We start from the raw sequence: 58,832 nt of genomic DNA, 5'->3' as shown, positions 1-58,832 counted from the left end.
AATGTAAGGGCCTAGGGCTACTTGATGTTGTTCTTTTCAAACCTTCTGTTTATCCCATTTGGCAAAAACTAATCCAAGAAAAAAATTTCCCCTTGGACAGAACTCCCTGGTCATTCATTACACATTCAACTAACTACAATGCCCCTTCTCCAACCCCCTCACTCCTCAGTTCAACAAAGGGACTTATCCTAGCTATTTGTCAGACTCTCCCTATTTAATGCTTCTAATCCACTCTTATTTGCACTGGTGTAAAATAATCTTCCCTTTCATGTTTAAGATGATTCATTACGGAATTGTTTGTAATAGCAAAAGATTGGAAATACCCTACATACCATCAATATGGAAACAATTAAATAAACTGTGGGCCCTCCATACCTTGGAATACATTGCAAATGCAAAAAAAAAAAGAAAAGCAAGAAAAAGGAAGAAAGAAAAAGGAAGCTCTCTGTACACTGATAATAGAAATATCTCCAGGATATATGTAGGGGAAAAAAACAGGGTGCAGGGACTTCCCTGGTGGTGCAGTGGTTAAGAATCCGCCTGCCAATATAGGGGACACAGGTTTGAGCCCTGGTCCGGGAAGATCCCACATGCCGCAGAGCAACTAAGCCCGTGTGCCACAACTACTGAGCCTGCGCTCTACAGCCCAAGAGCCTAGAGCCCGTGCTCCACAACAAGAGAAACCACCACAATGAGTAGCTCCTGCTTGCCACAACTAGAGAAAGCCTGCGCACAGCTCAAAGACCCAACGCAGTCAAAAATAAATAAATTTATTAAAAAAAACAAACAGGGTGCAGAATATCATATATTACTTTGTGTAAGGGGGAGAGAATGGGGGGGATAAGAATGTAAACATATGTACTCCCATCTGTATAAATAAATATTGGAAAAAAGAAATGCTAAAAAGAAAGTGTTTATTAGTGGTGTGGATGAGTGTGGGGACAGGGCTGGTAAAGGATGGGAGTGTGAAGGAAACTTCTCAACTTATCCCATTTTGTATCATTTGACTCTTGAACCATGTGAATATATCACCTCTTTAAAAATATAGTAAAATTGGGAATTCCCTGGCAGTCCAGTTGTTACAACCCTGTGCTTTCACTGCCGAGGGCCTGGGTTCAATCCCTGGTCAGGGAACTAAGATCCCACAAGGTGCATGGCACAGCCGCCCCCCCCCCCAAAAAAATATATATATATGCACATGTATATTAAAATTAAAAACAAAAAATATCTTCTGCATAATTGCTTCCCAATAAGCTGTATTTCTGTGCAGATGACTCAAAAAGCCTACAGATTTTTCTTTCCCCAAGAACTGAGTAGACAAGACATATTTTCTATAGAGCCAAATATGGCCTGACAGATCTGGGTCAGGCCATTCAGCTGGAAGCTGCTGATTTCATTAATGTTCAGCCACATACGGCTAATGACAGTATCTTTTTCTACCCTAAGGAGTGCCTCCTATGATTCCTATTTCTCTCCTAAGTATAAAGATTTAAATGTATTAACTTTTCTCATGGGTTTTCACATGTCTGTGTGAGACCTAAATTTTAGATTTTGGAAAGCCTATTTTCTCATCTATTCAAGTTTTTAGGCTTTGGGTGTTGGTTTTTGGTTTTGCCCTAACAGACAAAAAAAGATGTAGAGGTAGGGCAGGCCAAGCCATTCTGATATTCAATTTTAATTAATAACTAATTTATTTAATATATCTCATTAATGTAACAAATATTTATTGAGATCCTATTATTGTCTAGGCACTATGTTAAATGCTGGGCACAACGTGAGCGACGCAGAGACCTTATCCTCGCTGAATCTGCATCCTAGTGGGTAAGAAGAAAATGCTAAAGGATTGGATGACATGGGAGTGCATAGCAGGGTTTCTTAACATAAGGTAGAAGAGGTTAGGGAAAGCTTTTCCTAGAAGTGGCATTTAAGTTAAAGCCTATATAATGTATAAGAATTGTCCAAGAGCAGAGAGGAGGAAAACATTAAAAAGAAGCTCAGAAGCCTTCATAGCACTTCCTGTTCTTGGTAAGAAAACTGCTTTCACAATAGCCACACCATCTAGGGCTGCAGAATAAGCACTCACAGTAGACTCTAACAAGAGACTCTGGCTAGATTAATCCAATTATGCTCACATCCATATTTATCTCCATCCCTGTCAGAAATCTTAGCTCAATCCTCCCCATGCCCTACCCCACTCAAATCCTTTCACTATGCCCTTTAGAAACCCAAATCTGTGATCAAAAACTAGTCAAGGTATTAGTGCAGTGAGTGAAGGGGAGCATTGGCATCAGACTGCCTTGTTTCAAATCATGTCACTTACTGGGTATCCTTAAATAAGATCTTACTGGGTGAAGAGGAAATCAGAGAGCTAAAGCTTTCAGTGAGTGAGCATTTATCCTACTTTTCCTATCCCCTGTATTTCACAGGGGAAATGGCCCATACGTGGTGAGATAAAGTTGCTTTTCACTGAAAAATCCCAGATAATAAAAGAATCCCAGGTAATAAAAGTAGTGAAATAATTTATTCAGGCACTGATCATCATTAGATGAAACCATTAGGAGAAAGGTTAATGGAGAATTTTACTGTCACCATTTGAAAACATTGATCAATCTTAGCATCACTAAAAACAGGAAAGCTAGATGTTATATGCCTCCTGAGGTGACTCGCCATGAAGAGCAGCACCTCCTTGGAAGTATTCCGGCCAAAAATGTTGAACCTTAAGCTAACTAAGCCCTGAGAACTAACTTCCCGCTTACAGGAAATATGGGGGTGAGGGGAAAGTAAAACAGTACCAGAAAGCAAACAGACAAATATAGAATAATGGGACATTGAACAGGACAACTGACCTGGCTTCTTCAGAAAATCAAATGGCATTGGTGAAAAGGGGTGGAGGAATGCTGTCTTAGATTAAAAGAGGTTTGAGAGATACAAGGAATGTATTAGAATTCTTTGGGTCCTTATTCAATCAAGCCATCTGTAGCTGGAAATTTTTGACACAATTGAATATTGACTGGGGTTAGATGATACCAAGAAATTCATAATAATTTGACTAGTTGCAATCATGACACTGTGGTTACAGAAATAATGACCTTATTGTTAAAAATGTATAGTGATGTGTGTAGGGATAAAATGACATATGTCAAGGATTTTTATTTTACAATATTTCAGGGGGAAAAAAAGGCAGGGGGATGAAGCAAGTGTGGCAAAATTTTAATAATTCTTAAATTTGGAGGAGCATACAAGGGACTCAGCATACTTTTTTCTCTAGCTCTGTATGATTGCAGATTTTCAATATTTAAAAAATCAAAGTTAATAAAGAGCTCAGGTTTGTGAAGGAGAGAGGAAGAGAAATGATTTGAAACTGGCAATGGGAAGCAAGAGCAGCTCAGCCAAGGTCCGGCTCTGGGGTGCCTGGGGTGAGAGATAAGACAATTTCCCACCTGAGAAGTGGAGTCCTTCCCAACAGAACACGAAAAGCTCTGGTCCTACCCTTCCAAATCTCTAATGCCCAAACTTCCTCTACACCTGCTCTCCCTTTCCCCAACAGAGCAGCAAATCTCAACTTCAGGGGCTGCAACTGTGGGCTTGATTAGTTGGGAGGCATACCAGTAATTGGTTACTATTTTAGTTGGTTACAAATGTTGGTCATTTTAAAGTAAAATAAATCAGATTCCAGATTAGTCCACAATACTATAATTCTCATTCATTTACATTCAGAAATGGTTTTTTGAGAGGAAAGGAATGGAAATACAGCTAGCACACTGAGAATTGAACATAGTCCGTGCAAATATGTAGCACTTGTAAACATAATCCTGTAGTACCCTAGACAATATCAATCTTTTGAGTCTTTAATGTTCATCCAATCATAAAAATCCTCTCATGGTCTTAGTTCCTACCTTTTACAGATTATACTTCATGAGTGCATAGGCAAACTATATTAAAATGAGCACTCCGGCCTCTGTAGCACTCTTATCCTTCTGCTGTATCTATTCAGCAAAATCCCAACCCTGATTCAGCTGCATTCCCTACCATCCCTACGCCAACCCTCTGTTATAGGAAAGCCAATAAATGTATGTATTGGTGATGAAGTACCATAAAGTCATGGTCTTTGTGGAGGATTTGATAGATTGGTACTCATAATGTATTTCAGTCCCTCTTTTAATGTGGGTGGGTTTTTTTTTTGAATTTTTGAATCTTATTTTATTTATTTTTTTATACAGCAGGTTCTTATTAGTTATCCATTTTTTTATACATATTAGTGTATATATGTCAATCCCAATCTCCCAATTCATCATTTTTATTTATTTATTTATTTTTATAAATTTATTTATTTATTTTTGGCTGTGTTGGGTCTTCGTTTCTGTGCGAGGGCTTTCTCTAGTTACGGCGAGCGGGGGCCACTCTTCATCGCAGTGCACGGGCCTCTCACTGTCGCAGCCTCTCTTGTTGCGGAGCACGGGCTCCAGACGCGCAGGCTCAGTAGTTGTGGCTCACGGGCCCAGTCGCTCCGCGGCTTGTGGGATCTTCCCAGACCAGGGCTCGAACCCGTGTCCCCTGCATTAGCAGGCAGATTCTCAAACACTGCACCACCAGGGAAGCCTCCCAATTCATCATTTTTAATGTGCTTTCCTGTATGGCACAAATGGAAAAACTAAAACAAAAGAAACACAAAAACAAATTATATTTGCCAGACACCTCTGCAGTTATATTTGAAAGATGCAAATGAGGCAGGGATCCTTTCCCTCTGCTTTGGCTGTTTTTGCTGCCAAGCACATTCTTGAAGACATTGGGTTTTCATCCTAGTATTCATTCACTAGTTCTATCTATCTATCAATCATCTATCAATTATAGGTGATTTACAATATTATATTAGTTTCAGATGTACAGCATAGTGATTCAATAGTTTTACAGATTTTACTCCATTTAAAGTTATTACAAAAATAATGGCTGTAATTCCCTGTGCTGTACAATATACCCTTGCTGCTTATCTATTTAATACATAGTAGTTTGTATCTCTTAATCCCATACCTCTATCTTGACCCTTGCCCCTTCCCTCTCCCTACTGGTAACAACTAGTTTGTTTTCTGTATCTGTAAGTCTGTTTCTGTTATGTTATATACATTAGTTTGGTTTACTTTTTTAGATTCCACATATAATTGATAACATACAGTATTTTTCTCTGACTTATTTCACTAAGCATAATACTCTCTAGGTCCATCCACATTGTTGCAAATGGCAGAATTTCATTCTTTTTATGGCTGAGTAATATACCAGCCATAAATATGTATATATTATATATCCATTCGTATATATATGTATATAGCCATTCATCTGTTGATGGACACTTAGGTTGCTACCATATCTTGCCTGTCATAAATAATGCTGCTATGAACAATGGGGTGCATGTATCTTTTCGAATTAGTCCTTCTTTTCTTCCTCTCTTTCTTTCTTTTTTTTTTTTTTTTTGCGGTACGTGGGCCTCTCACTGTTGTGGCCTCTCCCGTTGCGGAGCACAGGCTCCAGACGCGCAGGCCCAGCGGCCATGGCTCACAGGCCCAGCCGCTCCGCGGCACGTGGGATCCTCCCGGACCAGGGCACGAACCCGCGTCCCCTGCATCGGCAGGCGGACTCCCAACCACTGCGCCACCAGGGAAGCCCCCTTTCTTTCTTTTGATGCTTCCCCCAGGAGCAACCTGTCAGCCACCTTGGAAGTGGATCCTCTAGTTTTAGCCAAGCCTTCAGATGACTCCAGCCCAGGCCAAAATCTGGCTGAATTCCATGAGAATTCCAGAGCTAAGTTGTATAGCCAAGGCACTTACAGATTTCTGACTGATAGAAACCGCCAGAGATAACAAATGTTTATTGTTATTTTAAGCTGCAACAATAAGCACATGTTTATTGTTGTTTTATTGATGTTTTTAGGTTTGGGGTAACTTTTTAGGCAGCAATAGATAATTAATACAACAGGTTGAGAGTTTTGGCAGCAGCGGTGCTCTTGAAGCTAACATTCCAGCTTTCTATTTACAACTTTCCCAACTGGGGCAGAGATAGCAGTGACCTATCAGGCCTGTTTGGCCACATTGTACTGAGAGGCATTCTTGATCACCCAGCCTAATGCCCACTCCTCCAGTCCTTCCAATTACTTTGTAAACACCTTCTCTGTATTACATCTTTTTCTGCTTAAAATAGCTGAATTGGTTTCTGTTACCTGCAACTGAGCTTAACCAAATAAAAATACCCATCTCAAAGCAACAACTAACACTAGAGGCATTCCTGCTAAAGTCAGGAATAAGACAAGTAAGTTGGTTATTAACAGCATTATTTGATATCGATCTGGAAATGCTGTTTCATTTTAAGTCAAGATAACGAAATAAGTATTGCAAAGAAGGAGCCAAAATTGTCATTATATATAATAAGGTGATATAATTGTCTACCAGGGAAATTTGAATGAATAAGCTAAAAATAAAAACTATTAAGAAAGTTGAGTGGGTAAGTCAGTTAAAAATTAAACAAAAAAAAAATAGCTTTCCTATGTAGCAACAATAACCATTTAGAAAATATAAAAGAAGACATAATTTAGTCCAGTAGGAAAAAAATGCATGAAGTCACTGGGAAAAATAAATTTAATGCAATTTTCATGAAAATTCCAGCTTTTTTTTGAACTTGGAAAATTTTATAAAGTTATCTGGAAGAATAAATATTCAAATAGAGATTAAAAATTCTGAAAAGTAAGACTAACCAAAAAGGACTTGTCCTATGACATATTAAAATATATTATAAAATTGCATAAAAATGTAGTGATTTTGCTTCCAGAATGGTTAGACTGATCAATGAAATAGAAGAAAAAGACCAGAAATAGATTCAACTTTATGTAAGAATTTAATATCTGGTATACATGTTGGGAAATCAGTGTGGCAAGTATGAATTGTTCAATAAATTATATTGTGGCAAATAACTTTTTGAAAAAATTATATTCCTATGTCACATTTTATACTAGAATAAATTCCATTTGGAGCTAAACGAAATAATCACTTGTTAAAAACTCTTAGTAAATTATAAATAGAAGTAATTAAAGAAGTTCTAAAACATGTAGGTAAATATCAGTATTATTTAGGCTAATAAAGCCTTTTTAGGCTTAACATCAAAGCCAGAAACCAGGAAGAAAATTTTGATAGATTGACCATTTAAAAATTATAGCAAAACAAGAAGTTTTTACCCCTTTCCTCCCCCAGTAAATGATCAACTGGGGGAAAAATTGTAAAATATATAAGAGACAAAGGTATGTTTTCCTTATAATGCAAAGAGTTCATATAAATCAAGAAGGAAAAAGACAGATATTTTCCCTGAAAAACATTTTCTCCTACCTCAGAGAAAAATGGGCTAAGGAGGTAAAAAGGCTATTCACATTAGAAATCAATTGGTCATGTGAAAAACATTCAACCTTCTAATAATCAAAGAAATGCACATTCACAAAAAAGGATATCACTTTTAATTTTCGGATAGGCACGTTCTAAAAAGAACAAATCCACTCTCATGAGTGCATAGGAACTACATACCGTGACCACCACTGGGAAGGGATACCTTCCCATATGTAATAAGGGCCTATGTATAAAAACTTAGCCAGGGGCTTCCCTGGTGGCGCAGTGGTTGAGGGTAAGCCTGCTGATGCAGGGGACACGGGTTCGTGCCCCGGTCCGGGAAGATCCCACATGCCGCGGAGCGGCTGGGCCCGTGAGCCATGGCCGCTGAGCCTGCGCGCCTGGAGCCTGTGCTCCGCAACGGGAAAGGCCACAACAGTGAGAGGCCCGCGTATCGCAAGAAAAATAAAAATAAAAATAAGCATGTGGACCTATATTTAGTTGTATGAAAGATGTCCACAAAAGATGTCTACTCTCACAAAAGAGTAGAGCTCAAAGAACTAAAATAAACAATGTGTTGTTCTATGTCTGTACATAGAAAAACTCTATTATACACCAAAATTTTAACAACAGTTATTTTGAGGTAGATTATGGGTAATATCCTTCTACTTATTTGTACAGTTCTGCACTATCTGAATCTTTTGCAATGATCATTATAACCAGAAAAAAGAAAAACCAACTCTGAAGAAGGAGAGAATGAGAAGAATGAGGAGAAGAAAAGGGAGGAATGGTGAAAGGGAGGGAAAGGCATTTTCTGGGAGTTTTACCCTTGCTTCAGTTGATTTTTTTGTCTTCTGAGGCTACGTTGTAAAAACTTTCTTCTCTTTCAGTTTCCTACTTTCCTCTTAATCTAATTGGAGAGGCTCTTAAACAATGTATATTTAATCCAAAATCTTGTAATTTAGGGAAAAAATGATAAATCAATCCATGATCTTGATTTTGCCCAAGGAGAAAATGCAGTTTGATGGGATTACCAGCCACACAAAACACCTGTAGATCAAAATATGCCAGAATATTTATTATCTCAAACTGTTTGCTGTTCTACTTTAGCAAAACCTTTCCTAATAGGAAGGTTAAGAAGGACATGGAGGCCACTTATTTCTTCTTCTAGATACCATATGTTATGCTTATTTGTGCCCCTTGAAGAATTGTTTTCATTTGGTTGAGCTTTGTGTAATGCCTTCAGCTAAAAGTTGGAGACCGTCTTCATTCATTCATTCAACAAATATTTATTGAAGCCTCTCCTGTGCCAGGTGCTGTTCTGGAAAATTGGAACCTATCAGTGTCTAGCTTTCCTGGAACTTGCTTTCTATCGTTCTAAGAAACAGCCATATAAAGGTAGCTATTGGTGAGGCTATCTGTTACTTTATTCAGTATCCCACAGAAAAGTTTCTTTAAGACATGAGAACTGGAAAAGTAGTTGAGGAATTCATGTATACTTTACTCATAAGCAAATAAAGGAAAGTTTATTTATTTGTTTGGGTTACCAGGAAGCTTAGTCTATTGTTAGCTCAACTTGAGGAATTGTGTAAGATTTTATGTCCATCCTATTATAATACAAACTTTTCCTCCTTTCAGAACTCCTTATCTTCCTATTTCATCTATATTTTCACTGGCCTTGCTCTGTAAAAATTTGAGTTGTTTCACTGTATTCTAATGTATTTGTGAACTGCTTCAAATTTGAAATACCTTGTGGGACTAGAGGAACAAAATAACACCATGAGGAAACAGACAAATCCAGAATGTGGTGCATTTTTCAAGACAACTGACCTTGTCTCTTCAGAAAGCCAATATTAAGAAAAACTAAAACGTGGAAGGGACTATTCTAGTTTGACAAATGGGGGAAAAAGCAGTCGAATGCAATAAGTGAGCCATGATTGGATCCTGGTTCAAAAGAACATATCTGCTATAAAAGATGATTTTTGAGGAAAGCTGAGCAAATTTGAATATGGTATGGGTAATAGATATTAGCAAGATTGTTAATTTTCTCAAGACCTGATAATAGTATTATGACTATGAAATAGAATGTTCTTATCTTTAGAGGTGCATACTGCAGCATGTTTGGGTGGTGTGTCTTGTCTGCAACTTTGGGATGATTCTGCAAAAAAAAAAATGTTTTACAAACACTTATATACAGATAAAGCATATATGGCAAAATGTTAATTGTTGAATTGTTGAGTCTGGGTATTGGGTACTATTGTTGAATTAGAGTGGATACTGTAATATTCTTTCACATATTCTGTATATTTGGAAATTTTTATAATAAAAACTTGGAAAAATTAAATTACATATGAATGACTTATTCACCTCTTTTTTCTTCTAGTACTCTATAAGTGTTTGAGTGAAAAGATCTTGTGATATAGCGAAAGGGCAAAGGAGCAATTCCAAGAAGAATCTGATCAGCAGTCTTAAGTTCCAGGATAACGAAGATTATTCAAAAATTAGGTATCTAAATGATCAATTCTGAGCGATACTGGCTTCACTGGAGGTGGAAGCTAGAATACAGAGTATTGAGAAGTGAGGGCCGACCACTTTTTCAATAATTCCCAGGTTTGTTGTTATTTTTGCCGCTGTTACTATGACATCACTGGAGATCTGGAGATACTCCAGCTCCAGACCTCATTCGAACTCTCGCGATACTAGAGCCCGGTGGAGCGCGAAATGCGGTGGGAGGGGCTGGAACGAGATCGACTGACTTCCGGCCAGGCCGTTGTCTGGGTGGCGCGGTCGAGTCATCGTTGGGCCTCGCCGCTTCCATCTCTCTTCCCTCCACCGCTTACCGCCCCCCCGCCCCGGCGCGGGGGGTCGACCAGCCAAGTGGGGCGGGAGGCGACTCGGACCTTCCTCTTCATTTCGTTCTGGCCTGCTGCCCGGCTACCCGCTCTGGGTCCTTGGGACCAGCGAGGCCCGGTCTGAGGGGCCGGGGCCTACGTGGGCCCGCCGTCGGGCCCCATGAGGCATAGCCTGACCAAACTGCTGGCGGCCTCGGGCAGCGACTCCCCAACCCGCAGCGAGAGCCCGGCGCCGGTCGCGACCTGCTCGCTGCCCCCGGACTTGACCCGGGCGGCAGCGGAGGACGAGGGGACGGCGGCGGCCGGGTCTCCCGGCCGCAAACAGCCGCGCGGCGACGAGGGCGAGTCGGACGCCGGGAGGGGGGGCCGTGGCATCGTGGCCGCGCGCGCGCCCTCGCCCGAGGAGATGGAGGAGGAGGCTATCGCCAGCGTCCCCGGGGAGGAGACGGAGGACATGGACTTTCTGTCCGGCCTGGAACTGGCGGATCTGCTGGACCCCCGGCAACCAGACTGGCATCTGGAGCCCGGGCTCAACTCGCCCGGGCCCCTCTCCTCGTCCGGCGGAGGCTCGGATAGCGGCGGCCTGTGGAGAGGGGACGACGACGACGAGGCCGCGGCTGCCGAGATGCAGCGCTTTTCTGACCTGCTGCAGAGGCTGTTAAACGGCATCGGAGGCTGCAGCAGCGGCAGTGACAGTGGCGGCGGCGAAAAGAGGCGGAGAAAGTCCCCGGGAGGAGGCGGCGGCAGCAGCGGCAACGACAACAACCAGGCGACGACAAAGAGTCCCCGGAAGGCGGCGGCGGCTGCTGCCCGTCTCAATCGGCTGAAGAAGAAGGAGTACGTGATGGGGCTGGAGAGTCGAGTACGGGGTCTGGCAGCCGAGAACCAGGAGCTGCGGGCCGAGAATCGGGAGCTGGGAAAGCGCGTACAAGCACTGCAGGAGGAGAGTCGCTACCTACGGGCCGTCTTAGCCAACGAGACCGGACTGGCTCGCTTGCTGAGCCGGCTGAGCGGCGTGGGACTGCGGCTGACCACCTCGCTCTTCAGAGACTCGCCCGCCGGTGACCATGACTACGCTCTGCCCGTGGGAAAGCAGCAGCAGGACCTGCTGGAAGAGGACGACTCAGCCGGAGGAGTGTGTCTTCATGTGGACAAGGATAAGGTGTCGGTGGAGTTCTGCTCGGCGTGCGCCCGGAAGGCGTCGTCTTCTCTTAAAATGTAGGGTCAAGTAATCTGCTCTTTATCCGCGTTTACCCCTTTCAACTCCCTTACACCATGTAAAACACCTTAGTGGGACATCTTCACTGGACACATTTCAGAGGAGGAAAAAAAAGTAATATTGAATCTTTAAGTGTTTAGCTAAAAGCATGAATGTGACACTGTAACCAACTCCTAATGATAACATGTCACTATTAAATCTCTCTGACAGTTTCTTTTTTAGGTGATTTCCTTCCTGCCAGGCTCCGTTGTAGGGGTTACAGAACAGTCGTTCCCGCCTCACAACCTGGTAAGGATCCATCTCTTCACGTAACGCTCATGCTCTGCTGCTTAGTCTACTTTAATGGGCAACATCTCAATTTGTGTGTGTGTGTGTGATTTTTTTTTTCTTTTGTTTTTTGGAAGGTGGGAGGGAAATCTAATTTGGGCCCTGTCCACCCTGGAAACAGACTTGTGCTGGTCAATATTGTATTCAAGTTGCTTCTTCTGGTTGAAATAGCTGTTAATGTGTCCCCTTGTTCAGACTTGCGTGTACCTAGCTCTTCTGTCCCCAGTGTGGACATGGCCTTGGATGACATCGGTTCCAACTGTACACTGAAAGCTGCTAATAGAGATACAGTTTGGAGAAAGTGACACAGGTGAAGTTGAATGGAAGTTCCGAGTTGTACAAGGTGCAAATTGGAATTCCAATTTTAGAGCAACTTTTCAGAGGTTGACAATAAGTACTTGGGGCATACACAAATGTGATAGTTATTTTGTGGAGATGACAGAAATCTCTTAAATATTCAAGAATGCCTTTTAGTTTTCATAGATCTAGATATACAATCTATTCAGATTAATAGATTTTTATATCTCACCATTAGAGAAGTTGGAAATTAACATGCATATCAGACTCCTGTGTTAGTTACTTAAAGGAAGAATAAGAATGGTTAATGAAATGTTTCTTTGAGGACCAGCACAGTGATTTACCCTATCACTGAGTATGAATAAATTGTTGAACACCTTTATTTTTGTTGTATTAAAATTTTAGGTTAAATTTATGTATGATTAGATATTGAAGGTTATGAAATGTGAATGAAAACGTGTAAAGTGAGGCTTCACAAAGAATCTTATTCTCCATATTTCAAGGGTATTTGTCCTATTTAAAAGTAAGTTTTAAAATTGAGTGACTTAATGACACGATTGACACTTTTTCCAAAGTTGGGACATAGTCTTCCTTTGAAGTACTCTATTATCTATTGTCCAGTTGTATAGATTGAGTCACAGTGTCTTTCAGTGTAAGAGACATTAAGAAATTCTTTGTGAAACATCACTGTTTGATAAAGTATATACGTATTTAGCATCCTTGTTTTTCTTTGTGCTAAAGTGGATACAGCTGTTGGGGCAGAAGAGACGGGACCAGCTGCTGGCCACATTTCCTGCTTTATTTTAAAAGGTAGTATAAGAAATGAGGAAAAAGAGGTAATATCAGGGCTTCTGCTTTTATTTTAAAATGTTCATAATTAAAAAGTATTTTCCAGCAGTCCAAAGATGTAAGTTATCTTACATATAAAATGTTTTATTTTGTTGTTATTTGGTTATGAAAATGGAATCTTGTTCTTGCAGAACTGTAAATGTTTTGTTGCTAGATAATACACTTTTGAGACCTAACTTGGTCTCTGGTTTCCAGTGCATTACAGCATATTTTGTAAAATCATCTACTGCACTTGAGCATGAATGGATAGTAGCCAAACTCACAACCTGGAGTGATGAACCTGCTTATACCTAAGTGCAGGAGCAAGCCCCTCACAATGCAGCTGCATGGATTTTTAGTGCCTACTGAATTATATATATAAATATATATAAAAACCAAAAGTAGTTGGAAAAGTTATTTGAAATGACTAATTTGTGCTATCTTTATGGAATATGTTAATGTAGCTTTTTGAAACAGAAGCCTTGAATTGAAAGTTAATTAATACTTGAACATTTTGTATATATTTCTTTGTATATAATTTTGTGCAGTACCAATGACAAAAATATGGTGTCATAATAAAACCAGGTTTGTTGATCTTTCAGTCATGGGCTCAAATAATTTATTCATCTCTAACATGACATTAGAAAATAATGGATGAAAATAGGAAAAATGATTGTTGTTAATGCTGTGGGTTTTAAAAGGTTCTGGAAGCAGTAAGTGCGTTTTTCTAAAAATTATACCATTCCCTTGGAATATTTTCTTCCTAACGTCAATGATTTTCCTGCATTATTTGAAGTTTGGGGCTGGGGAGAAACAGTAGTCAAAGCTTTCTGAATTGGGATGATTTGACATTCCAAGTATAGATTTTTAGAATGTCATTTTATAAATGGCAGTTTTTGGAAATACTTGATTAAGAACTTTTGAAAATGGAGATTAGTGTCGACTATTTTAAAAGCTGCTTTGTTAGGTTGCTTCTGTTTTAACTGTCTTTTCTTAGTTTCCATCTCATTCTCTTTTTTTTCTAATTTTGGTAAATTAGTGATTTTGTCATTTTTTGCATCAACGTCATGGTCTTGTTTTTACATGGTATTGCATGTATTTAGGACCTATCTAACAGGGGCTTTAAATAAATTTGGTCATATTTATGTGTAAACATATTTTACTGTAAATGTTTGGGTTTCTGAATTTACAACAGATATGTTTATTTCAGTATGTAGTAAACAATATCTTAAAGTGTCCTATTCACTACTTGTTAATTAAAAAAGTTATGATTAATATGAAACTGTTGTCTTACTATTTTTAGAAAATTGTGTTCTGAATGATTAGTAGTTGGATAAAGGAGATTTCTGGAATATAATATGGATTTAGAAATTTTCAGGTTTGGCTCTGTTTACTGTAATGGATGAAAGCAATTTAGTGTTTGGGGAATCTTTTTTTTTTTTAATATTTTTTTCCTAATTGTGCCTCTGTGGCAAAATGATACAGCAAGTACTAAAGATGTAGCTTTTAATGTTTGTCTTCCGATGGTGACAGGAATTTATACATTAATTGAACTAACACATCATATTGACTTAATGTTTCTGCACTTCCTTGACCAAACCTAACTAAAAAGTCCACGTTTGTTAAAATGTAGTCACACCTCTGATATAATCCGACAAAAAGTGTTCGAAATATTTTAAATATTTGTGCATTTGATAATCACTAAATTAATCTCTCTCTCTTCTCTTTAAACAGCTTAGCAGTGTCTGCAAAAACGAATCTTTTCCTACAACCTGTTAACTGACTGGACTGATGGTAACAAAGTAATTGTGGGAGCCATGTCGGTCAAAAATTTGGCATCTGCTGAAAAAAATGAATGCCATTTTCAAGTTCCCAAATTACTTCTATACTGATTTCACTTTCCAGAAATGGAGATATGAAAAGATTCTCTGGAATCCTTGAAAGACTTAATAGAAATACATGAGACAAAGTTAATTTTGGAACAAAATTATACTTATTTTTGTCTTTCATGGGAGTGATACTCAGTTCTTTGCATACCTTTTAAAAATTGCAACCATTGGAGAAGAGAATGATAGTATTTCATCAAGGAATATTAGATTCTTTACATAATCAAGCGCACATTCTGTGGAATTAGATTTAGTGGAGTAGAATTACATAAACAGGCCATCAGTGATCACAGGCATATAATGAGTTTGTATTTATTTCCTGGAACATGAGAACTAATCTGAAGTACAGACAGACGTTGCTGAGTAGAATATAAAAGTTAATGTAAAGTCTTTAAAGAGTAGTCTTTTTAAATAGATGCATTGATTTGTCTGTATATCTTTGAAAAATTGATTATGATTAAATGTGTGGGTAGTTAATTGCGATTCAGGGTAATGCCAAGATGTGTGGATTCTGAGGTTTTTGGCTTCTTGAGCTTTCTCCGAGGACTTATTAAAAATATTTTGAGGTTTCTAATGAATGGTATACTAGTTTCTACTGTTTTATATTAAAATTTCTCTAGTATGTAAGGGCTTTAGTATTCTGGATGATGGGAGTGGCTTTTTTCATGGAATATGGTTGTTTTACTTAATTGAAACATTTTTCCAGTTCATTACAAGTGTGAAAAAACACTCAAAACTCTGGTTGTTTTATTTCATTTTTGTTGGATTATGTTAATACATTCTTTCACCTGGTCTAGACTGAGTCATTTTATCTTACTGACTCATTTGGGAAGTGTGCAGATGATAGAAGTGGGAGGGGGTAGGAGATAGGCTCTTAATCTTCTTTCCAGAATGATTCATCATAATAACTATACAGTTTGGTTATTGTATGGTGATACAAAAAATTTATTAAATCCATTCAGTTCCTTGTAAGTGTATTCGGTGTCTCTGATGCCAGGCAGCAAAGCGCATTCCCAGTGGCTTATGCTTATGTGATTGATGGATGCTCCTACAGTATGAACAGTACAGCTGGTTGTATTGTAACCAAAATCAGGTAGGCATCAACACTATTCGGTGACTATAACTACTGCTTTGATAGAATAGAGTGGATAATTCACTGATAATGAGTCATTACCTTTTAAAGTATGTGATTACCTAGTTCAGTATTTTGGAGGTATGCCTTTAAGCTAAACAATCTTATGACTAAGGTTGAATAGGTGGTAAAATATTTCCAAGTGTTTAGTTTTTTTCCCCAGGCTATCAATACAAAGTTTTGAGACCTTCCCAAATGGTTATATTTTTATATTTTACTGTACTGTTTTTTGTTGAGAAACCAGGTAGTTACCATTTAAGCCAGGGGAGGTCCTCCATTAGAAACTTGTAAAGTGTTTGTTTGGCCAGCACAGTACTTTTTACATGTTTGAACTTGAATACCTCAATACTCTCTGCCAGTCACGCCCTATTGTCTTATAATACCAGACTGAGCTCAGAGCTCTGACCTAGACTGCAAGTGGTCATTTACATGCAGTTTTAAAGTGCAGGAAAATTAAACTGGAGATAATTTAAATTTTATTCAGAAAGTAAATTTCTTTATCGTTTTCAATAAATCCTGTAATATTAGAGGAAAAATATTTTTTAAAGATAAAGGTTAAAAGAAAGTTGCCCTGTTCATTGCTTTGGTTACTCATAGTGTTTTTATTCCTAGTTTTTTACCTTTCCCCAATTTGTACATTCAGGATTTCTTAGTTAGCCGTTTTTCCCACTTTTTAAAAAGAAACCGGGTCACAGTGGACTTTCATAATTTTTTGTAGTTTTTGTTTGGCCATGCCACGTGGCTTGTGGGATCTTACTTCCTGAACCAGGGAATGAACCCGGGCCCTTTGCAGTGAAAGTGTGGAGTCCTAACCACTGGACCGCCAGGGAATTCCCAATTTTTTGTAGTTTTCTTGACCCAAAATTTGCCGAAATTCATCTTTTGCTCAATTTTCAGTTAATCTAATTTAAAAATCTGGTCACTTGGTGTTTTGAACATTCGTGTAGCTGTTAATATGTACAGATTTGAATTTTATTGGTGGCCCAACTTCGTTTAAAATGTGCCATCAAATTCTGTTTCCTGGGCTTACCTGGTGGCACAGTGGTTGAGAGTCCGCCTGCCGACGCAGGGGACACGGGTTTGTGCCCCAGTCCAGGAGGATCCCACATGCCGCGGAGCGGCTGGGCCCGTGAGCCATGGCCGCTGAGCCTGCGCGTCTGGAGCCTGTGCTCCGCAACGGGAGAGGCCACAACAGTGAGCGCAAAAAAAAAAAAATTGTTTCCTTTTTACCCACTGAGGTCAAACCCCTCTGGCTTCTAATGTACCATAGTCTGGGGTTTACAAATTAATATCTTAATTTAAGTATAGTATAACATGAACCTTCTTTTTTAAAGCCAAATAACTGCACAGAATAAATTTTGAAAGACAGGTTTAAATAGTTTGTTTACTGTGACAGAATTGAAGTAAACTATTTTCCTGACTGAGGCAGTGTTCTTCAGGTCTTAGCTAAAAATGACTGTTTCCTTAAATTGTAATGCAGATCACAGCAGGCTCGCACAAATTTGCCCCCTGACCAAAAGTTTTGGTAAAGTACATTTGTAGCAACAGGTTTAAAGTAACATGTTCTTTGGCTTATGTTGCCCATTTCTACTAACTGGGAAGATGATTTAAGAAAAATATGGTAGAAGACAGATGTTAGAAATCGTTTTTGGTTGCAGAAACCATTGTAAATTTTTGTATGTTTATAGATGGTGGTATGCTAGGGAGTTAAGTACGGTGGGAGTGTTTAAGGATAAGTAAGGAAACAATTTGCGCTAAATTATCCATTTAGTAATATCAGTGGGTTTTGAATTATCTAAGTTCATTACACCATTCTCTCTTTTTAAAGGAGTCTAATTCAGTAATTTGGGTTTCTTATTTTGGAAGTTAGGAATTTTAATTTTTTTTTACTGTGATAAGTAGAACTCTGCTTTAAATAAAAATGACAGCACACATAAAATGTATAATTTTGGGTCAGACAGCTTTATCGTGGTATTTTAGCTTGTAAAATAAAGTTTTTTGGGTTTTTTTTTTGCCTTTTATATATGTTTTTCCTAGTTGTAAAGGTAAAGCATATTCATTTCAGAAAGCTGGGATTATCCAGAAGGGAATCAGAATGAAAAGAAAAATCAGCCTTAATTTTATAACCCAGAGAATATCCACAGTAAAATACAGATTCTTTTGTCTGATAATTGGGATCATTTTTTTTATCAAACATAGTTTGATAGGGAATTTTGTTTTATAATGTTTCAATTTGTTTTTTTTTTGACCTCGCCACGTGGCTTGCGTGATTCTACTTCCCCGACCAGGGATTGAACCTGCACCCTCAGCAGTGAAAGTGTGGAGTCCTAATCACTGGACTGCCAGGGAATTCCCTTGTATTTTATTAATTAAATTTTACATCTTTGGCTGTACTGCTTTCTTTAAGGGCCACTGAAAGCCTGTCCCACTCTCAGAGCTGCCTTTTTTAGGTGAGAGGCTAAATCCTTTCATATAATTTTAAGTAGCATAAGATTATTTAACAGATATATCACTATATTTGAAAAGAATAGTTAAGATGCTTGTGAATGTGGTCTTGGATGACACAAATATTGTTTGGTATGACTGGCTTGTTTCATAAGAAAGTGTTGGTCTAGCTCTGCATTGTGTAATACTGAGGCTATTATCCACATGTGGCTAAACAATTTAAATTAATTAAAATAAAAGATTCAGTTATTCAGGTGCACTAGTCAAATTCTGGGTCCTCAGTAGCCACGTACGGCTAGTGTTAACATATCAGTCGTATATAAAATATTTCCTCATCATCACAGAAAGTTTTGTTGGCCAATGCTGATTTAGATGCTGTTACATGAGAAAATGGTTTCAAGAACTGAGATGAAAATTTTTAGGAAGGGAAACACAATAGATCATTTCAAAAATTTAAATGATCTATCTTAGGAATTGAGGAATAGACCTAGGATATTTCAAAAAACAAAACCAGAAACAATAGGAAGAATATGGCTACCTCAAATTTGAGTGCCTGATGACAGGTGCTACGTTAAGTCAACTTACATATATGATACCAATCTTGAGTGAGGTTACTGATGAGGAAACTGAGGGCCAGAGAGATCAGTTAACTTGCTTAGCATCATACAGCCAAAAAAAAATGACTCAGGTCTATGTGCTTCTCAAGAACTATACCACACTAGATGAAAGCTTCAAAGATAGAATTTACCTTAATCTTATGAGTATAGCTTTCCAATGTTATAAATAAGATGACTTTTGAAGTAGGTAACTATCATTAGGACAGCTCAAGCTGAGCCTGAATAATCATCTGTGAAGAATACTGGGAATTGATCCCTCTGTAAGGAATGTTTTTAAATATGTTCTAAGATTCTATGAAAGAATAATACCTATGGAAACAGTGAATTGAGAAAATGAAGTGTAATGTTTCTGTAGTGTATTGATACTCCCCACCCTGGCCCCTGCCATTTTCATTCCTGTTTGGATTCTTTGAGGTTTTCAGTGAAAACTGCTATGTGGTTTTTTCCCTGTTACAGACCAAACTGCCTAATGTAAAGGAGTAGAGCAAGCAATGTGGGAGAGATGGTATTGGGAACACTAGAGAAGTAGGCTCTTGGCTAAGTGGGTAGTGTTGAATAATTTATTCAGCCTTTTGTTGTAGATCCCAGAATTGTACCTCATGTAATAAATTACAAGTCTTATTTATTCATACTTAGATGTAGGTTATTTTTACAGTTTTATTTTTGTGTACAGATTTGCTTAACCATCACTGAATTTCTAGGTCAGGTTCAGGTAACTGAAGAGCCTTTATAAGTAGTTTATATTGTCTAGACCCAAGGTATGCTGCAAACACAGTCTGGAGCAAAATGGGAAATAACATCTTTCTAAAGACAGGCTTAGAAATCCTAATCCAGTAATTTAAGATGTTTCCTTTCTCGGGTAGCAGGGCTGAGTTATACCTGTAAGAAAACATTGAGACAGTTCACTAGAAAAGACAGTTGTATCAAGTGGCAAATCTGTGTACAATACATATTAATTCCAGAAGTCTTAAAACTAGCTTAGGTAAAGACTGAGGTAATGCTATTCTCTTCAATGTCTATTAGTCATAAAAACTGTCCTTTTCTGCGTTTCACCTCTGGAAGCTCATATAGTATAGATTGCTTGGTACAAGAGTTCATCAGAGAATAACTGAATTATTTTGGCTTATAGCGAGACATTTTCTGATGGAATTTTCTTTTAGAGGAAGTAGTCAAACCCTAAGAACATTATGCATATAATGTAGTTTTCATGCTAGTCACAGTACTTTTTGCAGCTTTGTAGCTAGTATTCAATATATAAAGCTAAGAACCTGAACTACACACCCAAGAGGTAGTGTGATGAATTTCTAGAAGTGTTTTCAAATTCTTGAGAAGTATTCTTTGATTACCCAGAAAAAACAAGTCTTGTTAACTCTTTCAAGTCAAACAGGTAACATTGCCTTAAAAATAGAAAATGTACTTGCTGTTTTAAAGTTTGCATTTTCTAGGCAATCATTTATATATATTACTAAAGTTTTTCGATAATTATGGAAAGCATTCCTACCTGGCTGCTAGGCCACCATTCACAGGGATAGCCAAGAAAACAGGGTACAGGCCACCAAAAACAAGACCAACCAGTCCACCTCGTGTTATGGTACAGGTTTCACAATGTAAATCACCTAGGAAATAAATTAGTTCTGCAAATGAATAGTCAAGCAAACATTTAAAGAATGCAAGGTCCCCTTTTATGTATCACAGATACTCAATTTTCAGGCAGTAATACAGCAAATGCATGTCTATAAGGCATGTTAAAAGGTATAATTACACATATGGATAATCTAAAACAGCCAGGAATAACTGATAAAACCATCTTAGGAAAAATTCCCTAATTTGTTTTGAACTTGAATATAATACTCAGTTTGCACTGCTTCTAGCTTTTTGTGCATGTATTAACAAACCTGAGCTAATATTTTTGTCTTTAAGAAATTTTTAAACCCATGGGAAATTTAAGTTTGATTTATCTTACATTTTTACATTATGCAGTGTGATTTCATTTTTATAAAATTGTTTATTCATTTCCAGATTAGTACAAGGTATTAAAAATAGAAAGCTACACTAACCTATGTTTTCACTCATTCTGTTCAGTTTATTGTGCAATAGGTTTCCCTGCACATAAAAATTCTTTTCACACTGATCTTGGGGATTCAAGCAAATACTCATCTAATTTAAATAAATCTGAAGTAGCACTTAAGAGAATTTAAATGGACTGCCTCCCTACTACCACCTATGGTAATAATTTTTTTAATTATCAATCAGAAATTCTTTCATGATTTAGCTGTACTTGGAGTACTGAGCAAATATGGTGAACTGTCCAAAGGAAATCAAGTCTCCATGTATTTGATAACTATTGCACATATACACATTTAGTGCTTTTAGAGATTTAGTGATTTTTATGGGAACAAGATAAAGAGTCTTGTTCCCATAAAAATTTTTTTCCCCTTAAGAAAATTCTATAATTTTTAAAAAATTAAGGCAGTCAGCATTTAAAAAAAAATAAAGTTTCCAAATATTTCTTACTAAACACTGTAGGAGAGAGAAGTTAGACAAAGGAAAGTATTTAGAATTACTGTGTATATATTTTACTTGTTTGGTAGACCATGCTAATCTGAATTAATTGCTGCTTTACATAGAGAGGCTAGCAAGGTTCAGTCTTATCCAAGCAGTGACTGTATTACAGCATATAGCCAATTGCTACAATTATTTAAGGATTAATGTAAGGTGCAAATAATGTACATATACCAAAGCAAACTAGCTGGTGACAGTGAAATAGAATTTACCTGTATTCAAAGGTAAACTTACAAAACCTTTGAAAGATACGTGTGCCATCAAAAATGGGATCACTGCCATTGGTAAGCCAGCAGCTACAGGAGCCTGTGTCACATGTAGGATGCGTCGAAAGAGACTATTTGCTATTAGGCCACAGAGGGCAGCATTAAGTCCAATATATGTTGATCCATTTTCAAGCAGATTCCTGAGTCGGTGAGAAAAAACAGTAACTCTTTTTGGCTGTATTGCGTGTGTTAGCTCTCCAACAATTCTGGCATATGTTACAGAACTTATCAGGACTTTAGGATTAACAGGATCCAACATTTATATCTTATAGCTCTATAAAACAAAAACCTTTTAAAATCATTGTTTTACATATAGATTTTTATTCTAAAAGGCTTTGAATCTGGTCAACACTTTAAGGATACAGTGATACATTTAGTTTCGCTAAATGTATTGTGGGAATTTGCAAAGAATATTGGTATGGAAATTCCACCATCCCCCCACCAAGTATATAGCAGGGAAGAGCTTCTGAAGAGTCTGACTTGGATGCCTCTCTAGGCTCCCACAATACCCAATAGTTAACTTCTGTAGCAAAACACATTATAAGGTGGTACTAGCTTATCACAGATTTACCTGTCAGGCTTCCCAACTAGCCTGTAAACAACTTGAAGACAGTGGATACAAAGATATAAATATTTCAACAGCACCTGGCACACAGAAGGCATTCAATAAGGTGAAATTGATGTTTCCTTTTACTCTTCCTTGAAGCATTAGAGTCAGGATTAGGGGGTGGAGCAGTACTAACATTTAAGGGATCCTCTAGGCTAGGTACTTTTTATAAGAGCTCACTGAAATAAGAATAAATTGATGTTTTGGGATAGTAAGTGGTAGAACTGGTTTTTAAGGAAGGCATGTATGAGATTTAAAATGCATGTTCTATGCATTCTTTAGTTTTGGGGAAAAAAACTAAAACTGCTGAATATTGAAAGTATCCAATTCAAAGCCTTCAGCCTATCACTTAACTCCTCTACCATCTGCTTTGCTTCCTGTAACACAGGCGTCAACCTCTTAATTTTCTCATTACTCTTAATTAGCCAAACTAGCCACACACAATATCCCCTCTAACTTCTATGGTTAACACTCAAGACAGGTTTTCTAGGAATTCCTAATTGAGCTTTCTACATTGTGTAAGGTACTACTTTTCTTACCTGTCACTTTGCAATCACAATGGTACTTGTCATTCAATCATTGAGCACTTATTGCATGCCGCAGACTTGGTGATGAAGGCACAAAAAATTATCTTCGGTGTTTTCATAGTTTATTATTGGAGAATGAAAGATACGTAAACTTGATATATTGGATTGGCCAAAAAGTTCGTTCGGATTTTTCCATGAAAAATGCGAACAAACATTTTGATCAACCCAGTATAACAAAAGTATTAAAATGGTAATGTTAGTACAAGGGAGGCAGTTTAGAAACTTAGGGTACATAAGACAATATTTAAATTGTGATGAGGGCCTAGAGAGCTACCAAACAACAAAACACATGAATGTGAAAAGACCTGTGTATTCTTGTGGGAGCTGAGGGAATGGGAAACTCGAGCACTTCCTCTAAAATATTTTTATTTTATCTTCATAACAATACTGTGAAATATGTATTATCTTCATTTTTAGTCATAGGAACAAATGCCCATATATATTACATATTATATACATTGTAATATTATATATATATAATTATATACATTGTAATATGTTGATATATTAATGTTAAATATTATTAAAAATTACATAAATAAGTACCTAAATATAACAAGGAGTGTAACTGGAATCTGAATAGCAACGTTTGCTGTCTCCCAACCAGATTTTAATTTCCTGTGGCTTAAAGTCACATTGTTCAGTTAATAATTCAATACAAAATTGTTACTATCTAGCAGCCCCATTGCCAGTCAGTATTCCCAAAAAGTGCCTATACAATTAGAAACGTGAACTCAAGATTTTTTGGCAAGATAATACCCATAAAGTAACTAGATACATGAACTAACACATGAAATATAAGACCAGAAATAACAAGTGGCAATGAAATAGATGGCACATGAAATTATTTTGTAGATTAGAAAGTGAAGTGTTTGATACTAAAGTTTCATACACTTAAGAACTTTTCAAATAACTATTAAACATATCTAAATTGGTAATGCAAGAAATGAGGATTCAAACTTAGGAGAACTAGGATAGATAAAATAGAAGCAGAGGAAAAATAGTGAACAAAGATGAGATGCTGTCATCTGCCCTGTTCAGGTGCCACTGTTCAAAAGCAGTTTATTCCAAATTAAAGCTTACTTTGCAGTTCCAGATTACTTCCCCATTATTATTTCTAATTTGGTGAAAGTCCCAGTAACACAGCCTGCTTGCTTCTCTTCAAGGCTGTCACATCTCTATTCTTCCTGGCTTTCCCTACCTTACTGGCCTGGAAACATGGGCACATGTCTTTTATTTGCTTAAAAAATTTCTGTTTACCTCTGGAAAACAATAACAAAAACGATGTACACTGTGTGTTTGTGGTGGGGGGAAAGGGAGGTTGGATATACATCTTATTACTGCTCTTGGTTTATGGGTTCTCCCTTGTTGATCTGGTGTCAGCAAGATTGGAATTTGTGCAAGATAGTAAGATTATACTTCCAAAATGTATTTCAAATCTATCCTTTTTTCACTTCAGCTGCCACCACCACTCACCAGGATTACTATGCCAGTTTTGCTACTGGTCGTCTTCCTTTTCTCGCCTACCTTAAATCTACTTTCCAAAAAGCAACTGTAATGTTCTTTGGAAATGTTAGCTGGATCATTCCCTGCTTAAAACTCCTGTTCCTTCAACCTTATGCCCACTTCCCTTGTACTTTAGTAACACTGGTTCCTCAAATATGACAAACTCGTTGCTCTCTGTGGCCTAGGCATATGCCATTCCTTCCTCTTCCCCAGGCTGACTCTTCTTCATCCTTTTTGGTCTCAGATTTTCAGTTTAAATGGAATGTTAGAGAGGCTGCCTGAAGAACATTTTGTGGGAGAGTACTGGAGTTCACTCAGCGTTGTCTTCAAAGATCAGTATGTTTCCTATATAAATTTAATAATATCTTAAAGATCTTTTAGCCATGATCCCATTTCTCTGACATTCCTTGTCTAGTTATGTGTGTTACATGGCACTCTCTTAGACTGGTAAGTGTAGTGATAGAAATGAATTGAGAAAGAAGACAGTTTAAAGGTTTGTTATTTAAATTAGTCCATAAATATATACATCTGCCTATACTCTAAGCCAGATGGAAAAACTGGGAGAAATGAATTTTAGCCTTGACTTAAAGGAAAATGGCTAATCTCTCTGAGCCTTGGTTTTCTCATCAACGTAATAAAAAAAATCTCAATTTCCTTCTGACATTCTATGTTTGTTTATATTCAAACCAAATAAATTTGAGATGAATCAATGATGAAAGTCCACCTGATAAAAGAATTTTTTAATTAAGAAGGGATCTTACCTTTCTGCTTCTGGAAGTTGGTTAATTTTTCTGGTTATGATTTCAATTAAGTTCTTCTTGACAGTACCATCTGGTTTATGATTTTCCATCTTGAGCCTTAAATTAAAATGTCATTTTTCAATAATGTGTATCTATAGAAAAACAGCAAAAGAGCTTATAAAAAGCCTTTGGAAGACCATAAATATTTAATTTTAAAAGAAGCAGCCATAGCTTTATTTCATAATCTGAAAAATTAATGCATTAGACACCCCCCAAAAAACCCCCACAATTCTATGAAATAGAAACCAGAACATGGAAGACAACACATAAAGCTTATAGGAAATACAGAATATCTTTGTAACCCTTAAAAATATTGTAAATTTGCAAACAGCACTAACCATAAAACACATAAAGCTAATATTAAACTAATAGTAACCAATTAAAATGACCTTGTGTTCATTTACAGATACCATAAAGATAAGCCAGTTGGGGAGAAGATGTTTGCAATGTAACTGACAAAGGAGTAGTTGGTACCCAGAATATGTAAAGTATTGAATAGTACAAATCAATAAGAAAAAGGCAACCAACCCAATAGAAAAACTGACAAAAAGTTTGAACAGGCACTTCACAAAGAGAAAAGTCAGACAATAAATATGAAAATATGTTTAACCACTATAATCAGGAAAATAGAAATTAAATTTCAATTACTGGCAAGAATGTGGGGTAACTGAAACTCATGTGCTGCTGGTGGAAGCATAGGTACAACCACTTTGGAAAAGGATTTGGTACTTAATAAGTAGAAGACACACACTCAGCAATTTCACATCTAGGTACACCCTAGAGCAGAGGTCAGCAAACTTCTCTAAAAGGGCCAGATGGTAAACATCTTAGGCTTTGCGGGTCACATAATGGTCTTTTGTCAAATACTTAAAAAAAAAAAAAACTTAAAAAATATAAAAAACATTTTGGCTGGCCGTAAAGAAACAAGCGATAGGCTTCGTCTGGCCCACAGGCAGGTAGTTTGTTGATCTCTGCGCTAGTTGAGGTGAATAAAAGATTAAGGAAATGGGTGAATGATTAATCTTAGCCTGAAGATTTAGGTCATTAAATAAGATTTCAGGGTAGCAGAGTTACGAAAATCAAAAAGTTCAGAAAGAACAGACAACATGACTCTGAAATTTAATTTTCTTGGTTCACTATTCATTTGCTACAAGATTAATTTATAACACTAATTTAACAAATATTTACTGGGTAGCCATTAGATGGCTTGGAAAATATTCAGTACACTGAATTTCATATCCCTAAACTTAAAGTTAACATAAGTAGTACAATGCAGGCTTAGAAATTTACGTCTGGGTTTCCCGGACTCAAACTTTTTGAGGGCCTTGGTTACAATAACGTTAAGATCTCTGCCTTACAGGAACTTTGAATAATTTTATGTTGGGGGGTTGGGGGTGTGGTGGAGAGAGAGATAAAAACAAGTAATCAAATTCAGTATATATAAAGTGTATAGTGTATATGTCTGAAATACTGTTACATCATAAAGTCCAGCCTAATGCTATCACTAGTTTTCTGTTCTGTGCTCTGCATATTGGTGAGGTTCCTGGTCCTGTGAACTAGCCATTTCTAAGGTGTCGCTATTAAAAGTCACCCTTAATTCGGTAAAAGTTCTGATCTGGCAGCCCGCAGTAGGCCACTGCATCCCGGTTAATAATAAATCCCTATCAAAGACAATGCCACGTTTAAATATTACAAACATTTCAAAAGGCTTTTGCACTAGCTATCTTCAAGATAGCTCCCGAGATAGACAAATGAGGAAAGTGGGGCCTCTGAAAATTAAATTAGGCCAAGGTCACCCTGTAAATTGGCAGTAAACCCGGCATTAAATTCAAGCACAGCCTTTTCATTTTTGCCCCCTGTAGGCTTAATTTAAATATAAGGTCTTTTTTTCTAGGGTGGAAAGTGTAGGGACCGATTCGGTGCGGTAGAACCGATTCCCCTCCTCCACTTGCGACTCAGTCCCGGGATCTCATTCCCACGCTGCGGTTGAACAGCATGTCACCACGCTGTGCTTCTCTTGATACTCGCCTTTTACTGCACCCTTTTACCCGGAATGCCGGTACCTTACGCTCTCCTCCCAGCAGTCACTGCCTCCATCAGCCACGCGAGTGCTCACTCCAACCTTTGCTCAAGTCGCCCGGGCGCAGCCATTTTGGCTGCCACGTGACACGGCCCAAGGCGGGCACTGGGTCGCTGCCGGGCCGCTGATTGGGCTTCCAGGACCGAGGTTGCGCTCAAGGGCCTTCTAGCAGTGGGAGGTGCTGTGCCGCGCAGCAATGAGGTTTGGAGACCGCGGAGGGTACTGGTTACAGCCTATCCACGCCTCAGGATAGAGACTGCAGAAAATTGTGAAATTTCCGGATGAAAACTGAGTGATCTTAAACCTGCCCCATTCGTTGAAAATCTACCTTAGGTATGTTACTTAAAACTTCCTGGCCAGTACATTATACTTCGTGTATTGACTTGGGATATATAAAAACTGCACAACCCTTGGCATACGAGATAGGTACTCAGTTAAAAAGAAGTCTAAAAGTACCTGAGATTTCTTTGCTCCATCGATAGTATATTCTCCCTTGGACCTTGAGCTCCTTGTGCCATGTTACGATTTGGTTGATTGTGCCACCATAATCTGAGCACCTCAAGAGCAAGCAGGAGCTTGTTTTTTTCTGAGGATCTGTGGGCCCCTGTAGAGTATTGCTTATAAAAGGATGATTAGGTGAATGAGACGAAAGAAAAACTGTTTAGAGAGCAAAGGAGTCTTGTGGCTCCCTCAGGACAATTGAGAATCAAAGTCTTGGACCAAACCTCTGGAGACCTCTGTTTCAGGTCTCCGCTTCGCAGCCTCTTTCCTCACTTATAAAGCAGGAGGGGAAACAATCTCACTAATTGTTTTGTAAAGTTGTGAGGATCCTATAAAAGCTCTTACCAAGGTTGCTTGGAAAATCATTGAGCTTTATCTAGGGAGAAAGTGGTATTCAAGATAAAGGGCGGGGGGGCTTCCCTGGTGGCGTAGTGGTTGGGAGTCCGCCTGCCGATGCAGGGGACACGTGTTTGTGCCCCGGTCCGGGAGGATCCCACATCCAGCAGAGCGGCTAGGCCCGTGAGCCTGTGCGCGTCCGGAGCCTGTGCTCCGCAACGGGAGAGGCCACAACAGTGAGAGGCCCGTGTACCGCAAAAAAAAAAAAAAAAAAAAAAAAAAGATAAACGGGGAAAACTTCATAGAAGAGGTGATCAGGAGAAGACTCCGCTACCCCCACTCCTTCGCTGAGAGAGATTTATCAGATGTCAAAATCGTGGCTTGTCAAGGAACCAGAAAATAAAAACAGGTCCTCATATTCTGAGGTGGAAAGTCAGCGTACATCCCAATCGGAAAGTTTCCGAGGTAAATGAGGAGAAAGTTTGGGAAAACCAGCTTTTTAGATTCTAACGTGTGTGTGTGTGTGTATGTGTGAGAATATCTTTTCCCCCCTAACACTCCATTTTATACTCTTATTCCAATTTAATTTTAAATGGTTTGAAGCTAATTTTGAAGTTAATAAATGTGCATACTGTACAGTGTCTGTAGCATGCCATTCTGGAGTAATAAAGACAATTTTGTACGTTGAGATTTTATAAAAAATCAGTTCTTTTGAAATGTCAAGATGAAATGTCAAATTTCATCTCAAATTTATGGGCTTAAATTGCTCATAACTTTCCTTTATTATTCTTTAAAGTCTGCAGAATCTGTATTGAGGCCACATCTCTCTTTCTTGTTATTGGTCATCTGTGTCTTCTCTTTTCTATGTCTGATCAATCTGGCTAATGGTTTATAATTTTTTTTGATCTTCTCAACTAGTTTCATATTTAATTGATTTTTTTTGTTTTGCTTTTTTCTGTGTTCAGTTTGATTGTATTCTGCTCTGATCTGTATTTTTTCCTTTCTTATTCCTACCTGAGATTTAAGTTGTTCCTCTTTGTAATTTCTTAAGGAGGAAGCTGAGGTCATTGGTGTAAGATCTTTTTCTCCTCCATATATGAGTTTAGCGCTATGAATTTCCTGCCAAGTACTGCTTTAACTATTTCCCACAGATTTTGAAACATTGTTCATTATTTTAGTTCAGTTCAAAATACTTTAAAATTCTCTCTGCTTTTTTCTTTGACCTGTGGGTTATTTAAAAGTGTGTCACTTTCGTAGGCTTCCTTGGTGGCACAGTGGTTAAGAATCCGCCTGCCAATGCAGGGAACATGGGTTCGAGCCCTGGTCTGGGAAGATCCCACATGCCGAGGAGCAGCTAAGCCTGTGCGACACAACTACAGAGCCTGCGCTCTAGAGCCCACGAGCCACAACTACTGAGCCCACGTGCCAGAACTACTGAAGCCCACATGCCTAGAGCCCGTGCTCTGCAACAAGAGAAGCCATTGCAATGAGAAGCACATGCACCACAACGAAGAGTAGCCCCGCTCGCCGCAACTACAGAAAGCCCATGCACATCAATGAAGACCCAACACAGCCATAAATAAATTAAAAAAAAGTAAGTAAATAAATCTATTAAAAAAAAAGAAGTGCGTTACATTGCTAATAGTTTAAATTTTTCAAATATCTTTCTGTTATTGATTTCTAATTATATTCCATTGTGGTCAGAGAATATACTTTGTATGATTTGAATCCTTTTAAATGTATTGATATTTATAGCCCAGACTCTTGTCCATCTGGGTAAATGTTTCACGTGTGATTGAAAATAATGTATATGCTGCTGTTATGCCAAGTGTTCGAAAACCAATTAGCATAAGTTGGTTGATAGCATTTTTTAAGACTTCTTTATTCTTTCTGAATTTCTACCAACTTGTTCTATCAATTATTGAGAAAAGCTTATTGAACTCTCTTTTATGGGAATTGTTCTATTTCTCCTTTCAGTTCTATCAGCTTTTGCTTCTTGTATTTTGAAGCTTCGTTATTATATGAATAAACATTTAAGGTGAATTGATCCCAGTATCATTATGAAATAAGCTTCTTAATAATTGGTGATATGTTTTGCTTTGCAATTTACTTTAATATTTTTTAAATTAACTTTTATTGGAGTAAAGTTGCTTTATATAATATTAATATAGCCACTCCAATAACATTTTTTCTTTCTTCTTTTTTTTTTGGCTGCACCATGCGGCATGTGGGATCTTAGTTCCTTGACCAGGGACTGGACCTGTGCCCCCTGCAGTGGAAGTGCAATCTTAACCACTGGACTGCCAGGGAAGTCCCTCCAATAACTTTCTTTTGATTAGTGTTAACAGGACAATGCTTTTCCCATTCTTTCACTTTTAACCTATTTGTGTCTTTATATTTAAATACAGTATATAATTGGATTTTTAAAAATCTAAATGGACAGTTTCTGACTTTTAATGAAGGAAGTGTCTAAGCCATTTATATTTAATATGATTTTTATATTCTAGGGTTTTAAATCTATCATCTTGCTATTTGATTTCTATGTGTTCCACCTGTTCTACATTCCCCTTTCCCTTTCTTCTGCCTTTATTTTTTGAACGAACTGAATATTTCTTATTCTGTTTTATTCCTTTGTTGGCCAATTAGCTATAATTCTTTTTAAAAATTATAATGATTGCTTTAGCATATACAGTATACCTCTCTATTAGTTTCCTCAGGCTACTCTAAGAAAGTACCACAAACTGTGTGGCTTAAAATAACAAATATATTCACTCACTATTTTGGCGGCTAGAAGTCTGAAATCGATGTATTGGCAGAGTTGGTTCCTACTGGAAGTGCTGAAGGACAATCTGTTCCATGCTTCTCTCCTAGCTTCTGGTGGTTGCTGGCAATCCTTAGTGTCTCTTCACCTGTAGAAGCATCACTCCAATCTCTGCTTATATTTTCGTATGACGTTTCTTCCCGTGTCATTGTGACTTCACATGGCCATTTCCCCACTGTGTGTGTTTGTGTACCCAAATTTCTCTTATCTTATAAGGACACCATTGGTTAAGGGCTCACCCTAACCCAATATACCTCATTTTAACTTACATCTGCAAAGACACTATTTCCAATAAGGCTACATTCACAGGTACTGGGGATTAGAACTTGAAAATATATTTTGGAGGGGCACAACTCATGACAACGTCTTTAACTTGTCACAATCTATCTTCAAGTAATATACCACTTTACATATAGTATGAGAATGTTACAACAGTGTACTTTCATTTCTTCTCAATCTTTATGCTATTGTTGTCATACATTTACTTCTACATATTTTATAAACCACATATCACATAGTTATCATTTTTTGATATCAGTAGTCATTTGTCTGTGAAGTAACTTTTAAAAATAAGAAAATTTATATTTATCCACATATTTTCCATCTCTGGTGTTTTTTGTTCTTTTTATAGATTCATTTACATCTGGTATAATTCTACCTAAAGTATTCTCTTAGAAAGCACATCTTCTGGTGATGAAATCTTTCACATTTTGGGAATCTAAAAGGTATTTTGTCCTAGTTTTAAAAATTGTGGTAAAAAACACACAACATTAAATTTGCCATGTTAACCATCTTTAAGTGTATAGTTTAGTAGTGTTAAGTATAGTCACATTGTTAAGCAATAGGTCTCTAGAAACTTTTCATCTTGCAACACTGAAACTCTATACCCACTGAACACTAATTACTCCTCTTCACTCCCCTCAGCCCTTGGTAACCACCTTTCTACTTTCTATTACTTTCTATTTCTATTACTTTATATACTTTATGTGAGTGGAATCATACATTATTTGTTCTTTTGTGACTGGCTTATTTTATTTAGGTTTATCCATTTTATAGGATGTGACAGGATTCCCTTCTTTTTTTTTTTCGGTACGCGGGCCTCTCACTGTTGTGGCCTCTCCCTTTGCGGAGCACAGACTCCGGACGCGCAGGCTCAGTGGCCATGGCTCATGGGCCTAGCCGCTCCACGGCATGTGGGATCTTCCCGAACCGGGGCAAGAACCCATGTCCCCTGCGTCGGCAGGCGGACTCTCAACCACTGTGCCACCAGGGAAACCCTATCCATTCATCTTTTGATGAATGTTTGGGTTGCTTCTGCCACTTGGTTATTGTGAATAATGTTGTAATGGATATTCATGTGTAAATATATCTTCAAGACCTTACTTTGAAGTCTATTGAGCTATATACTATACACCTAGAAGTGAGGTTGCTGGATCATGGTATTTCTATTTTTATTTTTTTGAGGAACCTCCATACTGTTTTCCACAATGGATACATCGTTTTACATTCCTACCAACAGTGCACAAGAGTTCCAAGTTCTCCACATCCTTGCCAGCACTTGTTATTTTCTGTTCTTTTGATAGTGACCACCTGATGGGTATGAGGGAATGTTTCAAAGTGGTTTTGATTTGCATGTCCCTAATGATTAGTGATGTTGAGCATCCTTTTATGTGCTTATTGGCCATTTGCATATAATATTTAGAGAAATGTCTGTTCAATTCATTTTCCCGTATTTTAAATGGATTTTGTTGTTGTTGAGTTGTAGAAGTTTCTTTTTCTTTTTTTTTTCTTTTTTTTTTTTTTTTTCATTACGCAGCCCTCTTTCTTTTTTGGCCTCTCCTGTTGAGGAGCACAGGCTCTGGACGTGCAGGCTCAGCGGCCATGGCTCATGGGCCTAGCCGCTCAACGGCATGTGGGATCTTCCCGGACTGGGGCATGAACCTGTGTCCCCTGCATCGGCAGGCGGACTCTCAACCACTGCGCCACCAGGGAAGCCCTGTAGAAGTAACCCCATGTCAGATACATGACTTGCAATTACTTTCTCCCATTTCATAGGCTATCTTTTCATTTTGTTGATTGTTTCCTTTGATGTACAGAAGTCTTTAAGTTTCATGTACTCCCATATGTCTGTTTTTTATTTTGTTGCCTGGGCTTTTGGTGTCATAGTCAAGAAATCATTTTCCAGTGTCCTCAAGTTTCTCTGCCATGTCTTCTTTTAAGAGTTTTTGGATATGGAGTATGGAAAAGGCCCAACTTTATTCTTTTGCATGTGGAAATATATCTATTTTTCCAAACACCATATGTTGAAGAGACTGCCTTTTTCCCATTGTGTAGTTTTGGCACCCTTGTCAAAAATCACTTGGCCTATTTTTCAAGGATGTATTTCTTGACTATCTATTGTGTTCCACTGGTTAATATATCTATCTTTATGCCAGTATCACATTGTATTAATTACTGTTCCTTTGTAGTACGTTTTGAAATCAAAAAGTACGAGGCCTCCAGCTTTGTTCTTTTTCAGGAATGTTTTGGCAGGTCAGGTCCCACATGAATTTAGGATTTTTTTCTATTTCTGCAAAAATTGCCGTTGGGATTTTGATAGGGATTGCATTGAATATGTAGATTGCTTTGGGTCATATGAACATTTTAACAATATTGAGTCTTTCAATCCACAGGCATGGGCTGTCTTTCCATTTATTTGTATCTTCTTTGATATTTTTAGTAGTGTTTTGTAGTTTTGAGTGTATGAGTCTTTTACCTCCTTTGTTAAGTTTATTCCTAAGTATTGTATCTTTTTTTTTTTTTTTGGTGCTGTAGTAAATGGAATTATTTTCTTAATTTCCTTTTTGGATTGGTCATTGTTAGTGAAGAGAAACACGACTAATTTTTGTGTGTTGATTTTGTATGCAGAAACTTTGCTGAAATTGTTTTTAGTTGTAACATTATTTTTTCTGGGATTCTTAGTTTTTTCTGCATATCAGATCATGTCATCTGTGAACAGAGATAATTTTACTTCTTCTTTTCTAGGTTTTTTTTTATGTCTAAATTACTTTGGCTAGGACTTCCACACTCTGTTGAATAGTATTGGCAGGATTGTGTATTCTTGCCTTCTTCTTCATCTTAGAGGACAAGCTTTCAGTCCTCTACCATTGAATATGTTATTAGCTATGGGCTTTTAATATGTGGCTTTTGTTATGTTGAGGTAGTTTCTTTCTGTTTCTAGTTTGTTGAGTAACTTTTGTCATAAAATGATATTGAATTTTTCTGCATTGATTGAGATGATCGTGTGGTTTTGTCCTTGATTTTGTTAATGTGGTGTATTACATTGATTGATTTTTGTATATTGAACCATCCTTGCATTCCAAGTATAAATCCCACTTGGTCATAGTGTATGATTCTTTTAATGTACTGTTGAATTCAGTTTGCTAGTATTTTGTTTAGGATTTTTGCATCATTATTAATCAGGAATATTGGTCTTTAGCTTTATTTTCTTGTGTTTTTGTTTGGTTTGGGTATCAGGGTAATGCTGGCCTCATAGAATGAGTTTGGGAGTGTTCCCTATTTTCAGTTCTTAAGAAGAGTTTGAAGAGGATTGGTGCTAATCCTTCTTTCAATGTTTGGTACAATTCTCTGGTGAAGGCATCTGGTCCTGGGCTTTTCTTTGTTGGGAGCTTTTTCATTAGTGCTTCTATCTTCTTGCTAGTTATAGGTATATTCATACTTTTTATTTCTTCATGTTTCAGTTTTGGAAGATTGTATGTTTTTAGGGATTTATCCATTCCTTCTAAGGTATCCAATTTGTTGGCATATAATAATTCACAGTAATCTCTTATAATCCTTTTTATTTCTGTTACATCAGTTGTAAAGTCCCTATTTTCATTTCTAATTTTAGCTATTTGAGTCTTCTTATTTTTTTTTTAGTCTAGCTAAGAGTTTGTCAATTTTGTAAATCTTAAAAAAAACCTACTGATTTCATTGATTTTTTTTCCTATTGTCTTTCTATTCTCTTTTTCATTTATTTACTCTCTAATCTTTATTATTTCCTTCCTTCTACTAACTTTGGGTTTAGTTTGTTCTTCTTTTTCTAGTTCTTTGATGTGTAAGTTTAGGTTATTGATTTGAGACCCTTCTCTTTTAATGTAAGTGTTTACTGCTATTAACTTTCCTCTTGGTTCTACTTTCATTGCACCCATAAGTTTTGATATGTTGTGGGTTTTCAGATCCAGAAAAGATCTAGGTATTTGTAAATAAATAAATAAATTCCTTATTTCTTTTATAAAATAAGAATTTTCTAAATTATAATGCTCTCTTTTTGACCCATTTGTTGTTTAATAGTACATTCTTTCCTTGACATTGGTCTTAGTGATGATTTTTTATATTTGACACCGAAAGCAAGTGCAAGAAAATCAAAAATAAACAAGTGGGAGTACATCAAACCAAAAAGCTTCTGTACAGCAAAGGAAACCATCAACAAAATGAAAAGTCAACCTACCAAATGGGAGAATATATTTGCAGGTCATGTGTTTGATAAGTGGTCAACATCCAAAATATATAAAGATAAAAAACTCGTACAACTCAATAGCAAGAAAACCCCCAAAATCTCATTAAAAAATGGGAAGAGGATCTGAATAGACACTTTTTCAAGGAGGGTATATAAATGGCCAACAGGTATATGAAAAGGTGCTGAGAATCATTAATCATCAGGGAAATGTAAATCAAAACCACAATGAGTTATCACCTCACACCTGTTAGAATGGCTATTATCAAAAAGACAAGAAACAACGAATGTTGGCAAGGATGTGGAAAAAAGGAATCCCTTGTGCACTGTTGGTCAGAATGTAAATTGGTGCAACTACTATGCAAAACAGGATGGAAGTCCTCAAAAAATTAAAAAATAAAGCTACTGTATGATCCAGCAATTCCACTTCTGGGTGCTTATCTGAAGTGAAAACACTAACTTCAAAAGAAATATGCACCCCGTGTTCACTGCAGCATTTTATAATAGCCAAGAGATGGGCTCAACTTAAGTGTCCATTAAGGGATGAATGGGATACTATTCAGCCATAAAAAGAAGGAGATCTTGCCATCTGTGACAACAGGGACAGACCTTGAGGGGATTATGCTAAGTGAAATAAGCCAGAGAGAGAAAGACAAATACCACATACCTCATTTATATGTGGAATCTAAAACCACCACCACTTGGGACTTCCCTGGTGGTCCAGTGGTTAACACTTTGCCTTCCAATGCAGCAGGTGCAGGTTTGATCCCTGGCTGGGGAGCTGAGACCCCACATGCCTCATGGCCAAAAAACCAAGCATGAAACAGAAGCAATATTGTAACAAATTCAATAAAGATTTTAAAAATGGTCCACATCCAAAAAAATAAATTAAAAAAACAAAAAACCACCAACACCACCACCAACAAACCAAACTCATAGATACAGAGAACAAGATTGGTATTGCCAGAGATGAGGGTTTGGGGTGGCCAAAATGGTGAAGGGAGTTATAAAATAAATAATTGCTTGGGATGTAATTTGTATCATGGTGAATATAGTTAATAATACTGTATTGTATGTTTGAAAGTTGCTAAGAGAGTAAATCTTGAAAGTTCTCATCCCAAGAAAAAAAATTATACATATACGTGGTGATGGTTGTTAACTAGACTTATTGTGGTAATCATCTTGAAATGTATACATAATTAAATCATTATGTTGTGTGCCTGAAATTACTATGTTATATGTCAATTATGTCTTTTTTTAAAAAATTAATTGATTAATTAATTTATTTTTAGCTGTGTTGGGTCTTTGTTTCTGTGAGAGGGCTTTCTCTAGTTGTGGCAAGCGGGGGCCACTCTTCATCATGGTGCGCGGGCCTCTCACTATTGTGGCCTCTCTTGTTGTGGAGCACAGGCTCCAGATGCGCAGGCTCAGTAGTTGTGCCTCATGGGCCCAGTTGCTCTGCGGCATGTGGGATCTTCCCAGACCAGGGCTCGAACCTGTGTCCCCTGCATTGACAGGCAGGTTCTCAACCACTGTGCCACCAGGGAAGCCTCAATTATGTCTTTTTTTTAAAGTTTTTTTTTTTAAAGATTTTTTTGATTTGGACCATTTTTTAAAGTCTTTACTGAATTTGTTACAACATTGCTTCTGTTTTATGTTTTGGTTCTTTGGCCGCGAGGCATGTGGGGTCCTAGCTACCCAACTAGGGATCGAACCCGCACCCTCTGCAATGGAAGGTGAAGTCTTAACCACTGGACTGCCAGGGAAGTCCCTAAAAGTTTTTTTTTTATTGAAGTATAGTTGATTTACAATGTTTCAGGTGTACAGTAAAGTGATTCAGTTATATGTATATAATAAATATATATATGTTCCTTTTCAGATTCTTTTCCATTATAAGTTATTACAAGATATTGAACATGGTTCCCTGTGCTCTACAATAGCTCTTTGTTGTTTATCTATTATATATATAGTAGTGTGTGTCTGTTAATCCCAAATTCCTAATTTATCCTTCCCCTCCTTTCGCCTTTGGTAACCATAAGTTTGTTTTCTATGTCTGTCAGTCTATTTCTGTTTTGCAAATAAGTTCATTTGTATCATTTTTTCAGATTCCACATCTAAGTGATATCATATGATATTTGTCTTTCTCTTTCTGACTTACTTTACTTAGTATGATAATCTGATGATAATGATAATAACAATTATATCTTTTTTTTAGAGATTTCTAGATATCTTTTTTTTGAAATTTTATTTTATTTTATTTATTTATTTTTGGTTGCATTGAGTCTTCCTTGCTGCACGTGGGCTTTCTGTGGTTGCGTTGAGTGGGGGCTACTCTTTGTCATGGTGTGCAGGCTTCTCATTGTGGTGGCTTCTCTTGTTGCGGAGCATGGGCTCTAGGTGCGCAGGCTTCAGTAGTTGTGGCGTACGGGCTTAGTTGCTCCGTGGCATGTGGGATCTTCCCGGACCAGGGTTCAAACCCGTGTCCCCTGCATTGGCAGGTGGATTCTTAACCACTGTGCCACCAGGGAAATCCTCAATTATATCTTAATGAAAGAAAGAAACCAAAATATAAATACTTTCAAAATGATTAAAACCTTGTGTTTTAACATTAAAAATTTAAATAAATAGGATTTTTTTGTGTGCAAAGAAGAAAAAAGTGAAGAATGTTTTATTATTGTTATAGGCATCTGTGGTGAACTTTAGTTATTAATTGCCTATGTGACTAGCCATAGAAAGGGTGCAGCGTCAGAAGAGAGGTAAGGCTTGCAGTTTGATACACTCAGCAAGGACATGCAGGAGGGCCTATGGTGGGCTGCCTCTCCCGACACTTATGTGAATTGGTTCAAACACAATAAGATGGATTTGGTTTATACAAACAAAGTAAATATATTTGGACTGAAATTTGAGGGATTTTAGTTGTACCTATTGAAGAAACATTTAAATTAAAGTTAATATATAGAGCAGAATACATTTGAGTAATATATATATATATTTGAATAATAAACATGAAAAAAGAGTGCATTGTTTAATTTCCACATATTTGTGGATTTTTCTATTTTTCTTCTACTGTTTATTTCTAGTTTCATTTCATTGTAGCCAGAGAAGATACTTTGTATGACTGCAGTCTTCTTAAATGTGAAAAGACTTGTTTTGTGGTCTAACATGTTACCTATCTTGAGAATGTTCCATACCTTGATTCTCTTTTCATTTCCCTTTGTGTAAATTATATAGGTATTTTCTTTGTGATTACCATTGCAATAACATGAAACATCTTAAAGGTATAGCAGTCTATTTTAAACTGATAATAACTTCAATTGCCTATAAAATCTCTACTCCTTTAAATCTCTGCCTTTCTTATTACAGGCATACCTTGGAGACTGTGGCTTCAGTCCAGACCACTGTAATAAAGCAGATACCACAATAAAGCAAATCACATGAATTTTTTGGTTTCCCAGTGCATATAAAAGTTACATTTACACTATACTGTAGTCTATTAAGTGTGCAATAGTATTATGTCTTTAAAAACAATGTACATGCCTTAATTTTAAAATACATTATTGCTAAAAAATGCTAACCATCATCTGAGTCTTCAGTGAGTTGTAATCTTTATCAGGTGCAGGGTTTGAAATATTGCAAGAATTACCAAAATGTGACACAGAGACGTGAAGAGAGCAAATACTGTTGGGAAAATGGTGCCTGATGCTGGGTTGCTACAAACCTTCAATTTGTGAAAAATGCAGTATCTGCAAAGCACAATAAAGCAAAGCTCAGTAAAATGAGGTATGCCTATATATGTTATTGATGATACAATTACCTCTTTTATATTGTGTATCCATTAACATAAATTTGTAACAATTTTTTATGTTTTTGTTTCTTAAATTCTATATTAGATTGTAAAGTGATTTACACACATACATTATCACACTACAGAATTCTATATTTGTCTAAATATTTACTTATACCAGGGAGTTTTATATTTTTGTATGGTTCTGTGTTGTTTATAATCCTTTTGCTTCAACTTGAAGGAGTCCCTTCAGCATTTTGTAGGGCAGGTCTAGTGGTAAGGAACTCCCTTAACTTTTGTTTTTGTAGGAAACTCTTTAATTTCTCCTTTGTTTTTGAAGAAAAGTTTTCCAAGATATAGTATTCTTGGCTGGCATTTTTTTTGTTTCAGTACTTTAAATATATTATCCTACTCCCTTCCAGGGAAGGTTTCTACTGAGAAATCTGCTGACAATCTACTAGTAGCTCCTTTGTACATAAAATTTGCATTTTCCTGGCTGCTTTCAAGATTCTTTGCCTGTGACTTTTGACAATTTGATTATAACGTCTGTTGGCTTACAAACTGGCCCCTCTACAAGGAGGGTAAGGAGAGACTGAAGAATGAAGCAGACCACTTCATTTTGGTAGGTGGCAATTTTAATAAACAAGGGAATTTACATACAAGGCTTGTGTTGGGTGGCCGCAAGATGAGTAATCTCCACATCATCTACCTGCCAGAATCTTAAAAGTTTATAGAGAGGCCTTAACTAGGTTCAGTCATGTATACTGTCTTGATGGTCTCAACAACACTGTCCTCTCAAGGCTGTGTCCTTGAAAACGGTTCCCACTGTGGGAATGATGGGCAGAACATACATTCTAAGGACAGGGAAGGGGGTGAGAAGACTCTGTTTGCCCTGGTCCAGCTTTTAGGTCAACCAGTGGTCATGTCTTCTAATAGATTACCTCTTCAAACAATATCTCTTGTTGTAGATCCCTTTAGATTTTCCCTAACTGGAGTTTCTTGAATTTCTTGAATTTGTATGTCCATTTCTCTCCTCAGATTTGGGAAGATTTCAGCCATTATTTCTTCAAATAGAATCTCTGTTCCTTTCTTTCTTCTCCTGCTGGGATTCACATGGTGCATATATGGTTCCATTTGATGATGACCCAAAAAGTGCCTTAGGCTCCCCTTCATCTTTCATTCTTTTTTTCTTTTTGCTCCTCTGCAAACAGTACTTTTGAAAGTCTTGCTGTCAAGTTCATGGATTCATTCTTCTGACTGCTCAGGTCTGCTGTGGAGTCCCTTTAGTGAATTTTTCAATCCAGATATTGTGTTCTTAAGTTCCACAATTTCTGTTTGGTTCTTCTTCATAGTTTCCCTCTCTTTGTTGATATTCTCATTTGGTTCATGCATAATTTTCCTGATTTCATTTTAGTTATCTATGTTCTCTTTTAATTCATTGAGCACCCTTATAGCAATAATTTTGATTTTTTTTGGCTAATTAATATATTTCTGTTTCATTAGGGTTACTTTCTGGAGATTTAATTTTTTCATTTAAATGTGTCATTTTTCTTGTTTCTTTGTATGGCTTATTATTTTTTTCTTGGGATTTTAGCATTTGAAGAATCAGCCATCACCCCCAGACTTTTTAATCTGCAATTGTGTAGGGAGAACTTTCTCCACTGAGCCTGGCTAGGGATTCTGGAGACCGCTCAAATCTTTTCTAGGGATGCATCCTCTCTGGGCTTTAGGAGGTTTGCCAGTTCTTCTTCTTTTTATAAATTTATTTATTTATTTATTTTTGGCTGCATTGGGTCTTCGTTGCTGCACACGGGCTTTCTCTAGTTGTGGTGAGTGGGGGCTACTCTTTGTTGTGGTGCACGGGCTTCTCATTGTGGTGACTTCTTTTGTTGCGGAGCACAGGCTCTAGGTACGTGGGCTTCAGTAGTTGTGGCACACAGGCTCAGTAGTTGTGGCTCGTGGGCTCTAGAGCACAGGCTTAGTAGTTGTGGCACACGGGCTTAGTTGCTCTGCGGCATGTGGGATCTTCCTGGACCAGGGCTGGAATCCGTGTCCACTGCATTGACAGGTGGATTCTTAACCACTGCACCACCAGAGAAGTCTACCAGTTCTTCCTGAGAGCTCCCACTGGAGTGTCTCTTTGATACTGTGGCCTCTTTGGTACTGTAATAAGCTGCAGTATTGGAACTCTACCTAGTGTCTCTGGTAATGAAAACTCTGGTGAATGTTGATGGTTTTGTTCTCAGATACCCCTAATCTGGCTTCTGTATTCCTGTCAGTACTTGGATTCAAGTAAGACAGAAAATGGTCCCTCAGGCAGCCCCCCATAAAAGTCAGAATAATGGACATACATTCTACTTGTTTCTCTCACCAGGGAGAATATGTGAACTGAGGTTTTCCTCCTAATGGTACCACACTGTGTGGACAGTAGGGGTTCTGGCAAGAGAAAGTGCTGTGAATTTTCCTGCCGACTTTGAGGCAGTTGGCTTAGTGCTCACCTGGGGTGCAGGATCCGTTTTTTTTTTTAACTTATTTTATTCAAGTATAGTTGATTTACAATGTTGTGTTCATTTCTGCTGTATAGCAAAATGATTCACTTATACATATGTATGTGTGTGTATCTATATATATATACACACACATACACACACACACACACATATGTATATACACACACACATTCTTTTTCTTTTCCATTATGGTTTATCACAGAATATTGAATATAGTTCCCTGTGCTATACAGTGGGACATTGTTGCTTATCCATTCTATATATAATAGTTTGTATATGCTAATCCCAAACTCTCATTCCATCCATCCCCACCCCACACACACATTGGCAACCACCAGTCTGTTCTCTATGTCTGTGTATCTGTTTTGTAGATAAGTTCATTTGTGTCATATTTTAGATTCCACATATAAGTGATATCTTTGATATTTGTCTTTCTCTGACTAACTTCACTTAGTATGATAATCTCTAGGTGCAGCCATGTTGCTGCAAATGGCATTATTTCATTCTGTTTTTATGGCTAAGTAGTAGTCCACTGTATATATGTACCACATCTTCTTTACCCATTCATCTATCAATGGACGTTTAGGTTGTTTTCATGTCTTGGCTATTGTGAATAGTGCTGCTATGAACATAGGGGTGCATATATCTTTTTGAATTATAGTTTTGTCTGGATATATGTCCAGGAGTCAGATTGCTGGATCATATGGAAACTCTATTTTTAGTTTTTTGAGGAACCTTCATACTGTTTTCCACAGTGGCTACACCAATTCACATTCCCACAAACAATGTAGGAGGGTTCCCTTTTCTCCACACCCTCTCCAGCATTTCTTGTTTGTAGACTTTTTAATGATAGCCATTCTGACCAGTGTGAGGTGGTACCTCATTGTAGTTTTGATTTGCATTTCTCTAATAATCAGCCATGTTGAGCATCTTTTCATATGTCTGTTGCCCATCTGTATGTCTTCTTTGGAGAAATGTCTTTTTAGGTGTTCTGCCCATTTTTCAGTTGGGTTGTTTTGTTATTGAATTGTATGAGCTGTTTGTATATTTTGGAAATGAAGTCCTGTTGGTCACATCATTTGCAAATATTTTCTCCCATTCTGTAGATTGTCTTTTCATTTTATTTTGGTTATGGTTTCCTTTGCTGTACAAAAGCTTGTAAGTTTAATTAGGTCCCATTTGTTTAGTTTTGCTTTCATTTCTATTGCCTTGGGAGACTGACCTAAGAAGACATTGGTACGATTTATGTCAGACAATGTTTTGCCTATGTTCTCTTCTAGGAGTTTTATGGTGTCATGTCTTATATTTGTCTTTAAGCCATTTTGAGCTTATTTTTGTATGTGGTGTGAGGGTGTGTTCTAACTTCATTGATTTAAATGTGGCTGTCCAGGGAGCTCCCTAGTGGTTAGGATTCGGCACTTTCACTGCTAGGACCTGGATTCAATCCCTGCTTAGGGAACTGAGATCCTGCAAGCCGCGTGGCACAGCCCCAAAAAAAAAAAAAAAATGCAGCTGTCCAACCTTTCCAACACCACTTGCTGAAGAGTGTCTTTTCTCCATTTTATAGTCTTGTCTCCTTTGTTGAAGATTAATAGACCATAAGTGGGTGGGTTTATTTTTAGGCTGTCTATTCTGTTCCATTGATCCATATGTCTGTTTTTGTGCCAATACCCATGCTGTTTTTTTTTTTTTCTTCTTCGGTATGCGGGCCTCTCACTGCTGTGGCCTCTCCCATTGCGGAGCACAGGCTCCGGACGCGCAGGCTCAGGGGCCATGGCTCAGGGACCTAGCTGCTCCGCGGCATGTGGGATCTTCCCGGACCGGGGAACAAACCCCTGTCCCCCGCATCGGCAGGCGGACTCTCAACCACTGCACCACCAGGGAAGCCCCCCATGATGTTTTGATTACTGTAGCTTTGTAGTATTTTCTGAAGTCTGGGAGGGTTATGCCTTGCAGGATTCTTTTAACTGGTTTCTGGATTTCTCACAAAGGCACATGGTTTGTGTAGTATTGTTAAATTCCTGTGTCTATGGGAGAAGGAGGGTCTATGGCTTCCTATTCTGCCATCTTGCTGATGTCATCCTCCTTTTTCAGCCCTAGTTTTTGAAAAATATTTCTGCTAGGTACAGAATTCTAGGTAGACTTTTTTCAAATGTTAGTATTTTAAAGATTTTGCTGTGCTGTTTTCTGGCTAGCATTATTACCAGTGAGAAGTCTGCTATCATTCTTATTATTTCTCTAGGTATTTCTCTGGCTCCTATTAAGATTTTCTCTTTATTACTGGTTTTAAACAATTTGATTGTGATGTGGTGTGGGAGTAGTTTTTCTCATATTTATTTTGCTTGGAGTTCATTGAGCTTCTTGAATCTGGGGTTTTAAAAAATTTCAGCTATTTTGAGGTATAATTAATGTATACAATTGTAAGATATTTAAAGTGTACATCACAGTGATTTAATATACGTACATATACATCTATTTCATTAACACATCCGTCACTTCACATTTATCTTTTTGTGTTTGAGAACATTTAAGTTTTAGTCTCCTAGCAAGTTTCAATTATACAGTACAGTGTTATCAACTAGAGTCACTATGGTTTTCATTAGATCCTCACACCCATTCATCTTATAGCTGAAATTTTGTACCCTTTTACAAACCTCTCTCTATTTCTTCACTCCCGGTCCCAGTGGCAGATCAGAGTTTTTGTCTGTTCTCTCCGCACTGGGTTGGGGTGTAGAGCCAACGTGGGTGGAGTGTTTTTGAGCTCATTAAGAACTTGTTATTAGTTTAGTGCAATCCTGTGACACTCCTGAATGCAAGCCCCATTGGCTTTCAGAGCCAGGCAATCTGGGTGCAGATTGCCTGGCTCTCTCTCAGCTGGCAGCTGCTAAAGCTGGTGTGTCAGATACTGTGTACAAGGTCCTTCCAGAGAGATAACTGTGACTCAGAGCAGACCAAAAGGAGAGGGTATGGGAGGTGTCCACAGTCTTCCCTAGTGTTTGGAGATGATTGCAGTTAGCCTCTAGATGCATGCTAAATTAGAAGCCTGACCTCAGGCAGCATCTTTTAAAGTATGCAAAGAGACCCCTTTTAGGGAAATACTGAGAGATGGGGGTTTGTGCATGCTTACTCTGTGCTGAGCCCTGGGGGTATAGCCAGTTTAAGAATTGCTTTTTTGTTTGCTACTGTCTGTGGGGCTAGTGAATGGGAGCCTATTGGTTATCAGAGCCAGGAGATCTGGGGACCCACCCCTTGGGAAGCAGCTGCAAAAGCTGAGGTACAGATGAGTATATTAGCTCCTTCCAGACAGATACTGGTGACTTGGAGCAGCCTAAAGAGAGGTGGAAAGGTGTGTTCTGGCTTCCCTGGTCTCTGGGGAGGATTGCAGTTAGCCCCTAAATGAAGTTAAATTAGAATTCTGACTTTCAGGCAGCATTTCTTAAAGTGTGCAAAAATAGATCCCATTCAGGGAAGACTGGAAGACTGAGTGGCATTTTTTGCCTGCTCCCTCTGCACTGAGCCCTGAGGATAGCTACATTCAGTGATCCTACAAATGGGTCGCATGGAGTTGCTGCAAGCCTACTGGCTTTCAGAGCTAGGTGTTTTGAGGGGCGACTCCTCAGATGGAAGTCAAATGTTACGGCATTAGTTGTTGGGTCCAAACGCTTCCCTTCGCTCGTCAGGGAGAAACTGGGATTTTCTTTCTTTTTTCTAATATCTTTATTGGAGTATTATTGCTCTACCATGGTGCATTAGCTTCTGCTGTATAACAAAGTGAATCAGTCATACGTATACACATATCCCCATAGCCCCTGTCTCTTGTGTCTCCCTCTCACCCTCCCTTTCCCACCCCTCTAGGTGGTCACAAGGCACTGAGCTGATCTCCCTGTGCTATGCAGCTGCTTCCCACCAGCCATCCATTCTACATTTGGTAGTGTATATATGTCCATGCCACTCTTTCACCTGGTCCCAGCCCACCCCTCCCCCTCCCCGTGTCCTCAAGTCCACTCTCCACATCTGCACCTTTATTCCTGTCCTGCCCCTAGGTTCTTCAGAACCATTTTACTTTATTTTTTTTAGATTCCATATATATGTGTTAGTGTACAGTATTTGTTTTTCTCCTTCCAACTTACTTCACTCTGTATGACAGACTCTAGGTCCATCCACCTCACTGTAAATAACTCAATTTTGTCTCTTTTTATGGCTGAGTAATATTCCATTGTATATATGTGCCACATCTTCTTTATCCGTTCATCTGTCAATGGACACTTAGGTTGCTACCATGTCCTGGCTTTTGTAAATAGTGCTGCAATGAACATTTTGGTACATGACTGTTTTTGAATTATGGTTTTCTCAGAGTATTTGACCAGTAGTGGGATTGCTGGGTCATATGGTAGCTCTATTTTTAGTTTTTTAAGGAACCTCCATACTGTTCTCCACAGTGGCTCTATCAATTTACATTCCCACCAACAGTGAAGGAGGGTTCCCTTTTCTCCACACCCTCTCTAGCATTTATTGTTTGTAGACTTTCTGGCCATTCTGACCGGTGTGAGGTGATACCTCATTGTAGTTTTGATTTGTATTTCTCTAATGATTAGTGATGTTGAGCATCCTTTCATGTGTTTTTTGGCAATCTGTGTATCTTCTTTGGAGAAGTGTCTATTCAGGTCTTCTGCCCATTTTTTGATTGGGTTGTTTGTAATGGCAGTAACATATACAGACTCCCTGTGAGTTGGCCACTGTTTTGATTTACATGTATTTACTCATTTAGTGCTGACAACACTTCGAGGTAAGTACAATCTTTATTTCTCAGTTTACAGATGAGGAAAGTGAGGTGCAGAGTGGTGAAATAGCTTGTTCAAAGTTATCCCGTTGGTAAGTAGTAAGGCCAGGATTTGAACTTTGATAGTGGAGCTCCAGGCTGTACTTCACACCTCTGAACTATCTTGCCTCTAGTGACTTGCTGCCTTTCTTCACTCTGGTTCACCTAGCTTCAACTTTGGGCTCAGGCCCAGATCAAGTTTTCCCTAATTTCTCCTTTCAGGCCTCTTACAGCCACTTTGGCAAGTACTGCTTCCAAAGCCAGTGGAAAACACTGGTAGACTTCCCTGCTTTTTCTATTGTAAAAAAGGCAAATTGAAGTCATGGAGTAAGATACAGATCTCTCCTGCTTTCAGGTGGCAAGGGAGGTGAACCTAAATCAACCTTGCTGTATTTCTCAGATTACTATCTCAGCATATGAAGAAACAAAATACCCAGAATTTATAGAGAATTTATTTGATCTACAAATCAAATGCGCCAAAGACATGGACAGAAAATTCACAAAACGAGGCAAATATCTTTATTTCAAAATCAACCTTAGCTAGATTCATTTTTATGTTTTTTTTTTCTTGATATTGGCAAACTTTAAAAAGATTGATGTGACTGAAGCTGGAGATGGTAAGGATGTGAGGGGGGTGAGAGACAGTGAAAAGGTAGTGGGATTGATGGATTATAGATTCTGATAGAGCTGAAGTAATGCTGGATTGCAGTATGAGAAGGAATAAACAGGAAGGACAGGAGGTAGTGATCAGAATATGGGATTTTACAATTGAGAATGTGAAGAATTTCAATTTATTGATAATGACAAGGTCTAGGGCAACACAGTCCAATAAAAATATGTTCTGTGTATATAACTTAAAATTTCATAGTAGCCAGATTTAAAAAAAGCAGGTAAAATTAATTTTAATGTATTTTATTTAATCCAATATATCCAAGAGTAACATTTCAACATGTAATCAAAAGGTTATTGAGATGTTTTATATTCTTTTTTACATAGTAAATCTTTAAAACTTAATGTGTATTTTATACTTACTACATATCTCAATTTAGACTACTCACATTTCAAATGCTCAGGAGCCACACATGGCTAATGACTACTATATTGGACAGCACAGGTCTAAAGTATGACCATGGGAATAAGTGGTAGGATAGAGAGACCAGGGTATTGGAAGGATCACCTATGTGAATACTAGAATCACCAAGAATGTTTTTCAGTCACCAAAAAGAACATGTTAGACCTACACGTAATGAGTCGGAAAGATCTCCAAGACATATATTGAAGGGAAAATTAATTTCCAGTATATGTATGGATAATACCATTTATTAAAAAAATATGTAAGTTACAAAAGAATACTACAAGGAAAAAGATGTGCTAACTTGATGATGGTTGCCTCTGGAGAATGGAGTAGAAATAGGATGGAGTGGGAGTGAAGGGGGACTTTCAAGTCACGCTCTATATACTTCTGGATCATTTGTATATCTCACAATAAGAAGGTATTCATGTACTTGTATAATTGTATAATAATAACTGTTTAAGAGTTAATATTAATACCATTGATCTTGTTATCTATTTGACTTGGTTTCCTCTCTTCCCCCAATTGCCTGCCCTTTCCTCAGAGTTTCAAGTATCATGAATTATTCTGAGAATACAAAGCTGGACGGCTTACTAACCATTTTTTTTTTACTAGTAAAAGAGTGTGTGTATTTCATTTTGTTATATATGATGCTGTAAAGCACCTCGTTAAGACTTCCATTTCTGTTTTGTGTTGCTTGGGGCCTCAGATGACCAAATCTTTAAATCTCAAGATAAATGTGATTAAGACAAGGAGAATGAGTTATGGGGTTCCATTCTGTGTCTTATTCTTTCCATCAGACAGCATTCATTTCCTCTCCTATTTCCCTAACTAAACATGTAGCTCAAGAATGCTCTAGCAGACTTAAAGAAGCATGCTGTGATCTCTTTCTTTAGATTTTATGCTTCTTGAGGGCAGTGACTGAATTTTCGTACCCCTGGTGCCTATATTAATGCACTCAATAAATGTTCTTTAAATAGCACAGTAAAGGTAATTTGTCAATGATAAGAGCTAGTAAGTGTACTGAAGTGTACTGAATTCGAGTTTAGAGTAGAGGAATGGGCTGTTATGTTATTTCTATATTGCTTTCTTGTGAACTTTCAACTTCCCTTTCAAAATCTAGGACAAATGTCACTTTCTCCCCATAGCTTTCCCTTCTGCACAAGTAGTTAACAGCCACACCCTCAGTGTGCCCAAAGAATTATGTGTATATCTCTCAAACCCTCTCATGCTATGTGTTCACATTTCTAATTGTGAGTTCTTTCTGGATAAGGATGATTTCTTACTATATGTAACACAATGTCTGAGATGCTCAATAAATCAGGTGCTCAATAAATGTTTGTGAATGAATACATACATAAATGAATCAGACATAATACATAAATGATCAGACCTTGAGGCCTCAAATCCATTTCCACAGACAATGACAAAACAGAGACGAAACCTATATTTATTTAATTACTGAATATTTATTGAGCACCTGCTATACACAAGGCAAAAGGAAAAGAAACAAATTGTCTATCCAGAATTACTTTTAACTCTTTCAGCAGTGCCTAAGTCCTCATCATAAAAAAGTCCATTATACTGATTTAGTATCCATTCATTCTTTGGTTAATCTTCATGTACAGTTTTCTCAAGTGTACTTTCAAATATTGCATAATGCTGTTGACCATGATATATTCCAAGGGCTGTCTGAAGTATAAGAGGAATCAACATTGCTTTTACCTCTGTTTGACAAAGCAGCAGCCAATAACGTAAAACCCTTCCTTTTGGTGGCAGTGGAACAGTATGATACCTAAAAACGAAAAAGGATTAATTACTTCCTCTGGAAGTAAATTCTATAAAAAATTTGTTGATGTCTCCTAAACTGATCATTTCTATTCTAGATCTTTCATGTAGATAGCAAAAAAGGTTAAAATTAGCTATTTGAAATATGAAACTATGATATTTTGATGAAAATGTGTTATTGGCAGCTAAAGAATAAGGAGAATTTATTAACATTAAAAAAAAAAAAGGGGGGATTCCCTAGTGGCGCAGTGGTTAAGAATCCACCTGCCAATGCAGGGGACACAGGTTCAAGCCCTGGTCCTGGAAGGTCCCACATGTTGTGGAGCAACCAAGCTCGTGCACCACAACTACTGAGCCTGCGCTCTGGAGCCCACGAGCCACAACTGCTGAGCCTGCGTGCCACAACTACTGAAGCCTGTGTGCCTAGAGCCAGTGCTCTGCAACGAGAGAAGCCACCGCAATGAGAAGCCCATACGCACACCGCAACCAAGAGTAGCCCCTGCTTGCCTCAACTAGAGAAAACCTCCAAGCAGCCAAAAATAAATAAATTAAATAAATAAATTTAAAAAAAAAAAAAAAGGGAAGAAAGGAAGAAACGGAACAAAAAGATGGACTTACTTGACTGCCAGGCGTCCATTTTTAGAAAAAGCTAAAGCAATGGGATATAAAACACCACACACTATGCCAATCAGTGAACTTCTCAGAACACAATTTTCCCGGCTTATATTACCTGGAAAACAAAAGTAAATTTGATCTCCTTTTAAAACTCAGGATAAGAACTATTAAGAGTCTTGGGTCCTCATACAGTAGTTATTTGCATTGTCCTCAAGCATAGCAAAATAGTAGAAAGAATATTAGAAATTCAATCTATGGTACAATAGACTAAATGTATCACATTTAAAAAATGCTTTTATTATACTTCACATAAAGATAAGTTACCTCTTACTTATATGGCTGTTGAAGAAGTAATTTCATAGTGAAGTATATTAAACTAGCAGACCAGATATCTGGATTCTAGGGTAGTACATTTATATTGTCTATGTGTCAGGCATGTGCTAGGGATACAGTATTACACAGAAGAGATCCAATCTCTGACCTTCAGGTCCGTTTACTAAGAAGGAAATACATTAGACAAATATTTAAACAAATAATCTTAAGTGTGCATATGCTTTGAAGGTAAAATGAATAGAGAATGTATCTAGAAACTTAACCTGAGGGAATCAGAGGTTTCCCTGGGGAAAAGGTATTTAAGCAGGGACCTGATGAACAGGGGTCAGAGGTTCCATCAATTACTAGTTGTGAAACTTAAGGTAAGGGGAGGAGGTAGGAAATAACATTAGAAGCCCATAATATGCCAGATACTATGTTAGACATTCAACACACAGTATCTTAATTCTTAAAACAATCCTGTGAGGTAAGTACTATTAGTCCTAATTCATAGATAAGACAACTGAGTCTCAGAGATTAAATGACTTGCCCAGTGTCACAAAACTTAAGTGAAATATGTAGTATACCAAAGCCTCCTTTTTTCCCACTATATCATGCTGCTTCTTAGTGTACTTGAACATGTCTCAGCTTAGTTTCTTACCTGTAAAGAAAAGACACAATACTACTTGCCCTGGCTGATTAGGAGGATTGTTGTGGGGATGAAACAGGACAATATATGTGAAGGTACTTTGTTAGTGGTAAAGAAATACACAAATGTAAGGGACTATTATCAGCAGTAGCAACAGTATATGTTAATGAGTAATTTTACTTAGATATAAACACATTATATGTTAATGAATTTAAATTTACCTGAATACAAAGCATGTCTTACAAGAAGCTCATAAGAAACTATGGTAGACAAAAATGGAAGTGTAGTCAATGATGCATATGTCTTCAAAGCATCATGTTTAACCTTGAAGCAATGTCTGAAAATTAAGTTTGCCAATATTCCAGAGAAACCAGCTGTTGTTCCAAAGGTCACTGTTCCATATATATTTAAAGTCCTAATTGGAAAAACAAAGTGAAGAATTAAGTTCAACATAATATTCTTCTAATAGATATATCCTTTCCTGGGTTTGTTATTACATATTTACTCAACATCAAATTTTTCTTGAGCATTTACTATGCTCAATACTATACAAAGAAAGGTATTTTCTTTGTGCTGAGGGTGGGGCAGTGAATAAAGTGGAAAAAAAAAAAGAAAAAAAAGAAAAGAAATTCCACCCCTCATAGAACTTGCATTCTAATGAGAGAACAATATAATTATCTTCCTGAGAATAGAGTGGTTCTAAGATGGAGCTCTTTTAAAGATAGAATAAATTTTGGCCACAAATAAATATGAATATGTTCCAATGTAGCCAAATTTTATGAACTATCTAAATCCAAGAATATTCTTCTTTCTACTAAAAGAATTAATTTGCTTAAGGTCATTTGAAAAAAGTTTTTTACATTTGGTTAGACCTTCTAGAAAATAACTATTTCTTAAGTAGTCCAGATATTTAAAATAATTTGTCTAGGATTTCCAAAACTTCATCCAAAGAAATTTGAAAGATCTAGTTTTTCTGACTCATACCTAAATCCAGAAATGTTTAAAGTCTAAGATCAACGTCCTTTGATTTTATTCTTGAGCTCTATTAACCTAAAAGTCAGAACGGTAATGTGAGACTATATGTACATCATGGAATCTGTATTCCTTTTTGCTGAGCTCAGCACTGTTACTGAGGTAATAAATTCTAAACTGAAATTAATTACAATTGATAATTAATATAAGTAACCCTCAAAATGGTGTTCTCCTAATTACTTTTAATTAAAATATGTTTATTGCACAAATAACATTTCAACAATTTTAGAAACAAAACAATTTCAAGAGAGAAAAGAAATTATCCAGTCTCAGTATTCCAACAAACCACTATTTTCATCTGCTCATGTTTCCCTCCAGTTCTTTTTTTAAAATAAGCTTTCTTTATAACCAACTCAATAAAGTTAACAGGATCTTAGATACCTAGAAACAATGGCAATACAGAAGATCTGCAAATAAAGTTATTGACTTTCAGTCTAGGTGAGTTTCTTACTTTTCTTTTCTAAGATATTCAAATTTTTTTTCTATGATTTCGATGAGCATTGGTTTTCTGAGTTTTGCATCTCCTAGAGAAGGACTGGACTGACCATATATGTATGTTGGCATCTTGATGTCCTGAAAAACACAAAAATCCAGAACCATAATAGCTCATGATGTTAATATTAAATCTTATAAATTCTACAGATTCAGATTAAAAAACATTTAGACTCTAGTAAAAGTGTCAAGTACTGTCATCTGCTTTCACACACTTTGTTAATGATTCAGTCACTATTTAGTGAGCTCTTATTATCTGTTAGATGATGGCTTTTTTTTTTTTTTTTTTTCTTTGCGGTACGCGGGCCTCTCACTGTGTGGCCTCGCCCGTTGCAGAGCACAGGCTCTGGACGCGCAGGCTCAGCAGCCATGGCTCACGGGCCCAGCCGCTCTGCGGCATGTGGGATCCTCCCTGACCGAGGCACGAACCCGTATCCCCTGCATCGGCAGGCGGACTCTCAACCACTGTGCCACCAGGGAAGCCCCTAGATGATGGCTTTTTGATTCACATAACAACTTTGAGAAATTGGTTGGATAATGGTCATCTCTACCTTTATGGATGAGACAACAAGGTTCAGAGGCTGACTTGCCTGGGGACTTGTTGTAGAAGGATAATTTACTGAGATATTTTTTGTTTTCTTTACAGTTTTCCCTGAAGGTAGCCAGGCCCTTTGTAGTTCTCCATGCTCTAGCTTTTTCAGAGCTGAAAGTAAACAGTAGCTACTTGTTGACCACTATCTTTATCCTCTGTCTCATGAAAGCCTGAGCTTTTGGAGATTGTGTTGACTTTCCTGGAGAGGTAGGAGAGAACAGGGATTGCCTTGGAGAATATCGAGAGAGAACATCAGAAAGAGGGACACATTCCAGCCTAGGAAGAGGCAGTGGATCATGGTTACCTTGGATTATATAAGGTATATATATCCAGATCCCTACTGAGGCAGAAGTAGGGCCTTTGCTGGAAATTGCTATGCAGTATATCAGGGAGCCTGGACCTATGGCACTGGGCTCCAGGGTTGGAAAGTTCCTGTGTCCCAAGTGTGATGTATGAATAGATAGTTGCTAATGTCAAGGGACCATGAGGTTTGGCCAGTAGCATCTTAACAGAAACCAGTAGTTGAAAAAAACAAAACAAAACTGAACCCTCAGAAAGGATCCCTTCTGAATATTTTGCTCTGGGTAAGACTCTCAGATTTCTGTGAAACGTCTTAATATTTGTTACATCTTTTGCCATACTGGCATTATGGGATTCCAGATTAGCCAATGAATAGATTAAATCTATGCCTTTCACAATTTATATGATTCTCCATTTTAACAACATTTATGGTCAAGGGCATAGACTAATAAGTCTCAAATTTTAGGAGTCCTGGGCAAGAGAATTGGAAAGGGTTAAGCATAAAAGACATAAAAGAGACTTAGTAAGATTCTCAACTTTTCATGTGCACAGGAATCACGAGTTTATCTGAAATGCAGTCTCTCGAGCTCCCTATTGAGATATCTGGATTCAACAGGAGTAAAGTCTAGAAATCTGCATTTTAATAACACCAAGTGATTCTGATGCTGGTAGTCAATGGACACATGTTGAACATCACTGTAATATTCATTTCCTGAATAAGTGATATGTTCGAACCCTAACCCTAACTAATGAAAGGCCAATTCATCCATGGTATCAACATCCTGAAGGTACAGACTCTTTTGAATCTTCATATGGTATCAAACAATGAGTAATAATGGACGAGTTTCTTTCCCTGCATCATTGAAGAACTTACTCAAGCCAGTTCTATCTTTTTCTTTAAAATATCTGAGGACAGAAAAAAAAAGTAAAATATTTTATAAATTACAATTTTTCAAAGACTAGATTGAATCTTTTGCCTCTCTCTGACATCTAAATGGCAAATGGAAAAGACAAGATAGCAATATATAAGGGAGATTCTATATCTAATCCCTCTGGTGTACATGAAGGCAGATGTCAGTAACATGACAATTAACCAGAACCTTGGGAAAACTTTTCGTTTTGCTGTCATCCAATTCACTGAAGTGCCTTATTCCTCACAAAGAAAACTTTCAGGCAATCCCTTGTATCAACCTCCTACCTCATCTACACCTCAATATATAGGAAACACAGATATCCAGGATTATGATCCTAAAATACTGAAACAGGACAGCAAATATTTATTGAGTGCATAGTTTTTGTAAGGCAGTTATTAAAGCAGAGAAATATACTGATAACTTCCTGATAGAATTTTTACAAGTACTGAAATGTAAAAATTTCTCTATAACTAACATTTTATCTAAAGAGTAACTAGTTCAAGGCCACTCAACTGGGCACCACGATTATACCAGTAATATTTTATGGTTTTGTAGTGCTTTTATGTGTATTATTTCACTTGACCTTCAGAATTTTATTTAACATTCACTCATCATTTGCTCAGACATTCACCTGGTATTTGAAAGCCCCCCGGATAAGCAAGATGTAGTCATCTCCTCAGAACCCATAACCCAGGCAGAGGTCAGGACAAAATGGCAGGAAATTTAAAATACAAACGTACCGAGTGAAGAGAAAACAGGCTACATCAAACAGGACTAACCTTTAGGTCTCCTACTTTCTCCCCACCTCTTTTCATAGCAACCAGGGATTTAATTGCGCCCTGCATGGACTTGGGAGCTGTTCTCTTTAGACTTCAAATCCCTTTTACGCGCATCATTTCAGAAGAGTGCGGCAGCACCTGAGGCTGCAGAAATCACCGCCCCTACCACCCTGGGTTTCCGCCTACCTTGGACGCTTCCCCAACTCCCACCGGCACCACACCTGCAGCCCTCCTGTCGGCGCCAGCCTCACGCCCGAGCGCCGCCATTTTGGCGACTCACGTGACTAGTGGTGGGCGGGGACCCAGAACTCCCGGGGCGGGAAGTGGTGCGGGCTCACGCCTCTAGCCCTCATCCCTGGCCCGCCCCGACCCAGTCAAAAGCCGCGCCCTCCATCCTGGCTGTGATTGGGCCCGGCGTCCAGAAACGGGAGCCGCTCATTGGCTTCCAGGAGGTCCAGACTCCCATGGGCCCGCCCCCCTGCCAGGCCCGTATTCCCTTCTCTTTAATTTGTTATCGTAGCTCCCTCTTCTCGCCTCCTGAGGGGAACGTGGGGCGGTCCGAGCGCAGGGATGTCGCTGCGCGTTTTCCTCTCCTCAGGGCACCTCCGTTAGCTGGGGCCGAGCTGCCCAGCCCCTTTCATTCCTTCAGGGTGCTTGCCCCTCTGGCATGGCCCGTGTGTTAAGGCTCCGGCTTCTCGGGCACCTCCTCCCTAGAGCCCCCAACCGGCTGCCAGAGCAGCCCCGACTAGCCTCCTCCCCTCACAGCCGTCAGACTCCCCTTCTCAGTCTTTAGTCCCCTCATATTCTATCCTTTATCCTCGCTTGGAAAGAGACTGGAGAGAATTTTGCCCCCCACCTCCCCGAGAGGACCCCCTTACCAGCCGGTGTTTCGGGTTGGGGGGCCCAGCGAGGACGCCTGGCGCCCTTTTGTGCGCGTTCAGTGCCCAGCAGTATCTCCCAGACCAGCACCCCCCGACCCTCCAGTCTCCATGTCTTAGAGAAGCCAAAATCGAGAGTTATATAATTTCTAGTGCTGCTGTTTCTCCTGCCTGAGGAAACACTTCATCGCGTGGAGGGTGCAGGACATTTCTGTGCTCTTCTATATAAGAACGGGGTGTGGGCAGGGGTGGCCGGCGGTAGCAGAGAGATTTGTTTTTTCTGCAAAAGGAAGGTGGGTAGTTTGGAGAGAGACTGAGGGAAAAAGGGTGGATGTGGAAGCCAAGCGGCCGAACTCTCTCATTTAGGAAACCGCGAACTGTTTGCACAGCTTATGCTCACATGCCTAATACTACTACAGCGTCTCAGAAAACACCTTTGGGGGAAGGTTTGACTTGTCTCGAAGTCTCAGTGTTTTTCCTCGACAGATAGGGAGCTGCTTGGATGCGAAGAGACGGCATGATGTGAATGACTCCAGTGTGAAGAAATCTTCGCCAACTCATCCTGCATCAAGTGCCCATTGAGTAGCACTGTCACTTTAATGTCTCCATGCCAGGGGATTGCTTTCCTTCTTTTCAATCCTCTCGGTTAATACGTGGGAGGATCAGAATCAGAGGGGGCATTAAGGATCAAGCCTGAGGGTCTTGGAGAGCACAGAAGAAAAAAAATGAATGTGACAGCAAGCTGGATCCTGTCTTACTGAGGGGGTGAGATCCGGAACTTCTGGTCCAGTGAATAGAAAGGGGCCTTTCAGTCTGTTCTGCCCCAGAAAACTGTCCAAACTCACCCACCTTTTTAGAGACTAGAGTCAAAGAGGTTTTTAAAAGTATTTTTGGGGGGTGAGGGTTTTAAATTTTTCTCTAAAGAATTGAGGGTTTTTTAATCATCAACCAGTTCATCTTTGAATTAGATCATGTATTGAGTAATGAGACAGCTGTGTAAATTTGGTTTGTGCCTTAATTGAGTTAGTCATCGAACTCCAAAAATGCTGCTGCCTGAAGAGGAGTTTTAATAATGTTTTCTATGCTTACAATAATTTTCTTTTTAAACAGAATAAATGTTTTATAAACATTGAAAAACTCAAAAGCTATTTTTCTTTAAACTCCGTGGGCACTGTCAAAGTTGGTGGAAAAAATACATCATTTTTTCTTTATTTGAAAGAGAAGACAGCCTGGATTTCAAACAGTGAAGTGGTTTGCAACAGTTACCTGGCCCTTGGCCTCCATCCAGGTGGATCAAGTTGAGACCTGAAAAGAGATCTTGAATCCTGTGTCAGTGGAAAGACCCAAGAATGCCAGTCAAGAAGAAAGGTGGGCTATGAGGCTTTCTATATATGTTTCTCCTTTTTCTTGGTTCTGCTATTTGCAGTTTAAATTGTAGTCCATTTGAGAGTAGAATTTTGCTTGGGATGTAGTTGTTGTAATGATGTCTTTTCTGTGGTACATCATTCAGTAATATTATTTTACTAAATGAAAACCAAGTAGGACTGTTGTATTTAATTATAGACATTTATGGTTTCCTAAATCAGGTGGTATAAATCACCATTTGTAATCAGCGTAAATTTGATACCACAGATTTGGGATTTTCTTTAGCTTGCTTTCTTAGCTTGTTAAAGGTTACTTTTACACAGTCTTTAAAAAAGAAACCTGTACAGTGCAGCTCTTCCTCATGGATTTAATATTTATCAAGCAAATTACATAGTTGTAAAAGATAAAGTTGTTTGTAGTGAATGCAATTATAGATTTATTATTTATCTTTTATTAAAAATAGCTTTCATGTTTGGGTTTACTCTAGTGGAAACTTCACTTTTGTGATAAAGCACCGCTTTGGTAACTGTTGTGCTTTTACAGATGTATACATTATCCAGTAACATGATTGGCAAATTCTGCAAGTGAGGTAAATACCCCACTCCCCACCCCCACTGATCAAGCTCTGGAAGGTTCCTGAAGTATAGTTTATTATAGGTCACACCTTGGGATTCACTTTAGCCTAGATCTACCCCAGGTGAGCCCTGTTCACCTAAGGATCCTAGAGAAGCTGGTGTTTTTTGTTTTTTGACATTTTATAGAAGACCAGATCAACTATAAAGGAGTTTTTAAAAGAGTTTTAAACTAAAATGTGTACCAATACCCTTGAACTCTACTGTAGTGGACTAGTATAGATCCAAATGTTGACCATTTATGTGAGTTGCTACAGTCTGAAACTAAAGCTTAGTGTGAAGGTTAAGGTGCAACCTAGCTCTGCATGATGTTTAATCCTACCTGTGGATTTGGAAGGTGTATTGAGGAAACTTATAATCAGTGAGATTCTTTATCCAGCTGCTGTCTGTAGAGAAGGACAATGATATACAAAACCTCTGAAACACCTAGAAATGTCCCTTTGTATGCTGGAATTTAAGACTGGGCTTGTTTCCTTCTCCTGCTCTCCTCCATAATATCACTGAGAGAAGTAAACTCTCCTTGAGATTTTGGAGCTACACCTGTCCAGACCTGACACAATTGGTTTATTTGGAACAAGAATGATTTGGGGGAATGTAGCCAATAAAGGATACGTCTCTTTGACTTATTTAGCTTGAGGTGTATTTTTATTCTTTCTACCATTTATTGTGCTCTAGTTAATGTCCCTTTTGGACTTATTTTAAACTAGTAATTGAATTAAACACATTGGGGGTGTGTGTGTGTGTGTGTGTGTGTGTGTGTGTGTGTGTGTGTGTGTG

The 58,832-nt window shown here is 38.1% G+C and overlaps 4 protein-coding genes and 1 long non-coding RNA gene across 12 annotated transcripts in view; 2 read left to right on the top strand and 3 right to left on the bottom strand.

The window, feature by feature from the left end:
• Positions 1-4,539: 4,539 nt before the first annotated feature.
• Positions 4,540-9,876, bottom strand: LOC113607843 (uncharacterized). The gene is made up of 3 exons (XR_003428116.1): positions 8,982-9,876; positions 8,186-8,408; positions 4,540-4,651 (listed from the first exon to the last, which is right to left on the bottom strand). It is a non-coding gene; the product is annotated as an uncharacterized LOC113607843 (long non-coding RNA).
• A 172-nt stretch (positions 9,877-10,048) lies between these two features.
• Positions 10,049-15,563, top strand: CREBZF (CREB/ATF bZIP transcription factor). Of its 7 annotated transcripts, none has more exons than XM_027083559.1 (4): positions 10,170-11,428; positions 11,640-11,717; positions 12,795-12,863; positions 14,616-15,563. In XM_027083559.1, exons 1-2 carry the CDS (start codon positions 10,371-10,373, stop codon positions 11,653-11,655), a joined length of 1,074 nt encoding a protein of 357 aa, XP_026939360.1. In that variant the 5' UTR covers positions 10,170-10,370; the 3' UTR covers positions 11,656-11,717; positions 12,795-12,863; positions 14,616-15,563. The 7 variants fall into 7 exon arrangements, with proteins under 7 accessions (XP_026939361.1, XP_026939362.1, XP_026939360.1 ...); XM_027083558.1 differs by having other exon boundaries at positions 11,640-12,066; XM_027083555.1 differs by having other exon boundaries at positions 11,640-12,863.
• A 3,944-nt stretch (positions 15,564-19,507) lies between these two features.
• On the bottom strand, positions 19,508-27,470 carry TMEM126A (transmembrane protein 126A). Of its 2 annotated transcripts, none has more exons than XM_027083562.1 (5): positions 27,318-27,470; positions 25,251-25,346; positions 21,736-21,929; positions 20,463-20,577; positions 19,508-19,840 (listed from the first exon to the last, which is right to left on the bottom strand). In XM_027083562.1, exons 2-5 carry the CDS (start codon positions 25,337-25,339, stop codon positions 19,648-19,650), a joined length of 591 nt encoding a protein of 196 aa, XP_026939363.1. In that variant the 5' UTR covers positions 25,340-25,346; positions 27,318-27,470; the 3' UTR covers positions 19,508-19,647. The 2 variants fall into 2 exon arrangements, with proteins under 2 accessions (XP_026939363.1, XP_026939364.1); XM_027083563.1 differs by having other exon boundaries at positions 25,251-25,381; positions 27,318-27,450.
• A 19,599-nt stretch (positions 27,471-47,069) lies between these two features.
• TMEM126B (transmembrane protein 126B) lies at positions 47,070-55,479 on the bottom strand. Its single transcript, XM_027083552.1, has 5 exons — positions 55,367-55,479; positions 52,555-52,676; positions 51,293-51,486; positions 50,114-50,225; positions 47,070-49,502 (listed from the first exon to the last, which is right to left on the bottom strand). Exons 1-5 carry the CDS (start codon positions 55,445-55,447, stop codon positions 49,319-49,321), a joined length of 693 nt encoding a protein of 230 aa, XP_026939353.1. The 5' UTR covers positions 55,448-55,479; the 3' UTR covers positions 47,070-49,318.
• Positions 55,480-55,697: 218 nt separating this feature from the next.
• LOC113607839 (disks large 1 tumor suppressor protein-like) overlaps positions 55,698-58,832 on the top strand; it is a 288,267-nt gene continuing 285,132 nt past the window's right edge. The window contains exon 1 of the mRNA XM_027083553.1: positions 55,698-57,426. Within this exon, the coding sequence (XP_026939354.1) occupies positions 57,408-57,426 (19 nt within the window). The 5' untranslated portion in view covers positions 55,698-57,407. The remainder of the gene's footprint in view (positions 57,427-58,832) is intronic.

This window comes from Aethalodelphis obliquidens, unplaced genomic scaffold, assembly GCF_003676395.1.
Source record: "Aethalodelphis obliquidens isolate GAN/ISIS:26980383/991018 unplaced genomic scaffold, ASM367639v1 scaffold50, whole genome shotgun sequence".
Taxonomy (NCBI): Eukaryota; Metazoa; Chordata; class Mammalia; order Artiodactyla; family Delphinidae; genus Aethalodelphis; species Aethalodelphis obliquidens.
Note: the sequence above shows the minus strand (reverse complement) of the source record. Positions and strands in the feature narration are given on the sequence as shown.

Coding starts and splice junctions, on each gene's coding strand:
- TMEM126B (XM_027083552.1), bottom strand. CDS start 55,447: ATGGCGGCGCTCGGGCGTGAGGCTGGCGCCGACAGGAGGGCTGCAGGT. Junction 52,677..55,366: donor GAGTTGGGGAAGCGTCCAAG/GTAGGCGGAAAC, acceptor TGTGTTTTTCAG/GACATCAAGATGCCAACATA. Junction 50,226..51,292: donor AAGACATGCTTTGTATTCAG/GTAAATTTAAAT, acceptor TTTGTTTTCCAG/GTAATATAAGCCGGGAAAAT.
- TMEM126A (XM_027083562.1), bottom strand. CDS start 25,339: ATGGAAAATCATAAACCAGATGGTACTGTCAAGAAGAACTTAATTGAA. Junction 20,578..21,735: donor AAGTTTACCTTTGAATACAG/GTAAATTCTATT, acceptor TTTATTTCCTAG/GTGATTTACATTGTGAAACC. Junction 19,841..20,462: donor AATGGTGGCCTAGCAGCCAG/GTAGGAATGCTT, acceptor GTTTTCTTACAG/GTATAACTCAGCCCTGCTAC.
- CREBZF (XM_027083559.1), top strand. CDS start 10,371: ATGAGGCATAGCCTGACCAAACTGCTGGCGGCCTCGGGCAGCGACTCC.